Source organism: Amia ocellicauda, chromosome 6 (assembly GCF_036373705.1).
Source record: "Amia ocellicauda isolate fAmiCal2 chromosome 6, fAmiCal2.hap1, whole genome shotgun sequence".
NCBI lineage: Eukaryota > Metazoa > Chordata > Actinopteri > Amiiformes > Amiidae > Amia > Amia ocellicauda.
The window spans coordinates 43,629,557-43,701,645 of NC_089855.1; the positions used below are offsets into that span (position 1 = coordinate 43,629,557).

Sequence of the window (72,089 nt, forward strand, 5' to 3'; positions counted from 1 at the left end):
TCGTAATATGTAAGACACTATATAAACACGAGGATTTTTTTTTAAGTGTGCAATTTGTAGCCGAAACCGAAGCACACCGGAGCCCCGGAGCGCGTACGGAACAGAGTCAGATTAGCTGTCAAAGATAATAACTAATAACACAAATAGACACAGACAATAATAATAACGGTGGTGACAGCACAGCCATGAAGCCAAATTACTGAGCAATAATAATTGTTAATAAACAATTGTAAGAGAATTTGAATGCTTGTTTTTTTTGTCAATCTAAATAAATAGTTGAACTGAAAACTCATAGTCAATTGGTTTCTCTTTTAAGATTCTTTTTAGCGGGAAGATGCGGTCAAGTCACAGAAGTGCAATAATCATTTATTTTGACAAAAATAGGAAACTAATGTAATTCAATTATATTACTGAAATATTAAGCTTCTGCTGGATTACAGTAAGAAACAGATAATACCCATTTTCTTCTTTCTCCTCACAGTACAGCTTATAGGCCAGTCTGGTCAGGCAGGAAGCAGTGTGTCTCTCTCTGTCTCCCTCCATCTGTCTTGTCTCTCGTTGCAGGATGAAGAAGTTAAGAGAACAAAAATTCTCTTTGTTTTCCCTTTTATAAGGTTTCCTTCCAACCAATAGCATTTTGCTACCACCATGACTTGGGTGTCTTATGCTAAAGTAATTATGAAGTGGGGGTCCTTTCGAATTTGGCTAGGAACCGATAAGAGGACAAGTCCCTTTTGGTCTCTGGTCATAAAGATAGGGTTACCAGGGCTACCAGGGGCTACCAGGGAGGAGATCTGTTTCCTCTACCAAACCAAATGGTATAGAATTTCCCATAGAAAAATACATTCTAACAAATAATATCTTACACCTTTGACCACAAAACACACAGGCATCAGTCACATCATGATCAATAATGGACAGAAAGGAATTCACTGCTAAAACCATATGCAGAACCTGCCACTGTAAATCCCCATCTCTCTTATTCAGGGGGGCTGTATACAGGGTTCCCCAAGCTGGGCGAACTGCACTCTCAACTAGCAGCTTCCCTCTCCAGGGTGAATCAGGGACATCTTTTAACTGTGCAAAATGAGTAGTTTTCAATACAAACTGATACAGTGTCTTATTATTGGCACTAGAAAAAACAACATCAGAGACTTCCTTCATCTGTAAAATCAGATCTGGCCTATCCTGCCTGAGCCACATGGAAGGGGAAAGCTTCAGCTCAATGAAAAGCCTCTGTCTATCGGATTCATTGCTGCCCATCCAAACCTCCCCCTGTACACCCAGCCCCTACTCCTGCAGGGCCACACTCTACTGAGACAGCAACACCCCTACCACTCGCACTGAGTGCACCTGCAGCCTTCCTGCCAAGGCCTCCACACTCATCCAGCCACCCCCCCTCCCCATCACAACCTGCCCCAGCCTGGTCACACCTGCCTTAACCAGCCTGCTGTGCAAGCCCTGAGACTCCAACACAGGGAGCCGCAGTGCAGGGTTACACAGCAACGGCTCTCTCAAAAGCCAATAAGCCCCCAACCTCTACATGTCTCTTCGCACCCGCACTAGCCACCACGCTTCTTCTTCAAGAAAACGAAGGAGAGGCGGCCTGCAATGTCCTCCATGATCGACTCCTCGGGGCAAGAGGTGGAGGGCAGAGAGGCTGTTGAGACAGTGGTGTGGGATTTCTACAGGGAATTGTACGATCAGAAGGTGGTGGATCAAAATCTGATCCATCACTTTCTGTCCCTGTTGGAGTCCCGCAATGAGGGGGACGAAGAGGAGGAGGAGGATCCAGAGATCACCATCACTGAACTCTCCCAGGTGATAAAGAGTCTTAACTCTGGAAGGACACCGGGTCCCGACGGGATCCCTGCTGAGTTCTATAAGATCTTTTGGGAGGTGCTTAAAGAAGATCTGGCCCAGGTCTTGGGATCGATGTACAGAGAGGGCAGATTGGCCCCTTCTATGAAGAAGAGTATCCTCTCCCTTCTTCATAAGAAGGGAGATCAAAAAGATCTGAGGAACTGGCGGCCAGTCAGCCTCCTGTGCACCGACTACAAGATACTGGCCAAAGCACTGACGCTCCGGCTGCAGCGGCCACTCCCTCAAGTCGTGGGTCCCGACCAGGTCTGTGGTGCCCGGGGGAGATCGGCGGCCGACAACGCCATGCTGCTCAGGGATGTCGTGGCCTACTCGAACGAGAGAGGGCTTCCCCTGGTCCTAATCAGCTTGGACCAGGAGAAAGCCTTCGACAGAGTGGGCCACGAATACCTGCAGCTCGTCATGGAGAGGATGGGTCTCGCTCTTGGTCTGAGGAAGTGGGTGAAGATCATCTACAGCGGCCTAAGCAGCAGGGTCCTTGTGAACCGCTACCTGACCGAACCATTTCCGGTCAGGTCGGGGGTCCGGCAGGGTTGTCCCCTGTCGGCCCTGCTGTACGTCCTCTGCTTGGAGCCGTTCATGCAGGCGATCCGCCGGGACGTCCGGGTGACAGGTTTCCATCTCCCGGGTTCCGGCGGAGAGCAACTGAAGGCCCTGGCCTATATGGACGACGTGGCCGTGGTTTGCACGGACGCTCCGTCCGTGGCCAGGGTCGAGGAACTGCTGGACGGCTTCTGCAGGGCGACGGGGGCCGCTGTGAACAAGGCCAAGAGCGAGGTCTACCTCTCCAGGGCATGGCCTGTCGGCCGGGGCCCGCCGACCGTGTTCCCTGTGAAGCCGTCTATCAAGGTTCTGGGGATCACGATCGACGGGACCAACACGGGCACCCGGAGCTGGGAGGAGGCCATAGCGAAGGTCCAAAGGAAGATCCACGGCTGGAGCACAAGGACCTTGACGATGGCTGGTAAGGTGCTGGTCGTAAAGGCCATCCTCTTCCCGATACTCCTCTACGTAGGAATGATCTTCCCCCCAGACAAGGTCATCGCAAAATTAGTGACCCGAATTATATTTCGGTTTGTCTGGGGGAGCAAAATGGAGAGGCTGAAAAGAGTACAGATGGTGAAGGGTACCCTGGATGGAGGCAGGGGGGTCCCGGACGTTGTGCGGCTGATAAAGGCGCAGGGGCTGGCCTATGTGGTCAAGAACATCCAGGCTGCTGGCAAGAAAGTGAGTTTCATGAACCGCTTTTATTTTGCCAGCAGCCTGAGACCATTCGGCCTCTGTGCCATGGATAACACCAGGCCGCACTCGTGGGATCCCCCGCCGTTCTACAGGGCGCTCCGAGCCTTTGCGCTCAAAGTAGGCCTCCATAAAGTCGTGCTGGCCTCCTGGGATTATAAGACCATCTGTAGCCAGATGAGATCTGCCCAGGAGACCAGCCGGATAGAAGATTTCCCTCCCGAAACCTGCCGGTTTATCTGGGCTAACGCTACGCACGTTTGCCTCACGAATACGCAGAAAGATGTCTCCTGGATGGCTGTGAGTCGGTGTCTCCCCACCCGAGTGTTCATGCACAGAAGGGGCATAGCTCCTTATGACACCTGCCCCTATAAGGGTTGCCTGGGGAAGGAGACGGAGGCTCACATCTTTAGTGAGTGCCCCTCCGCCCACAGGGTCTGGCTCCTGTTTTCTCCGTTCCTCCACAGGTTTGCCGTTCCTGCACGGGCGACCGCCCAGCAGATCCTGTACGGTCCGGCCAGGGGAATATCAACATCCACCCTGAGGTGCTGGTGGCGTGTCGTCTGCGCAGTGAAGCAGGCACTGTGGGAGGGACGGAACATCTGTTTGTTCAACAAGCAGGATCTGGACCGGATTGTCATCGCGCGGAGGGGCATGGTGTTCGTAAGAGACTATGTCAATCTGGAGGTCCACCAGAGGGGCAAGGAGGAAGCCTATAAGAACTGGCGTATACAAGATCTGGGGGAGCTCAGGATCCCATGATGGGACCCACCTCCGGGGACGGTCAGTTCCCCCTGCTGGAGCCCGAGTCCAAGATCTTTTAAAGATTTTACGGATGATTGTTTTTAAAAAGATTTTAAAAACGAATCTTAATTGTTTTTAAAGATTTAGTTGTTTTTAAATCACATTGTTTAGGGTTTTTGGTATAGTTTTGTTATATTCTGTTGTCAAATACATTGACCGTTTTGGAATTAATTTTAAATGCATTGGACCTTTTTTGTTTGTTTTTTATTTTTACTTTTTTAATTGTTTCTTTATTTTGTTCAATGCATTTTCAGTTATTTTCAATGTATTTGACCTTTTTGTTGGTGAGCAGTTTTTGCTTATATCACGTTTGTTTTGTTGTTTTGGGCACGTTTATTTTTAAGTTAATTGTTTTGTTCCTTGTTAAATCACAGATTTTAAAAATTTTAAGTGATTTTAAGGATTGATATTTTAATGATTTTAATCATAAGCATTAAAAAAATTGAATTGTTTTTATTAATGTAAATGTAAAATACTAAACCAAATAAACATTATTTACACAGCAACGGCTCTCTCAAAAGCCAATAAGCCCCCAACCTCTCCATGTCTCTTCGCACCCGCACTAGCCACAACGCTTTCAAAACACTACGGTAAAAAAGTGGAACCCCTCTGAGATCCAACTAAGACATGTCTGTCACAAACAACTGCCTGTCCAGCTACAGCCTCTGAGAACAGCAGCTTCTGAACTGTCTGTAACGTGAACACTGCCACCCTGTTGGTCAGGTCTAAAAGTCCCTGCCCACCTTCTGCTACTGGTAGAAAAAGCACTCTCTGCCTGATCCAGTGCAGCCCCTCCTAAAAGAAATGGAGCAGGATCCTCTGGAGTCTGGTGAGCACACCTGCTGGCGACTCCACACACACTAGCCTGTGCCACAGCATTGAAGCCACCAGATTACTAATGACCAGCACCCTCCCTCTGTATGAGAGCTGGGGGAGCAGCCATTGCCAGCGCTCCAACCTCTCCTGTACCTGCTCCTCTATCCTCTCCCAGTTCCTCTGCATTGCCTTCTCTCCCCCCGGGAACACCCCCAGACACTTTAACTCCCCACTACTCCACTGCAGCCCAGCTTGCAAACCCAGGAACTGCCGCCCCCCCACTCTACGAGCAGCACCGCACTGCTCTTCATCCAATTAACTCTTGCTGATGACACCTGCCCATTTCTCTCTAGGCTCTCTTCCAAAAGCACAACGTCCCAGTCCCCCACCACACACACACACACACACATCGTCTGCATATGCACACAACCGAACACACACCACACTGCAGGACGGGATGCTCAGACCAGTCAACACAGTCCTCAGCGTGTGCAAGAGAGGCTCTATGGACAAGGAATACAGCATTACCGATAGCAAGCAGCCTTGTCTAATCCCTCTCTGCACCGGAAATGGGGCACTCAACCCGCCATTGATTTATAACACACTAAAAACATTATTATACAAACATTTAATCAGTGTCAAGAAATTAGGGCCCAAACCAAAAGCTTCCAAGGTATGGAACAAATACTTATGATCCACACCATTAAATGTTTTTTCTTGATCCAAGGAGATCAAACCTGCTTGAAAGCCAAACAACCTGGATGCCGACATCAGGTCCCTCACCAAAAAATGTTTATCAAATATTGAGCGCTGTGGGACACAATAAGTCTGATCTGGGTGCACTAGGGATTCCATAACTGGACTGAGACGGTTGGCAAGAGCCTTTGACAAGATCTTAAAGTCACAGCACAAAAATGACACAGGTCTCCTGTTGGAGATTTAACATAAATCACCCTTTTTAGGGAGCAGTGTAAGTACTGCCCTCCTGCAGCTCAATGGCAGCTCACCGTCTAGCACACCCTCTTCACACACACTGAGTAAGTCCATCCCTAGTACTGGCCACAGAGTCTTATAAGAACTCCACCAGCAGCCCGTCCAGTCCTGGAGCCTTTCCGTTGTTCAGGCCCTCCAGGGCAACACTGTTTTCTAGTTTTTTTTCTAGTTTTCTCAATCTAAACCTTTCCAGATTCTCAAGCTCCGCAGAGTCCCGTATCAGAGCTTGTGCTGAGCTAACAAACTGTTTTAAATCAGGAACAAAGGACTCCACATTCACCCCCCTATTCCATTTATTTTGTTGCAAAAAACAATAAGACTCTGAGCACTAAACCCCCCTTCCCGGGGATCTGCCATTTCCGACATTTGAGAAGAGTCAGTAATACAGTTTTCATCATCCCTGTCTCCCTCTGAACTATCCTGCACCCCGGCAGCCCCGCCACTCTCGCCACAAGGACTTCTACACTCATCACCCCAGCTGACCCCACCAACCGACACACAATCATCAACAAAACACACATTCGTTTTTTTTGCGGGTACATCAACATTGTGTGTTTTCACTCTCTTTTTCGCCGGTCTTTAAAATACCTCCTCTTCACCATCCCTCCCTCCATCCTTGTCAGCTTCTTCCTCCACCACCACCCCATCAACACCCAAAACCTCACTCACCCCCACTGCTCCCCGGATCTCCACCCCACCTCCGCCACCTTCCTCACCGGCTTCACCAGCTGGTTCACTGATGTCCTCCGCCACTATACAATGCTGAATCTGCCGCAACCCCGCGGCTTCAGCCGCCGGCTCACCGACACCCTCCTCAACCTGCACTGCCTGAGCCCGCTGCAGGCCCGTGGCTTCCCCCGCCGCACTGGTTCCTGCAACCAGTTCCTCGGCACCAACTTCATCCACCCGCTTCTCACGCTGTCGTGCATTTCCTGCCCCGACCTCCCGTACTGGGCAAGTGCCCCTCTCCACCACATTTAAAACACTTAATCGTGTCTGTGGTGGCAAAAACCATATAATTGTAGGTGTCATGGCACAAAGTAAACACGACCTCGAACTCTCACCTGGGGTTCTCCAGGATCATGTACACCTGTCTCCGAAAAGACACGACATGCCAGAGCTCTGGGGCTTTACACCCCAGCGGGATGTGCTTCACACCCGACATGAGTTTCCCGTACCGCTGCAGCTCTCGTTCAATCAGCAGACTGGGAATGAAAGGCGGGACATTAGAAATGGTTAAAAGAGTCACCGGATTTGCCAACGGAACTACCTGAATGAGTGACTGGTTGACAACAATCCCCTGTTGTAAAACCATTTGCACCAGATCTTCCCTGGCCAGAAACACCACTACGGCTTTACTCATACGGGAGGCTGATTTTACATTCTCGCAGACCACTACCTTCCCCACCGCAAGAACACACTCCTCCACGGTAACCCGTTCAAAAGTCATTATTTTAATGGCGGGCTGACACGTCAGATTTTCCAAAGCAACCATTTTAGAACCACCACCGGCCCTTGCCATGACACCCCGCCGCTCACCCCACTTCCTGACCACAAAAAGCTCCACAAGGCCAAAACCAGAAAAGCACACAAGGAAATTACGTACACCCTCCTTCACAAAACTCCCACCACACAGAGAGAGAGAGAGAGAGAGAGAGAGAGAGACATTAAAACAGACAGACACTAACACAGCCAAACACCCACCTACTCTCACACACACACACACACACACACACACACACACACACACACACACTCTCTCTCTCTCTCTCTCTCACACATACACACAGCCAGCAAGACACACTGAGCCAGCCAGCTCAGCGATGACATCACGAACCTCTCTCAGAGCTGACTGCTATGACATCACAGAGCACGTGCATTCCGTTGCTTGCTGTCTGTCAACCACTCAGTCACTGCCAGCCAGACTGCCTGGCTGGCTGCATGGGGGGGCTGTTTGCTGCTGCTGCGTACCTTAGCAAGCTTATTTGCTTGACCGGCCTTCCTCCTCCTCCGCCCACATGCCCAGCTCTGCCCGATCTGCTGTTCACCAGGATCACAGCTCTTCCCCAACAAGGCCTAGCCTCCCAAGAATGGTACAAACTCATACACGTTCCCCTCCATGGAAAGCTTTAGCAAAAGGCAAAAGCGTTATAAGTCATGAAGAGGAACCCGAGTCCAAGATGCTTCCGACCAGCCATACATATTTGTGTGTATTAAAATTCACATTTTATTACATTTTGTTTTTCTGTACTTTATTACATCTTATTGTGATTTATAATTATATTGTTTATTTTCCATATATATGTATCTATGTATGTATATATGTATGTATGTATGCATGTCCAATTTCTTTGACAATACAAATGCACAGAATTCAGAGAGAGAGAGAGAGAGAGAGAGAGAGAGAGAGAGAGAGAGACAGAGAGACAGAGAGAGAGGTCATGTTGAACAAAGCTCCTAAAGTAATTTATTAATATGCTCTTTTGGAATTAGAAAATCAGTTTGAAATGAGAATTAAACTTAAATAAATTAAATGAAACAGAATACAATACAATCCTTTAATTATAAATATATATAGAAGATTTTTTTTCAAAATAAGCTTTGGACACAGCAAATTCAAACTAAGTACTTAACTGCAATGAAGAGGATAGATCTTTTTGTGAACCGGCCCGCTTTTCCACAGGTTTTGGAATGAACGCTGACGTCACTGGATGTGGGCGTTCCCAAGCGTGGAGTAGAAGTGGAGAAACACAGCAATAATAATCAGCACCGAGGCGACTGCGTTTCTAAGCCCTATTTAACATCACAATCAAACTCATTCTGCGGCTACACACAGCACAGATACATTGTAAAAACCAAACAAAGAACACGAAATCACATGTAGACAACCAGGAACGAACATACAAATATACGAATATGCTAAGATCAGCCTTATATTTGTATTTATTTTTAATGAGGCATTAAGGGATTTGCACCGATTTGCTGTTTCAGACACTTTTACTGTATTGACTAAAATACAAGATGAGTTCACATGCATTCGTCACCATGCACACAGTTCACATTTTCATTCATTTTGTGGCGTATTTTAACTTTTATTCTTATTTAAAAAACAATAGGGTAGCCTATTGATTATGGATGCGACTGTTTTGTTGGTTTTTGCGGCACAATTGTGGGCAGATCAAAAACTGTTGGACCATCTCAGGTGATGTTAATGCTTTGATGGGATATTGTGCTTATTGATGAAGTCTGTGATGAAGGTCTAAAATCACTGTTGCATTGTCCCTGTTGCCAGACACACAGCAATGCTCCTTTGTTTTGAAAGTCACCCTGGATATGAGCGTCTGCTAACAAATACATGATAATAATAATAATAATAATAATAATAATAATAATAATAATAATAATAATAATAATAATACATTGTCAGAACTGCTGGCGTGTGATCGCTCGCAAAGCACATCACTGTAACAGATCTTACTGTGTATTTGATCTTCTCTTACTGTAGAATATGTATGTTTTGTGTAACTCGCCCTGTGCTAAGAAAATGAATTTATTCATGCACAAACCAACCCGGGACACATGACTCGTAGGGGCACTGGATTCAGCGTGACACCGGACCAGATAATGACCATTTCATTAACAAACAACATTTCTGTCCAATCTATATCATCACATTAACACTCCATCATCATAATATCGCTGTAACACGTATTTCCTTTCTCGGAAGGTGAGCTCAGTCATCTTTCATTGCTGCCATTTGCCAACTCTTAACAAATTATTGACCTGGTGAGACCATATTGTTACTGAAGTCTCTCTCTCTGACAGACCACTGCTTGCTGCCGATTTCACTCATTTTTAATCAAAACTCTCCTGACTGCTCGCGTCTCTGCTGGAATTTTAAACATGGCGGCTGCACTCCAGCAAATCACTTTTGGTGGAGACGACTTAACCCCGCCCCCCAGCCCCTGACGTCACTGGTTCTTTGGTTCCAGACCAGCACATTTTTGGTGCCAGAAAAAGTGTCTCCGTGCCGGCCGGGAGACAGGTCTTCTGCGGTGGAAAAGCAAGGAACGGTTCCAGATTAGGCACCGGCTCCGAACTGGCACCGGCTCCTTGTCGGTGGAAAAGCGCTAACTATGACCTTTCCAACAGGGGGTGCTAAATGTCCTCTATGTAAATTAGATAGTCAACTCAGTCTAATTTACATGGGAACATTTGTGTTGCCCAAAATGGTGCATTATGGAAGTTGCATGAAGTTTCTGTGTTTTTTTTCCCCTCTCTACATAATGGAAAACCTGCATAATTTCTTATTCCAGAGTCTTCTCTTTTAAAAATAATTGCATATTTACAATAATAAGAACAGAAATAACTGTTTAGAAGAATTATAGCTTTTTAAATAATTATGTAATTACATACTGTATATATATATATATATATATAATTATCAATTATACAATTTGGTAAATGTTAAATAGAAGATTTAATGTAAAGGTTTTTAAATGTCATCTTTATTTAAAGAGGAAACCGATATGAATGTGTGCAGCGCATATTCTTGATAGTACAGTATAGTAGCGTACAGTACACCAGACTGACGGATAACAGTAATGGCTGTTATGTTTTTTAATTGGATAACAGGATTTATTTAAATATAAGCAATGGACAGTTCCTTGGTAGCCACTGCTAGCCTCTGGTAGCCCCTGGTAACCTTGTCTGTATGTCCAGAAGACCAAAAGGGACCTGTCCTCTTATCGGTTCCTAGCCAAATTCGAAAGGACCCCCACTTCATAATTACATTATCATAAGGCACCCAAGTCATGGTGGTGGCAAAATGCTATTGGTTGGAAGGAAACCTTATAAAAGGGAAAACAAAGAGAATTTGAGTTCTCTTAACTTCTTCATCCTGCAATGAGACACAAGAGAGAGCTGGAGGGAGAAAGAGAGAGACACACTGCTTTCTGCCTGACCAGACTGGCCTATAAGCTGTACTGTGAGGAGAAAGAAGAAAATGGGTATTATCTGTTTCTTACTGTAATCCAGCAGAAGCTTAATATTACTTATTTTCAGTACTATAATTGAATGATATTAGTTTCCTATTTTTGTCAAAATAAATGATTATTGCACATCTGTGACTTGAACGCATCTTCCCTCTAAAAAGAATCTTAAAAGAGAAACCAATTGACTATGAGTTTTCAGTTCAACTATTTATTTAGATTGACTGAAAAACCAAGCATTCAAATTCTCTTACATAGTGGTGGCCAGTACGGGGGGATGACGGATATTTGCTACAAGTCACAGATTGCTCTGGAGTGTTAATGTGCATCATTGACAGAATAGCGCTGTATACCCGACTCTTGCCTGAAAGACGAACCTCGCATAACGGTGTCGTCAGCATAGCCAGGATTGTACGAACTGATCATTGACCTTAGGAGTGTGTAGTGATTTCAACTCCAAGGAGGAAAACCACATAAAGTGTGGGCGAGTGATTGAAAAGTTACCTTCTGTAAACAGAGGCAAACATGGATCATCTGTGTCAGAAGGCAAGCCGGTGTGTCCATAAGGACCGAATTAAAAACGCCATAGCAAAGTGTGCGATCACTTCATTACAGAACTTAGAGTCCTGTTTAGCGGAGTTAACACACGAATAAGTGAAGAAGTCACAGCTCAAATTAGCTGCTCTGTATGGGTTAGCTCAGTGTGTTAAGATCTTATCTGATCATTCTGCCGAGGTAGAAACTAAATTGAAACTTGTTAGCGATGAGAAATCTGCCCTGCTTTTACAAAATACAAAATGTTTTGATAAAGAGCAGCGCAGATCTGAGAATGAGAGTCTGAGACAAGAGAACCGCACTTTACAGCAACAGTTCAATGATTGTCAGGCAGCTCTCAGACACACTGCGACCAAAGTTTCCCAAAGTAATCACACCGCATGTAAACAGCTAGTAATGCGCTTAAAAACCAAACTAGGCATGAAAACTGCTATCATTGCAGCTGTCGGAGGTCCGTGTTGTCCTGAACTGGACTCTGATGATGATGATGAATATTGGGAAGAGCTAGGGAGAGAGGCGTGGGACTGTGAATTAAATCCTGAATCCGCTCCCGTCTGTGTGCTTCGCACTCGGGCTGCAGTGAAGCACATGTTAAGGACGAGCGACACAGAGCCGAGTCCATTACATGACAGTACGAGAAGACGAAGTCATTCAGAAAACACAGACAGCTCTGAAGATCCTCAAGTCAGTAATGAGCCTCAGACGACTAAGCGTCTGACTGCTCTGGAACTGAGAGCATTCAAAGATGATTTGGGTCCAATTACTCTAGAGACCGATTTAGAGGAATTAATAATTCGACTTTTATCTTGCATTCAGTTACACCCACAACTGAACGACCTGCATTGGAAAACAATAGTTTTAGCTGCATGTTCTCTGACTTTAAGATCCCTGTTAAGTGTTGATGAAGTGGGGAGAGCGACTTCGTGGACTGAGGTCTTAGAGTTAATAAGCGAAGCTTGTGGCTGGAATGCAGCAGATTGGGGAAGTCAATTTTATTCTGCAACACAGAGAAAAGGCGAACATGTAAGGGCATATGCTCTGAGAAAACGAGCTCTCTATTTGTTTCTGGATACAATTGATGATGATATATCTGATGAACAGTTTAAGAAATCCTTTTTACATGGATTACACCCTGATTTGAAAGCAATCCTGGGCATCTCAGCTGATGCAACCGAGGATTGGGAGAATTTGTTTCCTAAAATTTGCAGAGCACAGGAATTAGTGAAACAAGGAGCTTGGAAATGTGTTAAAATTGATAATAAGGGGAAAACTGAAAAATAATCCTGTGAAAAACTATTCCAGGTCGAGGGGCCTCATGTTTTCTTAAACACTGAGCCTGACTATGGGCCTTGTCCCCCTCATAATCCACACTGAGAAAAGAAACACAACTCTGGTTACAAGCGTAAAAGGGGCAGAAAGTGACCGCGCTGGAGATCAGACTCACACTGACCCCAAGTTAAACAGAAAGGCCGGGATACCCCGAGGGGCGGTGCCTAACGTGACTCCTCCAACCTATGATGAGTCAAAGGCAGCACCGGCTCCTCCTCAGTACTCAACTCCTCCCCTGTATCCGCAGAAAGAGCTACAGCTCCTGCGTCAGGAAGTGCAACAACTGCTCACTGATCTCATAGGGAAAGCAGCCCATGCACAGCACGCATAGGGGTGCGTGGCCTCCCTGAAGCTAGAAACGAAGCTCTACCAGGACAGATGGAACAGGCCGATCTTAAGAGCAGCTGTTGACGGAGGCCCACAGCAATGCATGCTCTTAGACACGGGTGCTTCTGTATCTGTCCACACACACACACATTATCTACAGGTATTACAGCTAATGTATCTGGGTTTAAGGGAGACATGACTACTGCTATGAAGGGTATAAAATGTAATTTGAAAATAGGTGATTATCAAACAACGTGGTCTCCTATATTAATGCCTTTACCTGAGGGTCAGTCAATTATTGGTTCGGATGTCTTGAGAAGACAAGGTGTAATACTTGATTATGCTAATAATCAGATTTGGTTTAACAGAGGCAGAAATGTTGTGTACACTGTTAGTGATTCACATGCTGTATGTACCATTAAGTCACCAGGTGAATTACCTCTTCCATTCAATGAAAATTATGCAGTGAGGCAAATAATTACAAAATACTCTGATGTGTTTGCCAGGCATAAGCATGATTGTGGTAATGTGGGTCAGGAGGAAGACATCAATGGTCCTCCTCACAAATTTCAAAAACAATATGGGATACCCACTGAAAGTCACAAATATGTTGCAACTGTTATTAGTTCTCTGTTACAGCAAGCAGTCATAAGACATTGTACTTCTACAACAAACTCTCCAATTTGGCCTGTGCGGAAGCCAGACGGATCCTGGAGACTGACTGTGGACTACAGGCGACTCAACGCTGTGACACCTACCTGTGCACCGATTGGAAGAGACATTGCCACTATACTGTCCCGTGTCCCAACTGACAGTAAGGTCTTCACAGTGCTGGACATTTCCAATGGTTTCTGGAGCGTTCCACTTGCTCAAAATTGCCAATACAAATTTGCTTTCACTTTTGACAATCAGCAATACACATGGACTCGCTTACCGCAAGGTTTGCATAATTCTCCAACCATTTTTCACAAGCGGATGGCTGAGGATATAAAAGGTTTTTCCAGACCTGAGTGCCTTGTCATCGATGATCTACTGGTCGTTACAACTACATAGGAAGAACATCTTCAGCTCTTTGATGAACTCTTAAGTCTCCTTTCACAAGCAAGTTTGAAAATCAACCCAAAGAAAGTGCAATTGTTTCGAGACTCTGTTTCATATCTAGGGGTTACTTTCACTCCAGAGGGGAAATCAACCGACAATGCCAAGGTTCAGCTAATCACAAAGTTGCCTTTGCCTGTCACTAAAACTGCATTGCGTTCTTTCCTAGGTTTGATGGGATACCAAAGAGACTTTATTCCAGAGTTTGCTACTTTTGCAAAACTTTTGAGAAAGGAGGTGCCTGAAGATTTCTACGGAACTGAAACTTGGACAGAGAACCACACTAAAGCCATTGAACAGTTAAAACAAGCATTGGTGCAAGCTACTGTGCTGCTAACTCCAAACCCTACACTACCTTTTCACCTAGAGGTGGGCTCCTCCAAAGAAGCACTGACTGCCATGCTTTGTCAAGAACGCCACGGTGTGCTGAAACCAGTAGCCTTCGCTTCACGGTGTCTTCAGGGTGTTGAGAGACAGTATGATACGTGTATTAGACACTTGTTAGCGACTTTTTGGGTAGTGAAACATTTCACTTATATTACAGGACTGAACAAAGTGGTGCTACACACACCACATACTCCACTGAACTTGTTATTGAAGCCCACGGATACTTTAGTTTCATCACAGAGACTTTCGCATTGGACTTTGTTAATGTTGCAACGTGACTTAGATCTTGATTGTAATCGAACCACATTGATTCCACAAATGTTGCTTATGCAGGGTAAACCACATGAGTGTCCATTGCCTGACACTGATATTCTGACACATACATTTGTAAGAACTCTGGTAGATTGCTAGCAGGTTTTGCAGTATTGTTCCCTGAGTACACTGTTAAATGTTCTTGTCCAGGACAATCGTCACAATATTCTGAATTGGCAGCTTTGCTAGAAACCCTTAGGATAACTGATGATTCTGCAGATATTTATACAGATAGTGCTTATGTTGTTACTGCATGTACCTTGCTACCTCTCTATGCCAAAAACAATTTCTGATCATCAGATGATAGTCCCTTGAAAATGCTTCCTTACTACAGCATATCTGGTCTTCTATTCAGTCAAGACAAGGCGAAATTGCTGTTTTGAAAGTTGAGGCCCATTTGAGAAAGGATCGTAGAGGTGAACATCATATCAGAAATGATGAAGCTGATCGGTGTGCTAAATTTGCTGCTAGACACTGTGGTCCATGGCATTTGCCAGATCCATTGCCTACCAATGAAAATGTCTCTGCCTTGGTGAACTCACAGTCTCTTTTTGAGATTCAAAAATTAGATTCAGACATCCAGACTAATATTCACTGGCATTTGCAGGAGAAACCGCTTCCTCAACCTACATTTTGGTCTCACAAAACTACTCTAGTGGGTGCGGGTGATTCTGACAAGGTCCTCATGGTAAACATGCCACAATCTGAATACCCTGTAGTCTGTGTTCCCTCACAATTAGCTCCAGATATTTTTGACCTATTTCACAATTCACCAGTAGGAGGTCATTTTTCTGTAGGAAAGACACTAGAGAAGATTACACAGTACTACTGGTGGCCGACTATGAAAGCTGACATGACCACTGCATGTAACCACTGTCTTGTCTGCTTACAGGTAAATCCTGCACCTTTCACACACAAATCCAAACTCAGACTATCAACTCCGGCGGAAGGTCCCTGGACTCATATTCAAATTGATTTCATTGGTCCTTTAGCCAAAACATCACAGGTTTACCAGTATATTTTGATTATCCTTGACAAATTCACAAAGTGGATTGAGGCTTTTCCTTGCAGGCGTGCCACTGCTGCCACTGTAGCGAAAACTCTCATCCAAAATGTGATCACTAGGTGGGGACTACCAAAGGTGATTGATAGTGATCGAGGAACACATTTCAAAAGCAGTGTAGTGAAAGTTATGTGTCAAGCATTAGGCTTCACCCAGAAATTACATATTCCATTCCACCCTCAATCGTCAGGAGTAGTCAAGCGTGGCAACCGCACTCTAAAAACACTTTTGAAAAAAATGTGTCAAGACAATCCAAAAAGGTGGGCTGAGGCATTACCTCTGTGCCTAATGGCAATGCGGTCAACACCACACTCCACTACCAGAATTACACCATATCAAGCGATGACTGGACGTCTTATGCATGTCCCAGGACATTGTTTACTTCCTTTAGAAGAACAACCTGTTCTTTTGCAAGCTGCTAACGTGACTTGGTTATGAAATTTCCTAGCGTCTGTAGATCAAATGCAACGCTTTGTAGCTAAACAATTAGGCCACAAACAGAGACAAATTAAGAAATATTTTGACACCAAAGTTCATGAAGAAGAACTACAGATTGGTGACAGATGTATGGTTCGAAATTACAAACACAAACGCCATACCTTAGAAGCCGATTGGTATGGACCATTCCTCATTGTGGACAAATTGAGTCCAGCAGTGTACAATTTCAAAATTCAGGAAAAAGGCAAAGATACTCTTAAATGGTTTCACATCAATCAGATAACAATTGTTAAGTGATCACTGCTACCCTTGATCTTTCAGGTGTTCCTGAGAGAAAATGGAGACCATGATGCTATTCCTCGTTGGTTTCCTGGGGGCTGTCATTGATGCTGCAATAAGTTTACAAACAACCATGAGACTCCATAACCATTATGGGAATTGCAAGCCTAAAATTTGTTCTGAATATTGATAATCTGACTTAGATGTAGAAACTGCTGTAATAGTATCCATGTGTGTTATCCTCATTTAAACTCTATAATATGTGTTACTGGATCTGTAGTTAGTAGACACTTGGTTTGTGATGTATATGATGTACAAACTTGTCAATCCCTGCCACTTGAATTTCCATAACTGTTGAAAACTGTTAGTGTTACCAATTGAAACCACATATAGACACTAAGACTATAGGTTTTGTTTTTATTTTGTATTCAGCTGAAAATGTGATGAAGTTCCTGCATAATATGTATGATTTAGGTATTATTGCACATGGAAAAGTATTAACTCTACGACAATAACCTACATTTGTAGGTCAAATGAGAACCTCATGGCATGTTGTGGATGATACTGAATGTTGAATCACCTATCGCTCTACAATGTTGTGTAAATGTAACGTTACTGGAGACTCAATACAGTTTAGGGTTAATCGCATAACGAAGTTATCGACCTTACATGCTGTACCTGTGGATAAAATAGGATATTTGCAAGTACGACTAGTAGGCAATCACACGTGGTGCATTACAACAAACCGTTATTATTTGTACAATAATTTTGAATGTTGAATAACTAACTTCACTTTCTGTGTTCAAACCAGAAGTGCAATTAAGATTGGTGATCTGACCTTGCCTTATATTTTGCAAGACTTAAATTTTGCACCCACGTTGCAGCTATGTTTTCAGAGATCCTGAAACCTCTTGATACCGAAGGTCTTATTAATTTATAGGAACTTTCTGATATAATCCTTCTCAAACAAAAAAAAAAAAAAATCAATCACAAAACAGTTCAACAGGGGGTACAACATTTGATTTCTGTTGGAAATATGGAGATCACTTACAAGCATTCTTGGTGGGATTTTGCTTTTAAAGGTGCTACTTTCTTATCTGTGTTAATTGTTACTATGTGTATGTTTTATTACCTATGTCCTCTAATATGTACTTATTATAGTGATGTTATCACCATTTGGCGTGAGACATCAGTTTCACGTAATAAGCTTGGTAAATCCAATCTACCTCACAACTACATATAACAGGCTCATTGACTAAATGTTTATTTGTATTTTGTAATTCCTGTTTTAATTTGTTTTGTTTTGTTTTGTTCTGCACTCTTTTTATATTATTGTATTTTTTACTGAAAGGTCAAACATCTGTTGAATGTTTTTCCCTCCCAAGGTGGGGACTGTAAGATATTATTTAAAAGAATATATTTTTCTATGGGAAATTCTATACCATCTGGTTTGGTAGAGGAAAAAGACCTCCTCCCTTTCACCTGGTAGCCCCTGGTAGCCCTGGTAACCCTATCTTTATGACTAGAGACCAAAAAGGGACCTGTCCTCTGATTGGCTCCTAGCCAAATTCAAAATGACCCCCACTTCTAAATTACTTTAGCATAAGGCACCCAAGTCAGTGGTGGTGGCAAAATGCTATTGGTTGGAAGGAAACCTTATAAAAGGGAAAACAAGGAGAATTTGACTTCTCTTAACTTCTTCATCCTGCAATGAGACACAAGACAGAGCTGGAGAGGAGAGACAGAGAGAGACACACTGCTTCCTGCCTGACCAGACTGGCCTATAAGCTGTACTGTGAGGAGAAAGAAGAAAATGGGTATTATCTGTTTCTTACTGTAATACAGCAGAAGCTTAATATTACTTATTTTCAGTAATATAATTGAATGATTTTAGTTTCCTATTTTTGTCAAAATAAAGGATTATTGCACATCTGTGACTTGACCGCATCTTCCCTCTAAAAAGAATCTTAAAAGAGAAACCAATTGACCTATGAGTTTTCAGTTCAACTATTTATTTATATTGACTGAAAAACCAAGCATTCAAATTCTCTTACACCATTATCTGTAAAATATGTTATCAACTTGCATTAAAATATCATCCAATCTACAATCATACTAATCATGAAGATGTTCATATTATTATATTCTAAGGGTTCTAGTCTATTGTGTATTGTATTTATTCTCTGGCCCTTCTCTTATGTTTTACAGTTGTTATTATTATTCCGTACAATACAGGGATTAAATTAAGTATTTTAACCACAAAGTATTGGCTACAGTTATGATGCCTACTTCACTGTTCATATGCATACAGTTTCTGAGGTCTGGACCACTGCACTGTAGTCCCTGGAGTTGTAGTCCAGACCACTGCAAAATTCATGCTGAAGTGATCTGGATGTGGGCGTTCCCAAGCGTGGAGTAGAAGTGGAGAAACGCAGCAAAAATAATCAGAACCGAGGCCACTGCGTCTTTAACTTCACAATGAAACTCATTCCGCGTCTATGGCAAATCGTAACCCTAATGTTACAAATGTTACCTAAATATGTGTTTTGCAGAATACACAAGCAAACGATATGGAAAATCAGCATTTCATCGACACACATATTAGAACTTATTGTTCTTTAACATTGATGAGAATAATTCACATGAATTAACTTACTGTTGAAGATGTAACCCTAACCCAGTGGCTAATCCTAACTCTATGTTACAAATTTTCTCTAAACACTTATATTGCAAGATCAATGAAAAACCTTTAGGAATTTGACACTTTTAAAGATACACATAGCTAATACCAATGTGCTTTAACAATGAAGAAAATAATAAAAATGTGTTTATCTTTAATAGTGAAGATGTTGTATAGATGTATATCTTTCAAATACACAAATAGAACAAATGGTTTCCAAACCGAATATAGAACTGAAAATTTCAGAAAATCCATGAAAAATGGAATGTAAACATTTACACTTCTTAAAAATTCTATATATCAATTATATTCATAACCCTAACCCTATCACTAACCCTAACTTTAAGTTACAGATGTTCCCTAAACACTTATTTTGCAGGATCAATAAAAAACTGTCAGGATTTTTTAAACTTTTACTGACACACATAGTGAAAAGCAATGTTTCATAACTTTACCGCAAATAATAATCTGAATATCTTTACTTGTTTTTACATTATTAAGATATAATGCATCTTTCACATAGGGAACATTTGTAACATGATAGGAAAAACAAACAAATGATGTAACTTTGAAAATATTCAATATTACAGCATACAATTTGTCAGGCTTCATAAAAATGGAATTTATGACATACTCTGTAAAAATCAAGCCAACAGCATTAGTTGTTCACGAGAAAAATAAAATGAGCTGGTGTATAAACATACATACGATTATACAGCATTTTTTGCAGCTTCGCAAGACCTAATTTCAAATGTTGTTGGTAAATTATATAATTAGTGAGGACCCTCTACTTGCATTTGTTCCCCTCTATAATTGCTAAAATAAAGTTTTACTGACATTTTATTGACCCTACAACTGCATAGGACACATCTGTAACATGAATGCTACTGAATGGCACATACATTGAAAACTACGGCGAATTGAGACAAATCCAATTTACACTTCATAAATAATCTTAAAACGTTTCCAACCAAGGCAAAACCCACTTACGTACATTCACATTTTTGGTAAACAAAAAGAGAGATTCATACATATGTTCCCTATGATGCATCTACAGAGCCAGAGAGAGACAGAGAGAGACAGACAGACAGACAGACAGACAGACACTAGCACAGCCACCCACCCACCCACTCACATACACACACACACACACAGCCAGCAAGACACACAGAGCTAGCCAGCTCAGCGATGACATCACGAATCTCTCTCTGAGCTGACTGCTATGACATCACAGAGCACGTGCATTCCGTTGCTTGCCGTCTGTCAACCACTCAGTCACTGCCAGCCAGACTGCCTGGCTGGCTGGATGGGGGGGCTGTTTGCTGCTGCTGCGTACCTTAGCAAGCTTATTTGTTTGACCGGCCTTCCTCCTCCTCCGCCCTCATGCCCAGCTCTGCCCGATCTGCTGTTCACCTGGATCACAGTTCTGCCCCAACAAGGCAGAGCCTCCCAAGAATGGTACAAACTCATCCACGTTCCCCTCCAATACAAATGCACTGAATTGAGAGAGAGAAGTGCTAGGGCACATCTGTAACATAAACTAGGGAACATTCGTCACATGCTTAGGGAACATTCATAACATACAGGGAACATTTGTAAAACTAATTAGGGAACCTTTGTGACATACTAAAAGGACATACTGGTAGGTGTTGGGCACTGTGGAAGGAAAGTTAGAATTCTTTCCCTCATATCTATTCTACTCTATGTCAAACAGTACGATTGAAGTGCCTGCCCCCTAATCCATGTGTTGACCTATGAACTCTGATATATATTCTGCTTAGCTAACTCTCTAATGATAATATAGTAATGACTCTGTGATTGTAACCAGATCTTTGTTTTTTGTGTATAAAAGCCTCTGACTTTTAAATGAAGGCAGAGCGACTTTGGGATCTTCTTGATTCACTGTTCCTCTCCACGCTGCGTGTATTAAAGGCATTGCAACGAACGTTCCAACCTGATTGAAGATGGTTTTTCTTCCACATTACATGGCGACGAGGATGGGATTGCTAACCCTGACACAGAGGACTGGAATGGCCAGACCAGTGACCAGCAAAATAGAAAAAGGTAAAGGAACCTTTTTGAAAAATTCCCTACTGCGGTGCTTTGCTTTCACTTGTCTGCTCGCCTGGCCCTCTGACGATCAGGTAACGCATTCTATATTTTATTAAACGTTGTTGCTTGCCTTATATCAATTACTTGAGGCAGGAAATGTTTTCTTGCTTGTTAAGAAACAAAGTTTCTTAGTGTTACCATAGACTTGACTGTGTCTTCTTGTTTATGAAGTAATAGGACTGTGTCTTCCTATTTAACCTGGGTTGCCATGAACTTGACTGTGTTTTCTTGTTTGTGAAGAAACAGGACTGTGTCTTCCTGTTTGGGTTCCCGTAGACAAAAGTGTGTCTGTAAAACTGCAGGGTAGGTTTGACCTACAATTAGAAAAAAAAAAAAAAAAAAAGACCGCTAATTAATTGTTCAATATCTGATATGCCGGTGATAATATAAAATCACGTGTTTTGTAAAACCATAAATGGTAAATGAAGAAACGTCATTAAGTTATATACAAGTTATATAAATGCAAATACTACACCATAGTTGCATTATTCAGTGTGTATCCACTTACATCACATTGAAACATCACATATCATTTCACACTTCAGTCACACATCCAAACAGCACAATTCTTTCAATCCAGTAGTCACTCTAATAAACTATGGAAAGGATAGTTCATGAAATGTCCATTGTCCCACCAGACTCTGTATCCTTGTGTTTAGATTTAAAAGAGGTTGGAGTTGTATGACTATTCATGTTTCTTCCCAATCTATTTCCATATTGTTTCTTCAGGCCTTTTCCTGAAAGATAAAATTGTTATTTTTCAGCACCTGAAATCAATCAGAAATGCATTGTTAATAATCTGTCCGTCTATTCCTGGACATCGCCACCCTCCTGTTGTCAATTGGAATCAGCAGATTTAGTTGGTTTATTACTTTTACCAGAGTATGGTAAGCATCGTATGTTTCCACCATCCCCCTCCCTCCTGTCCGTCCACACACACTGGCATCAGTGGCCATGAGGACGGATTATGGGCTGCAGCACTTAGAGCGGAGGCCAATGTGAGAGGGGAGAATATGCACTGATGTGTCATGGCATGTGAGTAGGGAACCTGTGGACTAAATGTGAGGGAAATTCATTGTTGCTGGTTCCTGTGAAGACAGATAATAGTAGTTATTTTTCTATTCATCTGTATCAACATCGGTATTATTAGCGTTAGTAATGTAACTATTCTCGATTTCCCAGGACATTACTGTCGGTTGACAATGTTGCTTGGTTTGTAGTAGTACATCTGTATTTAGTTACAAGGCAGCTCTCTTATCTCTCTCAGTGGGGAGCTGACCTCACAGACACTTTCACTGCCCCAACGCCCCCTCTGAAAACATCACTCTGTATCCTAACAGCTGTTCTTTCTCCTTTCCTAATTTCTTACTAGTGTAGCGTAAGGTACACTTATAAATTTCAATTTAAGAAGTGAATTTATAGTATCACCTTATCACGAATCCTGGAATCTTGTAGAACTCAATTTCTGTAATAATTGGACACAGACACCAATTCCAAAGATATAAATTGTCAAATTTATTCAAAAACAAAGACTAAATGTAGCACTACACTAATTATACAAAAGGGAAAAACTAATTAAAATTCAACTCTAGATCAACAAATCAAAGACAAATCACTTCCGTGACCAAATCAAAGACCATGGGATCGCTCAGATAACAGCACACGGCACGAGGTCCGTGTGGTTTGGAACAAAGGCAGTCCGGTTCGGCTTTGTCCAAGAACTTTCACTCAGTCGATTAACCTGGAAGTTGGGGTTTCTCGAATGTAGAGTCTTTTCCAAACCGATTTTCCACTGGTTTGAAGGCTCCAAGGTTGTGCACAAAATCTTCTTTGTAAGCAGGGTTTCCACCATAGTTACTTGAAGACAAAGTCTTTGAGGAAAGCAGGGCCCTGTTCGTTCCAAGTATCGAGTTTCTTAAGCCTCAGTAGCTATTTAAATGACTGACACTTTCGTATACAGTCGACTTAGTCAATTGTCCAGCTGTAAAACTCCACTGATCAGGTGGGCACAGGCGGTCAGCGCAGTCTGTAAAGTTCTTTATTTAATAAAGTCCTTTAAAATAATTATTCGTACGGCTCAATCTCCTTCTCCCAGTTTTACTCTTCTGTTGCCGGCAAAGACTAGGTTGGTTTCTGGTTCCGGTTCTGGCAACAGAGCTACAGGTTGAGCTGTGGAAGCGAGTTACTGGTTCAGGTGAGAGAGAGAGAGAGAAAGACCGTCCGCTGTTCCTTATAGTCTGTCAGATCGATAGGTGATAAGTTCCTGAGTTCTTGAGATTGGATTTCGGTTTCAGCCCCTAGTGTCCTATTGGAGGGGGGCTTGATTTATGACTGATGTCAATCCATGCCATCTTTTGGAAATGCCGGTTGGCCCGGGTTCGTAGCTCTATGTCGGGATTTCGGCTCTCGTCCACTTCAAAGAGTTTTTATCACCTACAGGCCCCTTTCTCCAGACATTTCATAGCAGGATTCCAACCTATTTGGCCTCTTCTTGGTGCCATCCTCCCCAAAACTGTCACTTTGATGCAAACCAGTTCCAAGCTGATGAGCTAAGGAAATCTGATAACTTTGGGGGGGGAGAGGTCTTCTTTAGATCAGTGCTTCAGCTCAGAGCCCAAATGCTCTTATCCAAATACACCCAACATAACGCTACAATGTTCATATTATTATATTCTAAGGGTTCTAGTCTATTGTGTATTGTATTTATTCTCAGGCCCTTCTCTTATGTTTTACAGTTGTTATTATTATTCTGTACAATACAGGGATTAAATTAAGTATTTTAACCACAAAGTATTGGCTACAGTTATGATGCCTACTTCAGTGTTCATATGCATACAGTTTCTGAGGTCTGGACCACTGCACAGTAGTCCCTGGAGTTGTAGTCCAGACCACTGCAAAATTCGTGCTGAAGTGATCTGGATCACCACGCAATGGCCCAAGGACCACTGCAAACTTGGATTTCAATGTTTTTGTGTAATCCATGTTGCAATAGCAACATCCATGTTCCTTTGTGGTGAGCTGGTTAATTCTGTTCTTTAACATTGAAGAGAAAAATTAACATGAATAAACTTACTGTTGAAGATTATTATTTGATTATTTTTATTTCTTGGCAGACGCCCTTATCCAGGGCGACTTACAACATAAGTGCAAAAATACAGAGAAGTACAAGGCATCAATCATTACAAATTCAACTTAGCTAAAATATATCGCAATTTAAAATACATTTTAAAAATTCCAATTACAATTTACACAAGTACAGTAAAAGACTTCCTACATCCTGGACGGTGAAAGTGCTGTCAAGATGTAGGGTTACAGACTAGGTCTACGGGAAAGGGAGCAAGGAGGAAAACATTCAAGAACGAGAGGAGCATAATAAGCTGAAGTGCTATCTAGCAGGGATAGAGGACTAATATTACAAGTGCGGTCGGAAGAGATGCGTCTTGAGTAAGCGCCGGAATGAGGTCAAGGACTCTGCTGTTTTGACTTTGGTGGGCAGGTCATTCCACCACCGATGTCAAAACAGCAGAGTCCTTGACCTCATTCCGGCACTTGTGTAACCCTTGTGTAAGATGTAACCCTTACCCAGTGGTTAACCCTAACTCTATGTTACAAATGTTCCCTAAAAGCTTATTTTGCAAGATCAATAAAGAACCTTTAGGAATTTTAAGCTTTTAAAGATACACATAGGTAATACCAATGTGCTTTAACAATGCCGAAAATAATAATGCGTTTATCTTTAATAGTGAAGATATTGTATAGAATAATGTATATATATATATAAACGGTTTCCAAACCGAATATAGAACTGAAACTTTCAGACAAACCATGAAAAATGGAATGTAAACATTTACACTTTTTAACAATTCTATATATCAATTATATTCATAACCCTAACCCTAACACTAACCCTAACTTTAAGTTACAAATGTTCCCTAAACACTTATTTTGCAGGATCAATAAAAAACTGTCAGGATTTTTTAAACTTTTACTGACACACATAGTTAATAGCAATGTGTTATAACTTTTCCAAAAATATTAATCCGTATATCTTTAATTGTTTTGACATTATTATGATATAATGCATCTATCACATAGGGAACATTTGTTACATGATAGGAGAAACATACAAATGATGTAACTTTGAAAATATTCAATATAACAGCATACAATTTGTCAGGCTTCATAAAAATTGAATTTATGACATACTCTGTAAAAATCAAGCAAATAGCATTTGTTGTTCATGTGGAAAAAAAAAAAAATCAAAGCTATCAGAATAAAGTTTTACTGACATTTTATTGACCCTACCACTGCATAGGACACATCGGTAACATGAACGCTACTGAATGGCACATACATTGTTAACTACGGAGAATTGAGACAAATCCAATTTACACTTCTTAATTAATCTTAAAACGTTTCCAACCAAGGCAAAACCAACTAGAAATACGTTCATTCACATTTTTGGTAAACAAAAAGAGAGATTGTTACATATGTTCCCTATGATGCATCTACAGAACGAGAGAGAGAGAGAGAGAGAGAGAGAAGTCACTGAATGTATGAGCTCCTATCCACACAGCAATACCAACAGAGGCCAGCCAAACATACATCCCCCCGCACTGGAGCACATGTACCACGATGCCGCAGCACCGGCCAGCCCCCCATCACCCAGCCTCCCACCCGCCCCACGAGCACCAGGCACAGCGCCCATCAGAAGCCGCTCAGCTATGCCGCAGCCCTGACCCAGGCCGCCACTCCGGCCCCCACCGAGCTGGGGGAGATCAAGCACCTGCTCAGCCTCCTCTGCTCCAGACTGCTGAGCTGAGCCAGAGAACTCGGGTAGGGATGGACAACCCCACTTGTAAATTAAAAATAAATACCTGTGTACATACAATGTAACCATACTTTACATAAAACTAATAATTATTATATTTGAAATTCTAGTTTAAACAAAACCTTAGATTAAAAAGTTGTATTGTTGATAGGCATTTTATTCCACCAAGTACAATGTTAGCTAAAATGAGCTCATTTACAGTCAGCTGCTGGAACATTCAGGGCCTGAACTCCTCGCCTTTCGGGCTAAAGAGCACAGACCCTGAATTCATTAAAAGCATTAAGGAATTAGATATCATAGTTCTGCTGGAGACATGGTGTCGTGCAGAGGTGCCCACACACTGCCCCCTGGGCTACAGGGAGGTTATTGTGCCCTCAATTAAACTGAGCACAGTGCGGCGTGGCAGGGACTCTGGGGGGATCATAGTGTGGTACAAAGAGGAGCTGGCGAACCACATCAGCCCACTCAAACAGGGCCCAACGCACACATGGCTTCAAATTAAGAAGGGAATAGCCCAGTGTGAGAACCATATATACCTTTGTACAGCGTATACCCCCACCTCTGAATCCCCCTATTACAATGGGGAATTTTTTAACACCCTCCACACAGAGATCGGCCATTTCCAGGCCCAGGGGAATGTGCTGCTCTGTGGGGACTTCAATGCCCGGACAGGCACTGAGCCCAACTGCATCGGCACACAGGGAAACAGCCATGTGTTCGGCCAGGTCCCTCTGTACCTCACCACCACCACAACCCAGAGGAACATCCCCGACGGGGTTTAATGGCAGGATCAGAGGGGACTCTTTAGGAGGTTCACGAATTGCTCAGCTCTTGGGACTAATGTAGTCGACTACGCCCTCACTGACATGGACCCCTCCTTCATCAGTGCATTCACTGTCAGGCAGCAAACCCCCCTGTCAGACCACAACCAAATCACAGTGTTCCTGAAAAGAAGAAGTCAGGCCAGCAACACACAGACACAGCCCAGTAAGCTGTACAACCTTAATCAAACATACAGATGGGCTCCAAACAGCACAGAGGAATTTAACCAAGCAATCAGTTCTACAGAAATAACAGACATCATCAACACTTTCCTCAGCTCACAGTACCAGCCTGATGTGACAGGACTAAATCTGGCCATAAATGATATCAATCAAATATTTCAAATTGCAGCCACAATGGCAAATCTTAAAAAGACAAAGAAAAAGATCAACCAGAATCATACACACACACAGACATGGTTTGATGATGAGTGTAAATCAATAAAAAACAAATTCAAGGCACCTATCCAATCAAAAACATCATCAACCACAAGACACAGAACTATGCCAACAGTACTGTGAGACCCTAAAACACTACAAACACACCCTTAATAATAAAAAACAGAAACACACAAACAAAACACTCACAGACATAGAGAATTCTGTTGACCAAAACCAGTTCTGGGAAATGTGGAACAATTTAAATTCAACAAAACAACAAGAATTGGCAATACGAAACGGAACCATTTGGAAAAAATACTTTGAAAACCTTTATAAAGATATCCAACAAAATGATCTGACACACAAACAAATTGAAACCAGGGAAAAACTGAAATTACTCGAACAATCAATTAAAAATAATCAAAACCAAAATGACGCTCCAATCACCCTACAGGAACTATCTAAAAAGCTCCAGGCACTTCCACCCAGAAAAGCCTGCAGCCCGGACAGCATCAGCACTGAAATGCTCAATCACAGCAGCGCACAACTGCAGGAGGCTGTGCTTAAATTGTTCAACATGGTCCTCAGTACTGGTTACTTCCCTGACATCTGGAAGCAGGGGCTGATCACCCCAATCTATAAGAGTGGAGACAAATTCGAACCTAACAACTACCGGGGCATCTGTGTTAGCAGTAACCTTGGGAAGGTGTTCTGCAGTATCATCAACGCCCGGATACTGGCCTTCCTTACCGAGCACAGTGTTCTGAGTAAGAGTCAGATTGGCTTCCTCCCAAAGCACCGCACTACAGATCATATTTACACCCTACACACCCTCATAGACAAACACGTCCACCAAAAAAGTAAAGGCAAAATCTTTGCCTATTTCATTGATTTCAAAATGGCATTCGATTCCATTTGGCACGAGGGACTTTATGACAGAATTCTTCAAAGAGGTGTAGGGAGTTAAGTCTATGATATTATAAAATCAATGTACACCGAAAACAAATGTTCAGTAAAAATTGGCAACAAAAGAACAGAATTCTTCACTCAGGGGCGGGGAGTGAGGCAGGGCTGCAGTCTGAGCCCAACACTGTTCAACATCTACATCAATGAGTTGGCAACGGTGTTGGAGCAGTCTGATGCCTCTGGCCTCACCCTAAATGACACAGAAGTCAAATTCCTGCTCTATGCGGATGACCTAGTCTTGCTGTCGTCCACAGAACAGGGGCTTCAGCAAAACCTGGCACTGCTAGAGCAGTACTCTTAGTCCTGGGCCCTGGCAGTAAACATGAAAAAGACAAATACCATGATATTCCAGAAAAAGGCCAGGCCTCAGGGAACTAGGTACCACGTCACTTTAGCAAACAGCACCATCGAACACTGCACCCACTACACATACCTAGGCCTCACACTCAGCTCAACAGGAAGCTTCAACGCAGCAGTGAAGACACTGAGAGAGAAAGCACGCAGGGCCTTCTATGCCATAAAGAGACACATTTGCATAAAAATACCTGTACAAATCTGGCTAAAAATATTTGAATCCATAATCCAGCCCATTGCTCTCTATGGTAGTGAGGTGTGGGGTCCCCTCACAGGGCAGGAGTTTGCTCAATGGGACAAACACCCAAAAGAAACCTTGCATGCAGAGTTCTGCAAAAATATCCTACAGGTGCAAAGGAAAACACCGAACAATGCATGCAGGGCAGAATTAGGCCAATACCCATTATTAATCAACATACACAAAAGAGCAATTCAATTCTGGCTCCATCTAATAAACAGCGACACACACTCCTACCACCACAAGGCCCTGCAATGCCAAGAGCTGAACCCAGAGAGGAGCCCCCTCAGCCAGCTGGTCCGCAGGCTCACTGCGCAGACACACACCGACACCGGCCAGCCTCAGGACAGCAACACACACATGCACACAATCAGAGTCAACCAAATTATCACACAGCACAAAGAAAACTACATCACCCATTGGGAAACACACACACAAGCACAAAGTAAACTGCAGTGCTTTTGGGCCCTAAAAAGATACTACACATTGTCAGAAAACCTTAAATTAATAACGAACGAAAAACACAAAAGGATCCTGACCAAATACAGGCTCAGTGAGCACAGCCTGGCCATCGAGACGGGCCGACACAGGCAGACCTGGCTGCCCAGAGAGGACAGGCTGTGTCCCCACTGCCAACGCCGAGAGGTCGAGACAGAGCTGCACTTTATTCTAAAATGTGAAAAATATAAACTTTTACGAGCAAAATTTTTCCCCAAAATAGCAGATCTCTATAAGAGATTTCCAGACCTGCCAGACTCGGAGAAAGTGCCAGTCCTTCTGGGAGAGGAGACCAGCTGCATATTACTGGCAGCCCAGTATACAGCTGCCTGCCACAGCCTGAGGGACACAGTGGACACTCAGTCCACTCACACAGGGGACACCCCTGGACACAGACAATGACACCTATGCTACACCCAATTATTACTATCAATATCAGTTTTATGTCTCTCTGAACTATGATTGAATTTTATTAATTGAAATTAATCAGTTACCTGTTTTTAACATACATATTGTGTATTTATGTATGCAAATGTACATATATATGTTCAAAACTGTTGTTTGTCAGCATTGCTTTGGCAATACTTCTTTTTGGTCATGCCACTAAAGCACGTTCAATTTGAATTTGAATTTTGAGAGAGAGAGAGAGAGAGAGAGAGAGAGAGAGATAGTGTGTGTGTGTGTGTGAGAGAGAGAGATAGTGTGTGTGTGTGAGTGGGAGAGTGGGTGGCTGTGTTAATGTCTGTCTGCCTGTCTGTCTGTCTCGCTCTGTCTCTCTCTCTCTGTCTCTCGCTCTGTAGATGCATCATAGGGAACATATGTAACAATCTCTCTTCTTGTTTACCAAAAATGTGAATGAACGTATTTCAAGTGGGTTTTGCCTTATTTGGAAACATTTTAAGATGATTTATGAAGTGTAAATTTGATAAGTCTCAATTCTCTGTAGTTTTCAATGTATGTGCCATTCAGTAGCGTTCATGTTACAGATGTGTCCTATGCAGTGGTAGTGTCAGTAAAATGTCAATAAAACTTTATTTTAGCAATAATACAGGGGAACAAATGCAAATAGAGGGTCCTCACTTTGTATCTAATTTACCAACAACGTTTAAAATTAGGTTTTGCGAAGCTGCAATAAATGCTGTATAATCTTTTGTGTGTTCATTCACCACGTGCTAAAGTCTGATAGCTTTGATTATATATATTTATTCTCATGAACAACAAATGTTATTTGCTTGATTTTTACAGAGTATGTCATAAATTCCATTATTATGAAGCCTGACAAATTGTATGCTGTAATATTAAATATATTCAAAGTTACATCATTTGTATGTTTTTCCTATCATGTAACAAATGTTCCCTATGTGATAGATGCATTATATCTTAATAATGTCAAAACAATTAAAGATATACGGATTATTATTTTCGGAAAAGTTATAACACATTGCTATTAACTATGTGTGTCAGTAAAAGTTTAAAAAATCCTGACAGTTTTTTATTGATCATGCAAAATAAGTGTTTAGGGAACATTTGTAACTTAAAGTTAGGGTTAGTGTTAGGGTTAGGGTTATGAATATAAATGATATATAGAATTGTTAAGAAGTGTAAACGTTTACATTCCATTTTTCATGGACTGTCTGAAAGTTTCAGTTCTATATTCGGTTTGGAAACCGTTTTTTTTCTATTTGTGTATATGAAAGATATACATCTATTCAATATCTTCAATATTAAAGATAAACGCATTATTATTTTCGGCATTGTTAAAGCACATTGGTATTACCTATGTGTATCTTTAAAAGCTTAAAATTCCTAAAGGTTCTTTATTGATCTTGCAAAATAAGCTTTTAGGGAACATTTGTAACATAGAGTTAGGGTTAGCCACTGGGTAAGGGTTACATCTTACACAAGGGTTACACAAGTGCCGGAATGAGGTGAAGGACTCTGCTGTTTTGACGTCGGTGGTGTAATGACCTGCCCACCAAAGTCAAAACAGCAGAGTCCTTGACCTCATTCCGGCGCTTACTCAAGACGCATCTCTTCCGACCGCACTTGTAATATTAGTCCTCTATCCCTGCTAGATAGCACTTCAGCTTATTATGCTCCTCTCGTTCTTGAATGTTTTCCTCCTTGCTCCCTTTCCTGTAGCCCTAGTCTGTAACCCTACATCTTGACAGCACTTAGCTTTCACCGTCCAGGATGTAGGAAGTCTTTTACTGTACTTGTGTAAATTGTAATTGGAATTTTTAAAATGTATTTTGAATTGCGATATTTTTTTGCTAAGTTGAATTTGTAATGATTGATGCCTTGTACTTCTCTGTATTTTTGCACTGATGTTGTAAGTCGCCCTGGATAAGGGCGTCTGCCAAGAAATAAAAATAATCAAATAATAATCTTCAACAGTAAGTTTATTCATGTTAATTTTTCTGTTCAATGTTAAAGAACAGAATTAACCAGCTCACCACAAAGGAACATGGTAGTTGCTATTACAACATGGATTACAGAAAAACATTGAAATCCAAGTTTGCAGTGGTCCTTGGGCCATTGCGTCGTGATCCAGATCACTTCAGCACGAATTTTGCAGTGGTCTGGACTACAACTCCAGGGACTACTGTGCAGTGGTCCAGACCTCAGAAACTGTATGCATATGAACAGTGAAGTAGGCATCATAACTGTAGCCAATACTTTGTGGTTAAAATACTTAATTTAATCCCTGTATTGTACAGAATAATAATAATAACTCTAAAACATAAGAGAAGGGCCTGAGAATAAATACAATACACAATAGACTAGAACCCTTAGAATATAATAATATGAACATCTTCATGATTAGTATGATTGTAGTTTGGATGATATATTAATGCATGTTGATAACATATTTTACAGAAAATGGGATTTAGGAATTGTGTCAAAGAACTGAAAGAATTGTCTTAGGGACCACTGCTCCTTTTTTCCAGACCAATGTATAGCCCACTTTTCTTTTAAATTATGTTTAAAACAAAATTGAGAAAGCAGTGGTTACTTCTGAATCAAACATATTGACCCCCTCACTCAATCTGTAAGTCCTGCAGCAAACATTGGAATATGCATAGATATTTGCACAGACTGGTATAAATGTCCCTAATAAATAACCAAATGCCATTTTTGTTGTTTCAAATTTGCCCAACATCTTACCATTATATGTCCTTTTAGTATGTCACCAACGTTCCTTAATTCGTTTTACAAATGTTCCCTGTATGATATGAATGTTCCCTAAGCATGTGATGAATGTTCCCTAGTTTATGTTACAGATGTGCCCTAGCACTTCTCTCTCTCTCTCTCTCTCTCCCTCTCTCTCTCTCTCTTTCTCTCTCTCTCAATTCAGTGCATTTGTATTGTCAAAGCAATTGGACATGCAAACATACATACATACATACATACATACATACAAACATACATACATACATATGGAAAATAAACAATATCATTATAAATCACAATAAGATGTTATAAAGTACAGAAAAACAAAATGTAATAAAATGTGATCTTTAATACACACAAATATGTATGGCTGGTCGGAAGCGTCTTGGACTCGGGTTCCTCTTCATTACTTATAACGCTATTGCCTTTTGCTAAAGCTTTCCATGGAGGGGAACGTGGATGAGTTTGTACCATTCTTGGGAGGCTCTGCCTTGTTGGGGCGGAGCTGTGATCCAGGTGAACAGCAGATCGGGCATAGGTGGGCATGTGGGCGGAGGAGGAGGAAGGCCGGTCAAGCAAATAAGCTTGCTAAGGTACACAGCAGCAGCAAACAGCCCCCCCATCCAGCCAGCCAGGCAGTCTGGCTGGCAGTGACTGAGTGGTTGACATACGGCAAGCAAAGGAATGCACGTGCTCTGTGATGTCATAGCAGTCAGCTCAGAGAGAGGTTCGTGATGTCATCGCTGAGCTGGCTGGCTCTGTGTGTCTTGCTTGCTGTGTGTATGTGTGTGTGTGTGAGAGAGAGAGATTTTTTGATTTTTAACACCTTTATTTTACTAAAAAAAACAATTAAAACAAACTAGAAACACATAAAAGACATGAAAAAAACTCCCGACATAAAAACACAACCTATTCTAAAAACGCTCAATAAAAACCACTACACACGTGCTACCTATAAAATATTCAAGTGAATTAAACCTGTTGGTTTAAATGTCCAAAGTCAATGGCACAGAGGGCCGCCCCGACCCCCCACAAACCTCAGAAAAGTGTCCAGGTCTCCCGTCAGGCTGTAGAAATTGTAATCCAGTCGCACTCTGGAGCTTACGAGAGACCTGAAGAGGGAGAGTGCACACTGTTGCTGCACCCGCTAAGTCTGACTTCTCCTACTGCTCAGGATAGCCAGCTTAGCCTGCCCCACTAGAAAGTTTGCTAACTGACAAACATGTCTGTGGCGCTGCTGGTACTGGACTCCCAAAATTAACACAGAGCGTGAGAAAAGGAGGCCCAGCTGCTTGAACAGGCTCTCCAGTGCAGTGAACAGCAGCTCTAATCTAGGGCAGTGGCAGAAACAGTGAAAAAGTGTCTCTCTCTCCCCGCAGTAGGGGCAGGTGTCGCTCACTCTGGGGTCCAGTGTATGTGCAAAAGAGTTTGTTGCGATGACGCCATGCAGAAGCCATGCAGAAGCGGGGGCTAGTTCAGGCTCCTCCAGGCCGGGCAGGCATCTTCCCCCAGAGCCAGGTGCTCCCTCCAGGGGGTGTCAGGGAGGGGCTGCAGCTGCCGATGGTGCAGCTCCCTCACACTGAGCTGATAGAGCTGCTGACGCTGAGCTGTGGAGACAGACACACTACACAGACTGTGAGGCGACAGAAGGCGGCCTGATGAGCTAGGGGGGACTGAGAGACACAGACAAACAAGGGGAACGACGGTGTCAGGGTCCTTGGGCCAGCAGTGCTGCGTGAGAGCCTGGAAAAGCCGCTCTATGGGAAGGGCGTTCTGTACTGCCCAGAGAAATCTGGTTACGACTCTCAGTGACCTCATACCCAGCCTGGCAGCCAGGCTGTCGGCACCAACCCACTGTCCCCTGTTAAAATCCAACAAATCCCTCAGCTGGATCACGTCGACCTTAAGCAGGACTGACCTGAGGCTGCTGGAGAGCAGGAGTGGACAGCTAAAACCGGGGTTATACAGCAGTGGCTCCTCTAACAGCCAATACAGACTGCTGCCACCCAGCTCCCTACCCAGGGAGAAGCACTGCCACACCTCTAAAACAGTACAATAAAAAACAGGCAGGGAAAGAAGTATATGGGGACATGTCTTATCTAAAAACATGTGTCTGTCATAACAAGTGTCCAGGGCAGGAGACACTGGGGATCTTGAGGGTACAGGAGCCTCTGAGCTGCCTGCAGCCGAAAGGTACTCAGCCTGCTTAACAGATCTACCAACCCCTGTCCCCCCTCCTGGAGCGGCAGGTACAGCACTGCTTTGCGCACCCAGTGCAGCCCGTCCCAGAAGAAATCCAGGAGCAGGGTCTGTATCTGGGACACCAGGGCCGAAGGGGGGTCCAGACATGCATAAGTGTGCCAGAATGCTCCATGCGGAGGCCACCAAGATATTAATAACAATTGCTCTCCCCCTAAAGGAGAGCTGGGGCAGCAGCCAGCGCCATGCCCTCAACCGGCCCTGTACCCTCTCCAGCAGGCCAGCCCAGTTCTCCTGCGTCTCCCCCAAAGTCACACCCAGCACCCGAGGGCCTGGGAGAGACCACTGCAGCCCCGCAGGGAGGGCAGGGGGTGCCGAAACCTCCCACACCCCAACCAGATGAGCGCTGCTCTTGCCCCAGTTGACCCTGGCTGAGGGAGGAGGCCCTGCTGAACTCCTCCAGACACTCCCACAATGACCTGGACGTCTCGCTGGCCAGACTGTGTGTCTCAGCAGCATAGGCCAACACCCTTGGGTGACAAGGGATGGACAGCCCGGCTAGCAGCCTGTGCAGCAGGGGCTCGATAGAAAGGGAGTATAGCATCCCTGACAGACTGCAGCCCTGTCTGATGTCTCAATGGATGGGGATAGGCTCACTCAGGCCACCATTGATCTTCAGCACAATAAACACATGACAGTACAGCAGCTGAATAAATTCTACGAACCGCGGGCCGACACCAACTGCTCTCAGCACCTGAAACAGGCACTGCGGCCGGCATGATGTCTCTGAGCCGCTTAGCCAGAGCCTTAGACAGGATCTTATAGTCCTGACACAGCAGCGCCACTGGCCTCCAGTTCACAATGGAGGACAGATTCCCCTTCTTGGGCAGCAGGGTCAGAATAGCTCTACGACAGCTAATGGGCAGCAGCCCAGCTTACAGTCCCTCCTGCAGCACTGAGAGCAGGTCCGGGCCCAGCTCAGTCCAAAACTCTGAGAAAAACTCCACAGTGAGCTTATCCAGCCTCGGTGCCCAGCCCTTATTGAGCTCTTGCATTGCGCAGGTCAGCTCTGCCAGATTTAGAAGGGCCTCCAGCCCCTTGACCCCATCCTGTGGGAACTTAGGCAGACCCTGCAGAAACTGCTGCTGCTGCTCCAGGCTGCCCGGCTCTGCGGAGTACAGCTCCCTATAGAACTGGGCGCCATGACTACACATCTCTTGCCCATCCTGCAGCACGCGGCCCTCAGCCGTCCTCAGGCAGAGCATCACCCTGCTTTGAGGTCCTCTAATGCCCCCGAATCTCCAGAGTCCAAGGCTCGGTGGAGCACCTGAATCTCTCCTTCTAACTCCTTCATAGATTCATTCAAGCTGTCAGTCCTATGCTCAGTGTACTTCTGGCAGAAGAGCCTGGTCTTAACCTTGCCAATGTCCCACCACTGTCTCAGGGAGGCAAACCTAGGGCGCTCTGATCTCTGCCAAAAGAAAAGAAAAGAATTACAAAAAATCATGTCCTGCAGCAAGCTATTATTGAAAAGCCAGTAGGCACTGCGCAGCCGGACAGGAGGCAGGGTGACACTCACAGTGATGAGACAGTGGTCAGTGGTCAGGTGGGGGTGATATGGAAGCCACCGATCAGATTGACATGATGTCTAAAGGTATAAAATCTATCCAGCCTGGCTAGCGACATAATGCTGGAACCCGGCCTCACCCAGGTGTACTGTTTCACCTTTGGGTTGGCATTCCTCCAGACATCGACCAGATTGTGCAACTGTGTATTACCTTCCAGCTGTTTTGCCGACTGTGGACTGGGCTCCAAATGATTCCTATCTAATCTATAGTCCACAGTACAGTTCCAATCACCCCCCCAAAACCAGGCTCTCCTCAGCCCCACAGTCTGCTAGCGCTTTGCTGAGCACCGAAAACACTGACAGTCTGTCTCTCACAGCATTGGGGGCATAGATATTAATAAACACTGTAGCATTATGTTGGGTGTATTTTTATAAGAGCATTTTAGCTCTGAGCTGAAGCACTGACCTCTCCCCCCAAAGTTATCAGATTTTCATAACTCATCAGCTTGGAACTGGTTTACATCAAAGTGACAGTTTTGGGGAGGATGGCACCACAAATAGGCCAAATAGTTTGGAATCCTGCTGTGGGATGTCTGGAGAAGTGGGCCTGTAGGTAATATAACTCTTTGAACTGGAAATCCAATCTCACAAACTCAAGAACCAATCACCTATTGATCTGACAGGCGTATACAGAACAGCACACTCTCTCTCTCTCTCTCTCTCTCTCTCTCTCTCTCTCTCTCTCTCTCTCTCTCTCTCTCTCTCACCTGAACCAGAAACTCGCTGCCACAGCTCAACCTGTAGCTCTGTTGCCAGAACCAGAACCAGAAACCAACTAAGTCTTTGCCGGCAACAGAAGAGTTAAACTGGGAGAAGGAGATTGAGCCGTACGAAGAATTCTTTTAAAGGACTTTATTAAATAAAGAACTTTACAGACTGCGCTGCCCGCCTGTGCCCACCTGATCAGTGGAGTTTTTACAGCTGGACAATTGACTAAGTCGACTGTATACGAAAGTGTCAGTCATTTAAATAGCTACTGAGGCTTAAGAAACTCGATACTTGGAACAAACAGGGCCCTGCTTTCCTCAAAGACTTTGTCTTCAAGTAACTATGGTGGAAACCCTGCTTACAAAGAAGATTTTGTGCACAACCTTGGAGCCTTCAAACCAGTGGAAAATCGGTTTGGAAAAGACTCTACATTCGAGAAACCCCAACTTCCAGGTGCATCGACTGAGTGGAAGTTCTTGGACAAAGCCGAACCGGACTGCCTTTGTTCCAAACCACACGGACCTCGTGCCGTGTGCTGTTATCTGAGCCCGAAGCCAGAGAGGCCTCTCTGCGACGAAGTTCAGATAAGTTTAACAGTTTGGAGTTCATGATTCATGACATTTGAGAAATAAATTAGAAATGTTAATCTGTGATTCATAACTCTAGAATGTGTAATATAATTTAGTTTTCTTCAATATAAATGTGTGTTGCATTAAACTGTTTTGTTGATAATTTTAGAAATAAAATCTGTCAACGCCGAGAAATATCTTCTCATTCCTGTTTAACTGTTTAGTCTGAAATTGACACAAGTTAATAGACACCAGATTATAGGTGGCCCTGCCTATCCTTAATAATTGAATAGTAATCAGTTATGGGAAATTGTGGTAACAAGTAATGATAGGATCTTTCTCGGCACCTACGTTAATGAGACTGATATATACATAACGAGAAGTTACCTGACATAAATACTATCCTGCGTAGTTATTTAATGTCTGACTAACAATACTAATGAGAGACTCACCTTCGTCTTACTAACCGGTATTGTGGTCAATGTGTTTATAACCTTTTTTGTTTAACCATTTGTGTGATATCATATGCGATTACATGGTCTTTGATTTGGTCAAGGAAGTGATTTGTCTTTGAGTTGTTGATCTAGAGATGAATGTTAATTAGTTTTGCCCTTTTGTATAATTAGTGTAGTGCTACATTTAGTCTTTGTTTTTGAATAAATTTGACAATTTATATCTTTGGAATTGGAGTCTGCATCCAATTATTACAGAAATTGAGTTCTACAAGATTCCAGGATTCGTGATAAGGTGATACTATAAATTCACTTCTTGAATTGAAATTTATAAGTGTACCTTACGCTACAATAAACAGAACTATTATTTTGAAAGTGTGCAATTTGTAGCCGAAACCAAAGCACACCGGAGCCCCGGAGCGCGGACGGAACAGAGTCGGATTAGCTATCAAAGATAATAACTAATAACACAAATAGACACAGACAATAATAACAACGGTGGTGACAGCACAGCCGTGAAGCCAAATAACTGAGCAATAATAATTGTTAATAAACAATTGTAAGAGAATTTTGAATGCTCGTTTTTTCAGTCAATCTAAATAAATAGTTGAACTGAAAACTCATAGGTCAATTGGTTTCTATTTTAAGATTCTTTTTAGAGGGAAGATGTGGTCAAGTCACAGATGTGCAATAATCATTTATTTTGACAAAAATAGGAAACTAATATCATTCAATTATATTACTGAAAATAAGTAATATTAAGCTTCTGCTGGATTACAGTAAGAAACAGATAATACCCATTTTCTTCTTTCTCCTCACAGTACAGCTTATAGGCCAGTCTGGTCAGGCAGGAAGCAGTGTGTCTCTCTCTGTCTCCCTCCAGCTCTCTCTTGTGTCTCGTTGCAGGATTAAGAAGTTAAGAGAACTCAAATTCTCTTTGTTTTCCCTTTTATAAGGTTTCCTTCCAACCAACAGCATTTTGCCACCACCATGACTTGGGTGCTTTATGATAATGTAATTATGAAGTGGGGGTCCCTTCGAATTTGGCTAGGAACCGATAAGAGGACAGGTCCCTATTGGTCTTCTGGACATACAGACAAGGTTACCAGGGGCTACCAGAGGCTACCAGTGGCTACAAAGGAACTGTCCATTGCTTATATTTAAATAAATTCTGTTATCCAATCAAAAAACATAACAGCCATTACTGTTATCCGTCAGTCTGGTGTACTGTACGCTCCTATACTGTACTCTCAAGAGTATGCGCTGCACACATTCATATCGGTTTCCTCTTTAAGTAAAGATGACATTTAAAAACCTTTACATTAAATCTTCTATTTAACATTTACCAAATTTTATAAGTGATAATTATATATACACAGTATGTAATTACATAATTATTTAAAAAGCTATAATTCTTCTAAATAGTTATTTCTGTTCTAATTATTGTAAATAAGCAATTATTTTTGAAAGAGAAGAGTCTGGAATAAGAAATTATGCAGGTTTTCCATTATGTAGAGAGGGAAAAAAAAACACAGAAACTGCATGCAACTTCCATAATGCACCATTTTGGGCAACACAAATGTTCCCATGTAAATTAGACTGAGTTGACTATCTAATTTACATAGAGGACATTCAGCACCTCCTGGATGTGCCCTGGATGTGCATCCCACAAATCTCCATCAACTGCAAGATGCTATCCTATCAATATGGGCCAACATTTCTAAAGAATGCTTTCAGCACCTTGTTGAATCAATGCCATGTAGAATTAAGGCAGTTCTGAAGGCGAAAGGGGGTCAAACACAGTATTAGTATGGTGCTCCTAATAATCCTTTAGGTGAGTGTAGATTGGACAGATATGTTGTTTGTTAATGAAATGGTCATTATCTGGTCCGGTGTCACGCTGAATCCAGTGCCCCTACGAGTCATGTGTCCCGGGTTGGTTTGTGCATGAATAAATTCATTTTCTTACCACAGGGCGAGTTACACAAAACATACATATTCTACAGTAAGAGAAGATCAAATACACAGTAAGATCTGTTACAGTGATGCGCTTTGCGAGCGATCACACGCCAGCAGTTCCGACAATGTATTATTATTATTATTATTATTATTATTATTATTATTATTATTATTATTATTATTATTATTATGTATTTGTTAGCAGACGCTCTTATCCAGGGTGACTTTCAAAACATAGGAGCATTGCTGTGTGTCTGGCAACAGGGACAATGCAACAGTGATTTTAGACCTTCATCACAGACTTCATCAATAAGCACAATATCCCATCAAAGCATTAACATCACCTGAGATGGTCCAACAGTTTATTGATCTGCCCACAATTGTGCCGCAAAAACCAACAAAACAGTCGCATCCATAATCAATAGGCTAGCCAATTGTTTTTTAAATAAGAATAAAAGTAAAGATACGCCACAAAATGAATGAAAATGTGAACTGTGTGCATGGTGACGAATGCATGTGAACCAATCCTGTTTTTTAGTCAATACAGTGAAAGTGTCTGAAATAGCAAATCGGTGTAAATCCCTTAATGCATCAATACAAATAAATACAAATAAAAGGCTGATCTTAGCATACTCGTATACCTGTATGTTCGTTTCTGGTTTTCTACATGTGATTTCGTGTTTTTTGTTTGGTTTTTACAATGTATCTGTGCTGTGTGTAGACGTGGAATGAGTTTGATTGTGATGTTAAATAGGGTTTAGAAACACAGTCGCCTCGGGGCTGATTATTATTGCTGTGTTTCTTCACTTCTAGTCAAATACAAAATTGAGGAAGCAGTGGTTAGTTCTGAATCAAACATATTGACCCCCTCACTCAATCTGTAAGTCCTGCAGCAAACATTGGAATATGCATAGATATTTGCACACATTTCTCTCTCTCTCTCATTCTCTCTCTCTCTCTCAATTCAGTGCATTTGTATTGTGAAAGCAATTGGACATGCAAACATACATACATACATACATATATATGGAAAATAAACAATACAATTATAAATCACAATAAGATGTAATAAAGTACAGAAAAACAAAATGTAATAAAATGTGATCTTTAATACACAGAAATATGTATGGCTTGTCGGAAGCGTCTTGGACTCGGGTTCCTCTTATAATGCTTTTGCCTTTTGTTAAAGCTTTCCATGGAGGGGAACGTGGATGAGTTTGTACCATTCTTGGGAGGCTCTGCCTTGTTGGGGTTTTGCTGTGATCCAGGTGAACAGCAGATCGGGCATAGGTGGGCATGTGGGCCGAGGAGGAGGAAGGCCGGTCAAGCAAATAAGCTTGCTAAGGTACACAGCAGCAGCAAACAGCCCCCCCATCCAGCCAGCCAGGCAGTCTGGCTGGCAGTGACTGAGTGGTTGACAGATGGCAAGCAACGGAATGCACGTGCTCTGTGATGTCATAGCAGTCAGCTCAGAGAGAGGTTCGTGATGTCATCGCTGAGCTGGCTGGCTCTGTGTGTCTTGCTGGCTGTGTGTGTGTGTGTGTGTGAGTGGGTGGGTGGGTGGCTGTGTTAGTGTTTGTCTGTCTGTCTGTCTGTCTCTCTCTGTCTCCCTCTCTCTCTCTCTCTCTCTCTGTCTCTCGCTCTGTAGATGCATCATAGGGAACATATGTAACAATCTCTCTTTTTGTTACCAAAAATGTGAATTAACGTATTTCAAGTGGGTTTTGCCTTGGTTGGAAACGTTTTAAGATTATTAAGATTAAGTGTAAAGTGGATTTGTCTCAATTCTCAGTAGTTTTCAATGTATGTGCCATTCAGTAGCGTTCATGTTACAGATGTGTCCTATGCAGTGGTAGGGTCAATAAAATGTCAGTAAAACTTTATTTTAACAATTATAGAGGGGAACAAATGCAAATAGATGGTCCTCACTAATTATATAATTTACCAACAACATTTGAAATTAGGTCTTGCGAAGCTGCAAGAAATGCTGTATAATCGTATGTGTGTTTATACACCAGCTCATATTTTTTCTCTCGTGAAAAACAAATGCTGTTGGCTTGATTTTTACAGAGTATGTCATAAATTCCATTTTCATGAAGCCTGACAAATTGTACGCTGTGATATTGAATATTTTCAAAGTTACATAATTTGTTTGTTTTTCCTATCATGTTACAAATGTTCCCTATGTGAAAGATGCATTATATCTTAATAATGTCAAAACAACTAAAGATATTCAGATTATTATTTACGTTAAAGTTATAACACATCTCTTTTCACTATGTGTGTCAGTAAAAGTTTAAAAAATCCTGAAAGTTTTTTATTGATCCTGCAAAATAAGTGTTTAGGGAACATTTTTAACTTAAAGTTAGGCTTAGTGTTTGGGTTAGGGGTATGAATATAATTGATATATAGAATTGTTAAGAAGTGTAAATAATTACATTCCATTTTTCATGGATTGTCTGAAAGTTTCAGTTCTGTATTCAGTTTGGAAACCATTTTTTCTATTTGTGTATATGAAAGATATACATCTATACAATATCTTCACTATTAAAGATAAACGCATTATTATTTTTGGCATTGTTAAAGCACTTTGGTATTACCTATGTGTATCTTTAAAAGTGTCAAATTCCTAAAGTTTTTTCATTGATCTTGCAAAATAAGTGTTTAGGGAAAATTTGTAACATAGAGTTAGGGTTAGCCACTGGGTAAGGGTTACATCTTCAACAGTAAGTTAATTCATGTGAATTATTCTCATCAATGTTAAAGAACAATAAGTTCTATTATGTGTGTCGATAAAATGCTGATATTCCATAACATTTGCTTGTGTATTCTGCAAAACACATATTTAGGGAACATTTGTAACATTAGGGTTACGATTTGCCATAGACGCGGAATGAGTTCGATTGTGAAGTTAAAGACGCAGTCGACTCGGTGCTGATTATTATTGCTGTGTTTCTCCACTTCTACTCCACGCTTGGGAACGCCCACATCCAGTGACGTCAGCGTTCGATTCTAAAACCGGTGGAAAAGCGGGCCGGTTCACAAGAAGATCAGCTGGATCCCAGGCCGAGCAGCGGCTCTGGCTCCAGTACCGGCACCATGTCGGTGGAAAAGCGCTAAGTGAGCTCACACTGAGCTCAGTGTAATATCTGCTCTGGAGAGCTCACAGTGTGACCTAGTCGTGAGTTCACGTCTTTACTGGGTAGTCCTTGACAACTTAATTGACTCAATTCTTGGGCTTAATTGGTCAAAATGACCATTGGTTGAAGGTACTCAGGGACTGATGTGTAGAGAGACTTATTAAACCTGCAGGATTGTGGTTTTCCCAGATTAGAATTAACCAGCTCACCACAAAGGAACATGGTAGGTGCTATTACAAAATGGATTACACAAAAACATTGAAATCCAAGTTTGCAGTGGTCCTTCGGCCATTGCGTGGTGTTCCAGATCACTTCAGCACGAATTTTGCAGTGGTCTGGACTACAACTCCAGGGACTACTGTGCAGTGGTCCAGACCTCAGAAACTGAATGTATATGAACAGTGAAGTAGGCATCATAACTGTAGCCAATACTTTGTGGTTAAAATACTTAATTTAATCCCTGTTTTGTACTGTAAGATATTATTTGTTAGAATGTATTTTTCTATGGGAAATTTTATACCATCTGGTTTGGTAGAGGAAACAGATCTCCTCCCTGGTAGCCCCTGGTAGCCCTGGTAACCCTATCTTTATGACCAGAGACCAAAAGGGACCTGTCCTCTGATTGGCTCTTAGCCAAATTTGAAATGACCCCCCACTTCTAGATTACTTTAGCATAAGACACATAAGTCAGTAGTGGTGGCAAAATGCTATTGGTTGGAAGGAAACCTTATAAAAGGGTAAACAAAGAGAATTTGAGTTCTCTTAACTTCTTCATCCTGCAACGAGACACAAGAGAGAGCTGGAGGGAGACAGAGAGAGACACACTGCTTTCTGCCTGACCAGACTGGCCTATAAGCTGTACTGTGAGGAGAAAGAAGAAAATGGGTATTATCTGTTTCTTACTGTAATCCAGCAGAATTATTTTCAGTAATATAATTGATTGATATTAGTTTCCTATTTTTGTCAAAATAAATTATTATTGCACATCTGTGACTTGACCACATCTTCCCTCTAAAAAGAATCTAACAAAGAGAAACCAATTGACCTATGAGTTTTCAGTTCAACTATTTATTTAGATTGACTGAAAAACCAAGCATTCAAATTCTCTTACAGTATGATTGTAGTTTGGATGATCTATTAATGCAAGTTGATAACATATTTTACAGAAAATGGGTTTTAGGAATTGTGTCAAAAAACTAAAAGAATTGTCTTAGGGACCACTGCTCCTTTTTTCCAGACCAATGTATAGCCCACTTTTCTTTTAAATTATGTTTAAAACAAAATTGAGGAAGCAGTAGTTAGTTCTGAATCAAACATATTGACCCCCTCACTCAATCTGTAAATCCTGCAGCAAATATTGGAATATGCATAGATATTTGCACAGACTGGTATAAATGTCCCTAATAAATAACCAAATGCCATTTTTGTTGTTTCAAATGTGCCCAACATCTTACCAGTATGTATTTTTAGTATGACACAGATGTTCCCTAAATCGTTTTACAAATGTTCCCTGTATGTTATGAATGTTCCCTAAGCATGTGACGAATGTTCCCTAGTTTATGTTACAGATTTGCCCTAGCACTTCTCTCGCTCTCTCTCTCTCTCTCTCTCTCTCTCTCTCTCTCTCTCTCTCTCTCTCTCTCTCAATTCAGTGCATTTGTATTGTCAAAGCAATTGGACATGCAAACATACATACATACATACATACATACATACATATGGAAAATAGACAATATCATTAAAAATCACAATAAGATGTAATAAAGTACAGAAAAACAAAATGTAATAAAATGTGATCTTTAATACACACAAATATGTATGGCTGGTTGGAAGCGTCTTGGACTCGGGTTCCTTTTCATTACTTATAATGCTTTTGCCTTTTGCTAAAGCTTTCCATGGAGGGGAACGTGGATGAGTTTGTACCATTCCTGGGAGGCTCTGCCTTGTTGGGATAGAGCTGTGATCCAGGTGAACAGTAGATCGGGCATAGGTGGGCATGTGGGCGAAGGAGGAGGAAAGCAAATAAGCTTGCTAAGGTACGCAGCAGCAGCAAACAGCCCCCCCATCCAGCCAGCCAGGCAGTCTGGCTGGCAGTGACTGAGAGGTTGACAGACGGCAAGCAACGGAATGCACGTGCTCTGTGATGTCATAGCAGTCAGCTCAGAGAGAGGTTCGTGATGTCATCGCTGAGCTGGCTAGCTCTGTGTGTCTTGCTGGCTGTGTGTGTTGAACCGTCTTAGAAATAAGTGGAGAAGTCGCGGAGATAAAGCAAACAGTACTTTAATCGAGCCGCTCGGAAGCCCCACGTCAGGAATAATTCCTTCAGTGAGACTTAATATTTACAGACATGAGTACAGCTTTTTTGGAAAAATTACATAACATCTTATGGCCGTTCATCCAATCAGAAGATACAGGTCCGGGTCCGTTTACAATCTGTCCTCCCGTGAAGAGGTGATGGATCCAAAGCAAATGTCTGTCTTTGATGTACACTAGGAAGATGCGATCCCACGGTCATCATTTTACCTATTGTCAATCGCTCTTTAACAAAAACAATTCCTCCCTATCTGGAGAAATGATTAAGTCATAAACAAATTCTCAGCAGACAGCTGTAGGCTATTTCGGCACTGTGTAATCTTTCATTACTGACAGGAGTTTCTAACAAACCAACCTTGTTGACCCTTTACTTGTCCTGCTGAATCTAATCTGCTCAGTTTGTAAACAAAACTACTTCTAATGCTAGTATTAATATAAAACATTATATAATTATCACAAAACACTTTCTTCAATGTCCTATACAGAGTCTTCAACAGCTATCAGACTTTAGCAGCTGGTGTTTGAACACACATACGAGTATACAGCATTTTCTGCAGCTTCGCAAGACCTAATTTTAAACGTTGTTGATAAATTAGATAATTAGTGAGGACCCTCTATTTGCATTTCTTCCTCCATAAATGCTAAAATAAAGTTTTACTGACATTGTATTGACCCTACCACTGCATAGGACACATCTGTAACATGAATGCTACTGAATGGCACATACATTGAAAACTATGGAGAATTGAGACAAATCCACTTTACACTTCATTAATAATCTTAAAACGTTTCCAACCAAGGCAAAACCCACTTGGAATACGTTCATTCACATTTTTGGTAAACAAAAAGAGAGATTGTTACATATGTTCCCTATGATGCATCTACAGAGCGAGAGACAGAGACAGAGAGACAGAGAGAGAGATACTTTTTTAAACTTTAAAATGTACTTTATTACAAAAGTGCATCATTCAACACACAAAATCTACAAAAAGCATTAAATAATAAAAACAATGCAGCCTCGAAAAAATGCAGCTGTTAAACAACCATCCAATTACCATAAAAACAGAACAGACATCACTCTTTATATATTTAAAACCAAACCCTCATTCCCAACCAGGCAGAGAACCCTATCAAGGCACCATACCTTCTCAAACTGATCCACACTACACATTGTTTTGTGGTATTCATAATCGACAGTGATTTGAACAGCTACACTAATTTTAAAAACAGTCAAAACCTCACAAAACACATGGCCACTCAATTTCCGTTTCCTACTCTTTTTGCCCTATCAAAAAATTGGTTAACTTGACCTTGACTTTCAGTTGAACAATAGCACCTATACCGAACACAAACACCCTTGGAGAAAAACAGAATGAGAGTTGAAAAAAGAACTTTCAACCATAGAAATAAAGGTTGTAATCTATTACAGTCTGAATAACGGTGAGCAACAGTTTTCGTTTGACCACAAAACACACAGGCATCAGTCACATCATGATCAATAATGGACAGAAAGGAATTCACTGCTAAGTGCCAGTGTAAATCCCCAGCTCTCTTATTCAGGGGGGCTGTATACAGGGTTCCCCAAGCTGGGCAAACTGCACTCTCAAATAGCAGCTTCCCTCTCCAGGGTGAATCAAGGACATCTTTTAACTGTGCAAAATGAGTCGTTTTCAATACAAATTGATACAGCGTCTTATTATTAGCACTAGAGAAAACAACATCGGAGACTTCCTTCATCTTTAAATTCAGATCTGCCCTATCCTGCCTGAGTCACATGGAAGGGGAAAGCTTCAGCTCAATGAAAAGCCTCTGTCTATCGGATTCATTGCTGCCCATCCAAACCTCCCCCTGTACACCCAGCCCCTACTCCTGCAGGGCCACACTCTACTGAGACAGCAACACCCCTACCACTCACACTGAGTCCACCTGCAGCCTTCCTGCCAAGGCCTCCACACTCATCCAGCCACCCCCCCTCCCCATCACAACCTGCCCCAGCCTGGTCACACCAGCCTTATCCAGCCTGCTGTGCAAGCCCTGAGACTCCAACACAGGGAGCCGCAGTGCAGGGTTACACAGCAACGGCTCTCTCAAAAGCCAATAAGCCCCCAACCTCTCCATGTCTCTTCGCACCCGCACTAGCCACCACGCTTTCAAAACACTACGGTAAAAAAGTGGAACCCCTCTGAGATCCAACTGAGACATGTCTGTCACAAACAACTGCCTGTCCAGCTACAGCCTCTGAGAACAGCAGCTTCCGAACTGTCTGTAACCTGAACACTGCCACCCTGCTGGTCAGGTCTAAAAGTCCCTGCCCACCTTCTGCTACTTGCAGAAAAACAACACTCTGCCTGATCCAGTGCAGTCCGTCCCAAAAGAAATGGAGCAGGATCCTCTGGAGTCTGGTGAGCACACCTGCTGGTGGCTCCACACACTAGCCTGTGCCACAGCATTGAAGCCACCAGATTATTAATGACCAGCACCCTCCCTCTGTACGAGAGCTGGGGGAGCAGCCATCGCCAGCGCCCCAACCTCTCCTGTACTTGCTCCTCTATCCTCTGCCAGTTCCTCTGCTTTGCTTTGTCTCCCCCCAGGAACACCCCCAGACACTTTAACTCCCCACTACTCCACTGCAGCCCAGCTTGCAAACCCAGGGGCTGCCGCCCCCCAACTCCCAGAGCAGCACCGCACTGCTCTTCATCCAATTAACTCTTGCTGATGACACCTGCCCATATCTCTCTAGGCTCTCTTCCAAAAGCACAACGTCCCAGTCCCCCACCACACACACACACACACACACATCATCTGCATATGCACACAACCGAACACACACCACACTGCAGGACGGGATGCTCAGACCAGTCAACACAGTCCTCAGCGTGTGCAAGAGAGGCTCTATGGACAAGGAATACAGCATTCCCGATAGCAAGCAGCCTTGTCTAATCCCTCTCTGCACTGGAAATGGGGTACTCAACCCGCCATTGATTTTTAACACACTAAAAACATTATTATACAAACATTTAATAAGTGCCAAGAAATTAGGGCCCAAACCAAAAGCTTTCAAGTTATGGAACAAATACGTATGATCCACACGATCAAATGCTTTTTCTTGATCCGAGGAGATCAAACCTGCTTGAAAGCCAAACAACCTGGATGCCGACATCAGGTACCTCGCCAAAAAAATATGATCAAATATAGAGTGCTGTGGGACACAATAAGTCTGATCTGGGTGCACTAGGGATCCCATAACTGGATTGAGACGGTTGGCAAGGGCCTTTGACAAGATCTTAAAGTCACAGCACAACAATGACACAGGTCTCCAGTTGGAGATTTAACATAAATCACCCTTTTTAGGGAGCAGTGTAAGTACTGCCCTCCTGCAGCTCAATGGCAGCTCACCGTCCAGCACACCCTCTTCACACACACTGAGTAAGTCCATCCCCAGTACTGGCCACAGAGTCTTATAAGAACTCCACCAGCAGCCCGTCCAGTCCTGGAGCCTTTCCGTTGTTCAGGCCCTCCAGGGCAACACTGTTTTCTAGTTTTTTTTCTAGTATTCTCAATCTAAACCTTTCCGGATTCTCAAGCTCCGCAGAGCCCCGCAACAGAGCTTGTGCCGAGTTAACAAACTGTTTTAATTCCGGAACAATGGACTCCACATTCACCCTGTAGAACCGTGTCAGAAATAAGTGGAGAAGTCGCGGAGATAAAGCAAACAGAACTTTAATCGAGCCATTCGGAAGCCCCACGTCAGGAATAATTCCTTCAGTGAGACTTAATGTTTACAGACATGAGTACAACTTTATAGGAAAAATGACATAACATCTTATGGCTGTTCATCCAATCAGAAGATACAGGTCCGGCTCCGTTTATGATCTGTCCTCCCGTGAAGAGGTGATGGATCAAAAGCAGATGTCCGTCTTTGATGTGCACTAGGAAGATGCGATCCCACGGTCATCATTTACCTATTGTCAATCGCTCTTTAACAAAAACAATTCCTCCCTATCTGGAGAAACAATTCAGTCATAAACAAATTCTCAGCAGACAGCTGTAGGCTATTTCGGCACTGTGTAATCTTTCATTACTGACAGGAGTTTCTAACAAACCAACCTTGTTGACCCTTTACTTGTCCTGCTAAATCTAATCTGCTCAGTGTATATACAAAACTACTTCTAATGCTAGTAATAATATAAAACATTATATAATTATCACAAAACACTTTCTTCAACTTCCTTTACAGAGTCTTCATTCCCTCCTTTTTGGCAATAGAAATGAAGCGAAATAAAGCCAAAATAATCGTGTTTGTCAGTTACAATAATTTCTTCCTCCGGAGGGGCAGGTGGTATAGTGCTGCGTGTTCAGCTCCCATTTATCCCAACCTGCCACCTACGAGGTGTGTATGTATGTACAGCGAGGTATTCAAATAATCAGGGGATAGGAATGTATTTTTATTTGCCTGGTCGGGCAAACAATTATGTCATAACTACACCTGATTGAATATTGAGCTCTTTTATGGAAATTGCAGTGGCTACCTACAATTTCCTGGAGCTTTACTGTGTATCTCAAATTATATTTCATCCTGCCCCAGGTCATAAAGGTCAATCCCCAGTTACATAATACATACATTGTTTTGCATCTGAAGGAATACAAAAGTCAGCAAACATGTTATTTTTACAAATTCAGTTATTCACATATATTTCTGATGCATTTTAATTGATAAACATTGTACATTCCATACCTCTCAAGAGAAGGGCAATGGACTTATTCTTACTTCATGACTCTTATTCTATTCATTTGAGTAATTTGACATCTCCACCAAAAGTACATTATAAACTACCAATACAAGAATATATGCTACTGCAGATGTCATCTGTGCTGTTTTCACAATGTATTGCAGATTCCTATAATCTGGACAACCTTTAATTTCAGTATTTTAACTTATTTCTCCATTAAGTCAAGCATCACTTCAGCGTTGTGGACCTCAACATTGGTCTGTTCAAGATGCCGTGAGGCTGTCTTTAAAGCCGCGCCCTCGGCCTACTGTGTCTCAATGAGAACACCAGCGTCTTCTCCATATGCACCTCTGCCACCACGGGTCAGACATCGATTCCTTCAGGACACGATTCATAATGTGCATATCTGCCATGTGGAATAGATTGGTCATCTGAAGACACAATGTGTGGTTCGCACCACATCAGAGATCCTCCTTATAAAAGGCATCTCTATCACATGGACAGTAGTTGACATTCACACAATCTATGAGGTTTCCAGTAAAGGGACAATTCATAATAATAATCTTGATCCCAAATTTTCACAGATTATTTCAGTACAGCACTCAGTTGTCGTCAGCAGCATCATATCTCCTGTGTTACTGAATCAACTTTACTACCTAGTGTAAATACTCTTTCTTGTGTGGAGCTGTCAAACTTTCAAAACAATGCGCTTATCTCTTTGCTTTTATCTGACTTATATATCTAAGACTATTTTAATAATTATTACAGCAGCTCTTTCAACAACAAAGTTAATAGTTGTTAGGTAAATGATCATAGTTGACCTCACAGACACTTTCACTGCCCCAACCCCACCCCCCTTTTTTTTTTTGTTAGGTTTTTTTTTTTGTTTGGGGGGGTGAATCCCTTCCTGATTAATAGGGTATTTCTGTTTGGGAAAGCATTATTTCCATACACTTTCATGACTTTAGATTTTAAACTATATCTCATTCAATTATTTATTTTTTTTACATTAAGTTATACCTTAAGTAACTTCCTTATTTTCCCTCATATTCCATTCAATCGCCATCAAAACTCTTGTGCTGAAAGTGGCAGCACATTTCTTTCACACATACCAAACTCCCTTTTTACAGCTTCCCAAGCCTCATCGACTCTTAAACCCCTTGTCAACGTCCTCAAACCTTCATCAACATCGCTCAGACCCTCTGAAAACATCACTCTGTATCCTAACAACTGTTCTTTCTCCTTTTCCTAATTTATTACTACACAATTCAAGTTATATTTATTGACATGTATTATTACTATTTATACACATATTTCGCTCCATTATTTGAGTTAATAAGTTAAGATATTTTCCTAATAAAATATATTTTTAGAAAATAAGCATTTTAATTGATTTCAATAATGATTCCCAGATACCTCAGGAAAACAAATTTTCAAAAAAAATGTGTTCAGTCAATGATTTCCCCAATGAAGAGCCTGCGTGGGCACTAAGACTGTCCGCCTGCACGGCTCATATATGTCTTTATTGTGTCACTTCCTCCTATTGAAGTCCAATCTACACCGGTACATGTTCAGAAGAACTGATCCCAAGGCCTATACAGAGTCTTCAAAATCAGACTTTAGCAGCTGTTGTATGAACACACATTTTTCTGCAGCTTCGCAAGACCTAATTTTAAACATTGTTGGTCAATTAGATACTTAGTGAGGACCCTCTATTTCCATTTCTTCCTCCATAATTGCTAAAATAAAGTTTTACTGACATTTTATTGACCCTACCACTGCATAGGACACATCTGTTACATGAACGCTACTGAATGGCACATACATTGAAAACTACAGAGAGAGACAGAAAGACAGGCAGACAGACAGACACTAACACAGCCACCCACCCACCCACTCACACACACACACACACACACACTCTATCTCTCTCTCTCTCACACACACACACAGCCAGCAAGACACAGAGCCAGCCAGCTCAGCGATGACATCACGAACCTCTCTCTGAGCTGACTGCTATGACATCACAGAGCACGTGCATTCCGTTGCTTGCCGTCTGTCAACCACCCAGTCACTGCCAGCCAGACTGCCTGGCTGGCTGGATGGGGGGGCTGTTTGCTGCTGCTGCGTACCTTAGCAAGCTTATTTGCTTGACCAGCCTTCCTCCTCCTCCGCCCACATGCCCACCTATGCCCAATCAGCTGTTCACCTGGATCACAGCAAAACCCCAACAAGGCAGAGCCTCCCAAGAATGGTACAAACTCATCCACGTTCCCCTCCATGAAGAGGAACCCGACCAGCTATACATATTTGTGTGTATTAAAGATCACATTTCATTACATTTTGTTTTCCTGTACTTTATTACATCTTATTGTGATTTATAATTGTATTGTTTCTTTTCCATATATATGTCTGTATGTATGTATGTATGTATGTATGTATGTATGTATGTATAAATGTATGTTTGAATGTCCAATTGCTTTGACAATACAAATGCACTGAATTGAGAGAAAGAGAGACAGAGAGAGAGACAGAAACAGAGACAGACAGACACAGAAGACAGACAGACAGGCACTAACACAGCCACCCACACACCCACTCTCACACACACACACACACACTCTCTCTCTCTCTCTCTCTCTCTCTCTCTCTCTCTCTCTCTGCATGCTGGGAGTTTATGGGGGGAGTCAGTGGTGGTGGGAGGTTTGTTTGGAGAGAGTGTGTGTGTTTTTTTTTTTTACTACTCTTTTTCTTTCCTTTTCATGTTTTTTTGTAGATACTTTTAATCGTTTGTTTGTTTTAAACGATTCGGGTTTAGGGGGTTGTTTTTCGATTTAGATCAGCATGGCGTTGCGGGCGGGGAGACCCCCCCCTTCATTTAATTACGAAACGCTGACCCGAAAGCATGGGTTTATACTCGTGTCCCAGGAGTAGGTGTCGGTAGAGGACTGTGCGATGGAGATCGGAAGGAAGGTCGGCTTCCAGAACATCGTCTCTGCGGCGCGAATGAATAAGGGCATTGTGGTTTTCCTGAATTCTGAGGCGCTGGTGAAGGATGTGATGGAGGAGGGGGTCACAGTGAAGGGGACCTTCCTGCCCACGCTCCCTCTGGCCACCCCGGCTGTAAAGGTGGTTACTTCCAATGTGCCCCCCTTCCTGAGCAACGATCTGCTGGCGGGGGATCTGAGTCGCTATGGCCGGCTCACCTGCACCATTAGGAGGGTGCTGCTGGGCTGCAGCGCCCCGGAGCTGAAACACGTCCTCTCTTACCGCAGACAGGGTTTCATGGTGCTGGCGGACGGCGCTGATGAGTTAAGCCTGTCTCTGAAGTTTAAGATCGAGAGGTTAGTGTAGGTGGTGTTCGTGTCAACTGATACCATGAGGTGTTTCAGGTGTAGGGCGCAGGGGCACATCAGTCGCTCTTGCCCTCAGGGAGAGGCTCCGGCGGCCGGGCGAGAGGAAGGTGAGGAGCAGGCAGAGCCGTCTGGTGTCGGCTCTGCCGGCCGGGGGAGCGATGAGGGGGAGGCGGTGGCAAACGCTACTGGCCTCGGTGGGGACAGAGTAGGGGAGCCTAGCGGGGAAGCTGCTAGCAGTGAGAATGCAGAGCAGCCCCGTGATCAGTTAGCCGAGGAGGGAGCTGCTGTTACTGCTGATGCGGCCGCCACCAAGACTGAACACTTAGCCAGTGATGATGGGTTTAAAGTGCCCAGGAAAAGACAGCAGAAGCAGTCTGCCCCGTCTTCTGAGGCCGTTGATACAGTTGTCTAAAAAGGCGAATATTGCGAGGACGGCTGGTGAGGAGGATCCCGGAGGCGGTGTGGGGGCTGTGGTGCGGCGGGACTCGCAGTCAGGGGAGTCTGTCTGGGGGAACCTGCCGTCTCAACCCAAGGTGGCCGACCGGCTGCGGCGCCAGGAGTCTGAGTGCAGTGCTGCGGCTGTGGAGAGGGCAGACTCGGACAGCGCTGCTGAGGGGGACATCGCTGACTCCCAGGGCGAGCCCGTCTCCACTGACACTGCGGGATACAGTGCTAAAAGCATTAAGGATTTTTTAAGAGAGACCAAGGGGAAGAGGAACATAGTTTTAGAAAACTTCTTCCCTAATGCAAAGCAGTTCCTGGCATCTGCACAAGTGATCCTGCAGGATGTGGCACTCGCGGAGTTTAGTGAGCCGGAGTGCTACAGGTTAAAGAAGTGGAAAGAGTGTTGTCAGGACTGCTTTGCAATCTAATGATAATGGTTAATAGTATGTTTTTTTATGTCTCAATTTTTATTTGTACAAGAGATGCACGCAGACAGTGTGAATGAGTGTGAGTGGCAGCGGGAGTGGAAAGGAGAGAGTGTGTTTAGCCAAGGGTCTAGTGTGAGTGGGGGAGTGGGGATTTTATTTTCACACACTTTTAAAATGGATTATTTTAAGAAAACAGAGTTTGTTGGTGGAAGATTGTTGATGGTAAAGGCTGAGAGCGGGGGAAGGACCTTTGTGTTTATTAATATCCATGCCCCCAATGCTGTGAGAGACAGACTGTCAGTGTATTCGGTGCTCAGCAAAGCGCTAGCAGACTGTGGGGCTGAGGAGATCCTGGTTTTGGGGGGGTGATTGGAACTGTACTGTGGACTATAGATTAGATAGGAATCATTTGGAGCCCAGTCCACAGTCAGCAAAACAGCTGGAAGGTAATACACAGTTGCACAATCTGGTCGATGTCTGGAGGAATGCCAACCCAAAGGTGATACAGTACACCTGGGTGAGGCCGGGTTCTAGCATTATGTCCCTAGCCAGGCTGGATAGATTTTATAACTTTAGACATCAAGTCAATCTGATCGGTGGCTGCCATATCACCCCCACCTGACCACTGACCACTGTCTCATCACTGTGAGTGTCACCCTGCCTCCTGTCCGGCTGCGCAGTGCCTACTGGCTTTTCAATAATAGCTTGCTGCAGGACAGGATTTTTTGCAATTCTTTTCTTTTCTTTTGGCAGAGATGGAGATCAGAGCGCCCTAGGTTTGCCTCCCTGAGACAGTGGTGGGACATTGGCAAGGTTAAGACCAGGCTCTTCTGCCAGAAGTACACTGAGCATAGGACTGACAGCTTGAATGAATCTATGAAGGAGTTAGAAGGAGAGATTCAGGTGCTCCACCGAGCCTTGGATGCTGGAGATTCGGGGGCATTAGAGGACCTCAAAGCTATGCAGCAGGCATTGTCAGAGCTGCTAAGGACGTGGGCTCGAGGAGCAATGGCGCGCTCGCAGTTCCAGAGCCTGACACAGATGGATGCGCCCATCAAGTTCTTCTTTGGGCTGGAATGCAGGCGGCAGCAGAGCAGGGTGATGCTCTGCCTGAGGACGGCTGAGGGCCGCGTGCTGCAGGATGGGCAAGAGATGGGTAGTCATGCCACATAGTTCTGTAGGGAGCTGTACTCCTCAGAGCCGGGCAGCCTGGAGCAGCAGCAGCAGTTTCTGTAGGGTCTGCCTAAGGTCCCACAGGATGGGGTCAAGGGGTTAGAGGCCCCACTAACCCTGGCAGAGCTGACCTGCGCAATGCAAGAGCTCAATAAGGGCTGGGCACCGGGGCTGGATGGGCTCACCTGCTCTCAGTGCTGTAGGAGGGCCTGTGAGCTGGGCTGCTGCCCATTAGCTGTCGTACAGTTGTTCTGACCCTGCTGCCCAAGAAGGGGAATCTGTCCTCAATTGTGAACTTGAGGCCAGTGGCGCTGCTGTGTCAGGACTATAAGATCCTGTATAAGGCTCTGGCTAAGCGGCTCAGAGACATCATCCGGCCGCAGTGCCTGTTTCAGGTGCTGAGAGCAGTTGGTGTCGACCCACGGTTCGTAGAATTTATTCAGCTGCTGTACTGTCGTGTGTTCAGTGTGCTGAAGATCAATGGTGGCCTGAGTGAGCCTATCCCCATCCATGGAGGCATCAGACAGGGCTGCAGTCTGTCAGGGATGCTATACTTCCTTTCTATCGAGCCCCTGCTGCACAGGCTGAGGCAGTTGCAAGCCGGGCTGTCCATGCCTTGTCACCCAGAGCTAGCGGTCAGGGTGTCGGCCTATGCTGCTGAGACACAGTCTGGCCTGCGAGACATCCAGGTCATTGTGGGAGTGTCTGGAGGAGTTCAGCAGGGCCTCCTCAGGCAGGGTCAACTGGGGCAAGAGCAGCGCTCATCTGGTTGGGGTGTGGGAGGGTTCTGCCCCCCCTGCCCTCCCTGCGGGGCTGCAGTGGTCTCTCTCAGGCCCTCGGGTGCTGGGTGTGACTTTGGGGGAGACGCAGGATAACTGGGCTGGCCTGGAGAGGGTACAGGGCCGGTTGAGGGCATGGCACTTGCTGCTGCCCCAGCTCTCCCTCAGGGGGAGAGCAATTGTTATTAATAACTTGGTGGCCTCCATGCTCTGGCACACTTATGACTGTCTGGACCCCCCACCGGCCCTGGTGTCCCAGATACAGACTCTGCTCCTGGATTTCTTCTGGGACGGGCTGCCTTGGGTGCGCAAAGCAGTGCTGTACCTGCCGCTCCAGGAGGGGGGACAGGGGTTGGTAGATCTGTTAAGCAGGCTGAGTGCCTTTCGGCTGCAGGCAGCTCAGAGGCTCCTGTACCCTCCAGATCCCCTGTGTCTCCCGCCCTGGACACTTGTTATGACAGACACATGTTTTTACTTAAGACACGTCCCAATATACTTCCGTCCCTGCCTGTTTTTTATAGTACTGTTTTAGAGGTGTGGCAGCGCTTCTCCCTGGGTAGGGAGCTGGGGGGCAGTAGTCTGTATTGGCTGTTAGAGGAGCCACTGCTCTGGAACCCCGGTTTTAGCTGTCCACTCCTGCTCTCCAGCAGCCTCAGGTCAGTCCTGCTTAAGGTCGACGTGATCCGGCTGAGGGATTTGTTGGATTTTAACAGGGGACAGTGGGTTGGTGCCGACAGCCTGGCTGCCAGGCTGGGTATGAGGTCACTGAGAGTCGTAACCAGATTTCTCTGGGCAGTACAGAACGCCCTTCCCATAGGCGCTGTGGAGCGGCTTTTCCAGGCTCTCACGCAGCACTGCTGGCCCAAGGACCCTGACACTGTCTTTCCCCTTGTTTGTCTGTGTCTCTCAGTCCCCCCTAGCTCATCAGGCCGCCTACTGTCGCCTCATAGTCTGTGTAGTGTGCCTGTCTCCACAGCTCATCGTCAGGAGCTCAATCAGCTCAGTGTGAGGGAGCTGCACCATCAGCAGCTGCAGCCCCTCCCTGACACCCCCTGGAGGGAGCACCTGGCTCTGGGGGAAGATGCCTGCCCGGCATGGAGGAGCCTGAACAAGCCCCCGCTTCTGCATGGCCTCTGCATGGCGTCATCGCAACAAACTCTATTGCACATACACTGGACCCCAGAGTGAGCGACACCTGCCCCTACTGCGGGGAGAGAGAGACTCTTTTTCACTGTTTCTGCCACTGCCCTAGATTAGAGCTGCTGTTCACTGCACTGGAGAGCCTGTTCAAGCAGCTGGGCCTCCTTATCTCACGCACTTTGTTTATTTTGGGAGTCCAGTACAAGCAGCGCCAATGACATGTTTGTCAGTTAGCAAACCTTCTAGTGGGGCAGGCTAAGCTGGCTAATCCTGAGCAGTAGGAGAAGTCAGACTGAGCGCAGCAGCAACAGTATGCACTCTCCCTCTTCAGGTCTCTCGTAAGCTCCAGAGTGCGACTGGATTACAATTTCTACAGCCTGACGGGAGACCTGGACACTTTTCTGCAGATGTGGGGGGTCGGGGCGGCCCTCTGTGCCATTGAATTTGGACATTTAAACCAACTGGTTTAATTCACTTGAATATTTTATTGGTAGCATGTGTGTAGTGCTTTTTATTGAGGGTTTTTAGAATAGGCTGTGTTTTTTTAATGTTTTTTAGGTGTTTCTAGTTTGTTTTAAATGTTTTGTTACTATTTCTTTAGTAAAATAAAGGTGTTAATATTCAAAAAATCTCTCTCTCTCTCTGTCTCTCACACACACACACACACACACACACACACACACACACACACACTCTATCTCTCTCTCTCTCACACACACACACAGCCAGCAAGACACAGAGCCAGCCAGCTCAGCGATGACATCACGAACCTCTCTCTGAGCTGACTGCTATGACATCACAGAGCACGTGCATTCCGTTGCTTGCCGTCTGTCAACCACCCAGTCACTGCCAGCCAGACTGCCTGGCTGGCTGGATGGGGGGGCTGTTTGCTGCTGCTGCGTACCTTAGCAAGCTTATTTGCTTGACCGGCCTTCCTCTTCCTCCGCCCACATGCCCAGCTCTGCCCGATCTGCTGTTCACCTGGATCACAGCTCCGCCCCAACAAGGCAGAGCCTCCCAAGAATGGTACAAACTCATCCACGTTCCCCTCCATGGAAAGCTTTAACAAAAGGCAAAAGCGTTATAAGTAATGAAGAGGAACCCGAGTCCAAGACGCTTCCGACCAGCCATACATATTTGTGTGTATTAAAGATCACATTTTATTACATTTTGTTTTTCTGCACTATATTACATCTTATTGTGATTTATAATGATATTGTTTATTGCTTTGACAATACAAATGCACTGAATTGAGAGAGAGAGAGAGAGAGAGAGAGAGAGAGAGAGAGAGAGAGAGAGACGTGCTAGGGCACATCTGTAACATAAACTATGGAACATTCGTCACATGCTTAGGGAACATACATATCATACAGGGAACATTTGTAAAACGAATTAGGGAACCTTTGTGACATACTAAAAGGACATACTGGTAAGATGTTGGGCACATTTGAAACAACAAAAATGGCATTTGGTTATTTAATTGGGACATTAATACCAGTCTGTGCAAATATCTATTCATATTCCAATGTTTGCTGCAGGACTTACAGATTGAGTGAGGGGGTCAATATGTTTGATTCAGAACTAACCACTGCTTCCTCAATTTTGTTTTAAACATAATTTAAAAGAAAAGTGGGCTATACATTGGTCTGGAAAAATGCAGCAATGGTCCCTAAAGCTATTCTTTTAGTTTTTTGACACAATTCCTTAAACCCATTTTCTGTAAAATATGTTATCAACTTGCATTAATATATCATCCAAACTACAATCATACTAATAATGAAAATGTTCATATTATTATATTCTAAGGGTTCTAGTCTATTGTGTATTGTATTTATTATCAGGCCCTTCTCTTATGTTTTACAGTTGTTATTATTATTCCGTACAATACAGGGATTAAATTAAGCATTTTAACCACAAAGTATTGGCTACAGTTATGATGCCTACTTCAGTGTTCATATGCATACAGTTTCTGAGGTCTGGACCACTGCACAGTAGTCCCTGGAGTTGTAGTCCAGACCACTTCAAAATTCGTGCTGAAGTGATCTGGATCACCACGCAATGGCCCAAGGATCCCTACATACTTGGATTTCAATGTTTTTGTGTAATCCATGTTGCAATAGTAACTACCATGTTCCTTTGTGGTGAGCTGGTTAATTCTGTTCTTTAACATTGAAGAGAAAAATTAACATGAATAAACTTACTGTTGAAGATTATTATTTTATTATTTTTATTTCTTGGCAGATGCCCTTATCCAGGGCGACTTACAACATAAGTGCAAAAATACAGAGAAGTACAAGGCATCAATCATTACAAATTCAACTTAGTTAAAAAATATCGCAATTCAAAATACATTTTAAAAATTCCAATTACAATTTACACAAGTACAGTAAAAGACTTCCTACATCCTGGACGGTGAAAGCTAAGTGCTCTCAAGATGTAGTGTTACAGATTAGGGCTACAGGAAAGGGAGCAAGGAGGAAAACATTCAAGAACGAGAGGAGCATAATAAGCTGAAGTGCTATCTAGCAGGGATAGAGGACTAATATTACAAGTGCGGTCGGAAGAGATGCGTCTTGAGTAAGCGCCGGAATGAGGTCAAGGACTCTGCTGTTTTGACTTTGGTGGGCAGGTCATTCCACCACCGAAGTCAAAACAGCAGAGTCCTTGACCTCATTCCGGCGCTTGTGTAACCCTTGTGTAAGATGTAACCCTTACCCAGTGGCTAACCCTAACTCTATGTTACAAATGTTCCCTAAAAGCTTATTTTGCAAGATCAGTAAAGAACCTTTAAGAATTTTAAACTTTTAAAGATACACATAGGTAATACCAATGTGCTTTCACAATGCCGAAAATAATAATGCGTTTATCTTTAATAGTGAAGATATTGTATAGATGTATATCTATCATATACACAAATAGAAAAAAAAACGGTTTCCAAACCGAATATAGAACTGAAACTTTCAGACAAACCATGAAAAATGGAATGTAAACATTTACACTTCTTAACAATTCTATATATCAATTATATTCATAACCCTAACCCTAACACTAACCCTAACTTTAAGTTACAAATGATCCCTAAACACTTATTTTGCATGATCAATAAAAAACTTTCAGGATTTTTTAAACTTTTACTGACACACATAGTTAATAGCAATGTGTTATAACTTTTCCAAAAATAATAATCCATATATCACATAGGGAACATTTGTTACATAATAGGAAAAACATACAAATGATGTAACTTTGAATATATTTAATATTACAGCATACAATTTGGCAGGCTTCATAATAATGGAATTTATGACATACTCTGTAAAAATCAAGCAAATAGCATTTGTTGTTCATGAGAAAAAATATATTTAATCAAAGCTATCAGACTTTAGCACGTGGTGAATGAACACACATACGATTATACAGCATTTGTTGCAGCTTCGCAAAACCTAATTTTAAACGTTGTTGGTAAATTAGATAAAAAAGTGAGGACCCTCTATTTGCATTTGTTCCCCTGTATTATTGCTAAAATAAAGTTTTACTGACATTTTACTGACACTACAACTGCATAGGACACATCTGTAACATGAACGCTACTGAATGTCACATACATTGAAAACTACAGAGAATTGAGACTTATCCAATTTACACTTCATAAATCATCTTAAAACGTTTCCAACCAAGGCAAAACCCACTTGAAATACGTTCATTCACATTTTTGGTAAACAAAAAGAGAGATTGTTACATATGTTCCCTATGATGCATCTACAGAGACAGAGAGAGAGAGAGAGAGAGAGAGAGAGAGAGAGAGAGAGAGAGAGAGACAGACAGACAGGCAGACAGACACTAACACAGCCACCCACTCTCCCACTCACACACACACACACACACACACACACTCTCTCTCTCTCTCTCTCTCTCTCTCTCTCTCTCTCTCTCTCAAAATTCAAATTCAAATTCAACCTGCTTTATTGGCATGACCAAAAATAAGTATTGCCAAAGCAATGGTGACAAACAACAGTTTTGAACATATATATGTACATTTGCATACATAAATACACAATATATATGTTAAAATCAGGTAACTGATTAATTTCAATTAATAAAATTCAATCATAGTTCAGAGAGACATAAAACTGATATTGATAGTAATAATTGGGTGTAGCATAGGTGTCATTGCCTGTGTCCAGGGGTGTCCCCTGTGTGAGTGGACTGAGTGTCCACTGTGTCCCTCAGGCTGTGGCAGGCAGCTGTATACTGGGCTGCCAGTAATATGCAGCTGGTCTCCTCTCCCAGAAGGACTGGCACTTTCTCCGAGACTGGCAGGTCTTGAAATCTCTTATAGAGATCTGCTATTTTGGGGACAAATTTTGCTCATAAATGTTTATATTTTTCACATTTTAGAATAAAGTGCAGCTCTGTCTCGACCTCTCGGCGTTGGCAGTGGGGACACAGCCTGTCCTCTCTGGGCAGCCAGGTCTGCCTGTGTCGGCCCGTCTCGATGGCCAGGCTGTGCTCACTGAGCCTGTATTTGGTCAGGATCCTTTAGTGTTTTTCGTTCGTTATTAATTTAAGGTTTTCTGACAATGTGTAGTGTCTTTTTAGGGCCCGATAGCACTGCAGTTTACTTTGTGCTTGTGTGTGTGTTTCCCAATGGGTGATGTAGTTTTCTTTGTGCTGTGTGATAATTTGGTTGACTCTGATTGTGTGCATGTGTGTGTTGCTGTCCTGAGGCTGGCCGGTGTCGGTGTGTGTCTGCGCAGTGAGCCTGCGGACCAGTTGGCTGAGGGGGCTCCTCTCTGGGTTCAGCTTATGGCAATGCAGGGCCTTGTGGTGGTAGGAGTGTGTGTCGCTGTTTATTAGATGGAGCCAGAATTTAATTGCTCTTTTGTGTATGTTGATTAATAATGGGTATTGGCCTAATTCTGCCCTGCATGCGTTGTTCGATGTTTTCCTTTGCACCTGTAGGATATTTTTGCAGAACTCTGCATGCAAGGTTTCTTTTGGGTGTTTGTCCCATTGAGCAAACTGCTGCCCTGTGAGGGGACCCCACACCTCACTGCCATAGAGAGCAATGGGCTGGATTATGGATTCAAATATTTTTAGCCAGATTTGTACAGGTATTTTTATGCAAATGTGTCTCTTTATGGCATAGAAGGCCCTGCGTGCTTTCTCTCTCAGTGTCTTCACTGCTGCGTTGAAGCTTCCTGTTGAGCTGAGTGTGAGGCCTAGGTATGTGTAGTGGGTGCAGTGTTCGATGGTGCTGTTTGCTAAAGTGACGTGGTACCTAGTTCCCTGAGGCCTGGCCTTTTTCTGGAATAACATGGTATTTGTCTTTTTCATGTTTACTGCCAGGGCCCAGGTCTGACAGTACTGCTCCAGCAGTGCCAGGTTCTGCTGCAGCCCCTGCTCTGTGGGCCACAGCAGCACCAGGTCATCTGCGTTGAGCAGGAACTTGACTTCTGTGTCATGTATGGTGAGGCCGGGGGCTGCAGATTGCTCCAGCATTGTGGCCAATTCATTGATGTAAATATTGAATAGCGTTGGGCTCAGACTGCAGCCCTGCATCACCCCACGCCTCTGAGTGAAGAACTCTGTTCTTTTATTGCAAATTTTAACTCCGCACTCGTTTCCTGTATACATTGATTTGATGATGTCATATGTTTCACCCCCTACACCACTTTGGAGAAGTTTGTAAAATAAACCTTTGTGCCAGAATGAATCAAATGCTTTTTTTAAATCTATGAAACAAGCAAATATTTTATTTTTATTTTGGTTGACGTGTTTGTCAATGAGGGTGTGTAGGGTGTAAATATAATCGGTTGTGCGGTGTTTTGGGAGGAAGCCAATCTGACTCTTACTCAGGACACTGTGCTCGGTAAGGAAGGCCAGTATCCGGGCGTTAATGATACTGCAGAACACCTTCCCCAGGTTGCTGCTCACACAGATGCCCCGGTAGTTATTAGGGTCCAATTTGTCTCCACTCTTATGAATCGCGGTGATCAGTCCTTTATGCCAGCTGTCAGGGAAGTGGCCCACACTGAGCACCAGGTTGAACAGCCGTAGCAGGGCCTGCTGTAGCTCAGGGCTGCTGTGTTTCAGCATCTCGTTGGAGATGCCATCAGGCCCGCAGACTTTCCTGGGCAGCAGGGCGCGCAGCTTCTCCTGCAACTCCTGCTCAGTAATAGTTGAGTCCAGGGGATTCTGGGTGTCTTTAAATGCCAAATCCATTCTTTTTAGTTTCACACTGATGTCATGCTGAGCTGATTTCTCAGTGTGGTGAATGTTTTCATAAAGTCTTTCAAAGTGGTTTTTCCAAAAATCTCAATTTTGAATGGCCAATTCTTCAGGTTTTAATTTATTACATTTTTTCCAGTTTTCCCAGAATCTATTTGTGTTAATGGACTCTTCGATTATTGTCAGTTGCTTTCGGGTGTGTTGTACTTTTTGATCTAAGTGTTCCTTCGTTCCTCAGTTCCTTCCTTATTCTATTGCACTCCTTATCAAACCAATTCTCCTCTTTGTAAATTGTTGGGATGTTCTTTTTAATTTTCAATTTTGACTGTAAAGCTGCTTTTTCAAATATATGATTTAAGTATTTTATAGCCAGATGTATTCCTTCTTTACTATGTTGATTTGGGGTGACCAGAAAGGTGTGTATTAGTGATTGGATGTCTTGATTGCCAATTGCTTTCTGGTACTCTTGTGTGCTGTCTGGAGCCCATCTGTAGGAGTGTCCGAGGCTGTACAGCTTGCTGGGCTGTGTGTGAGCGCTGCTGCTGTGCTCTGTCCTCTTCAGGAACACAGTGATTTGGCTGTGGTCAAATAGAGGTGAATGCACTGAGAGAGAAGGGGTCTAGGTCTGTGATGGCATAGTCTACCGTGCTGCTGCCAAGAGCTGAGCTGTAGGTGTATCTTCCCAGAGAATCTCCCCGGATCCTGCCATTCACGATATACAGGCCCAGTCCCTGACAGAGCTGCAGTAATTTTTGCCCGTTTTTATTCACTCCCCTGTCGTGGCTGTGTCTGAGGGAGCTGATGGGGGTGTTTAAGGGGGTGTGGCCGAATATGTGGCTGTCTCCCTGTGTGCTGGTGAAGTCAGGCAGGCTGCCTGTCCGGGCGGTCAGGTCCCCACAGATCAGCACACTTCCCTGGACCTGGAAGTGGCAGACCTCAGTCTGGAGGTTGGGGAAGATCTCCTCATTGTGATATGGGGATTCTGAGGGGGGAACATACACGGCACACAGGAACACATCGGTTTGTGTAGAAATGATTTCTTTGCTTATTTTAAGCCATATGTGTGACTCTGCTGTTTTGATAGGCTGTATGGAGTCACTGAGCTCTGCTTTGTACCAGATTATTATGCCCCCGGAGTCCCTGCCGTGTCTGACGGAGGGCTTCTTCAGGGAGGGCACTATGACCTCTCTGTAGCCTGAGGGACAGTGACTGGACACGTCTGCCCGACACCATGTCTTTTGCAGGATGATGACATCCTTGTCTCTCACTCTATCTCTGAACTCCAGGTCTGTGTTCTTCAGCCCGAACACTGAGGAGCCCAGGCCCTGGATGTTCCACATGGTGATAGATAGGGATCGCATTTCTTTCTACTCTAATTAAGCAATTTATATACTCCTTTGGAATGAGATATATCTGGAAATGTGTGAGGTGGAAAGTAAACATATAAATAAATAGTAATACTGGTGATATGTAAAAATAGGAAACGAATAAATTAAAAAAATAAAAAATAAAAAACTCCTGACTTACACTCCTATATACATACGCGTACACACATATATCTACATATATACACATATATGTAAGCATCCATATATCTACATAATTTTTAGAAAATGTCCATATATATCAGTATATAACTACATTTATACAGGGGTGATTTTCAGATGTGGTAATAGCTAGTCACCTCCTGCAGTGGTTTCTTTGTTATGCACAGTTACTTATCTTATCAGTGCAGATGAGGTTGAGCAGGTGTCGGATCTCCTGTAGCTCCCCGGTGTCGGCCACTCTCCTGACCGCTGCTGCGTAGTTGCGCTGGCTGTGCTGCTGGGCTGTTCTGTCCATGTTCTGGATGGGCTCCACTCTGGGTCTGCTGTCCTGTGGTCGGGCGTATATAACTGAGATGAATATCATGGCGAAGTTGCAGCCATTTACAGAAAATCAAATCTCAACTCCAAATTACTTAGGAATGCAACTACCCAGGTCTGTTTGTTGCCAGAACAATGTCTCCAGCGAAGAAAGGACTAACAACCGTTGGTGTCATGAATCCTACCAATGACGACTGCCATGTCCCAAGTAACACACCACTGGGAAATTTTTACTCTCTGATAAATCAGGGAGGTGAAGAGTTCCAGGTTATTGAGGCTACTGTGCACAATATCAGGAAGACAGAAGGCACAAAGTTACCCACAGTGGACTTCAGTCAGTCTAAATTGAGTGATCCACAAATGGACCAGCTGGAGAACTTACTTTTGAAGTATTGTGATGCGTTTAGTTCACATGAACATGACTATGGCTGCACAGATGCTGTAAAGCACCACATTCGAACTGGAGATGCCCTACCGATCCGCCAACATGCTTACAGGACTTCTCCAGCTTTGAAGCAGGAAATAGAAAAACAAGTTCAGCAGTTGCTGGCCCATGACCTCATTGAGGAGAGCTGCAGCCCTTGGGCTTCACCTGTTGTTTAAGTCAAGAAAAAGGACGGCAGCTACAGATTTTGCAATGACTTCAAGAAATTAAACCCTGTCACCATACGGGACTCGCATCCCTTACCACGGATTTCTGAAGCTTTGGACAGCCTGGCAGGGGCATGCTGGTTTAGAACCATGGACCTGTCAAGTTGTTATTGGCAATTTCAGCTGGCATCAGAAGACCGGGAGAAGACCACATTTACCACCGGCAGCGGCTTATACCATTTTAAGGTCATGCCAATGGGACTGACCAATGCACCACCTACCTTCCAACGTTTAATGGAGCTTTTGCTTCGTGGTCTACACTGGAAGATCTGCCTCATCTGTTTGGATGATGTTTTGTTTTTTAGCAAAACCTTTCCTGAACATCTGCAGAGTTTGGAAGATGTCTTTCTTCGCTTTTGAAAGGCAGGACTAAAGCTGAAGGCCAGTTAATGTTAGCTTGCACAGGATGAAGTCTCTTTCCTGGGACATGTAATCACCAAGGGTGGTCTCAGACCAGATTCCAGGAAGCTGGACAAAGTGAAAGATTGGCCAACACCAAGAACACCTACTGAGGTGAGAGCTTTTGTGGGTCTCTGTTCCTATTACAGACGATTCGTTAAAAACTTTGCCCTAAAAGATGCAAAACAGGTATGTTCTTGTTGTAATGGATTATTTTACATGCTATGTGAATCTCTTTCCTTTAAAAGATCAGCGTGCAACATGTGTAGCTCAATGCTTGTTTGAAGACTTCATCCGTCAACATGGTATACCTGAGTCCATCCACACTGACCAGGGCAGACAGTTTGAGTCTGATCTGGTGAAGCAGCTGTGTAGCAAGTTGGGAATTGAGGAGACACGAATATCTCCGTACCATGCCCAATCAGAGGCATGGTGGAAAGACTGAAACGGACATTAAAAGACCAATTAGCTAAATACATCTACCAAAATGGAGGAGAATGGGACAAATACCTCTCACAGGTGGAAGTTGCGTACATTTCAAGTGTACATTCCAGTACTGGATATACTCAATTTTTCCTTGCTCATGATCGGGAACCTCGTCTGCCTGTGGACGTTTTGTTGAACTGCAGTTCATTCACTACTCAAGCAACTCCGGGCACACCAGCTGCTTATGCCCAGGATGTCTTTAACTGCCTGTCACATGCTTTTGACATGGCCGCTGAGTAGTCGAAAGAATCTAAACTACTGCTAAAGACTCGCTATGATCAAAATCTTGCTTTTAACCCCTATGCTGAAGGTGATCTTGTTTTCCTTGATGATCCTGCCAATCAAAGGAATAAACTTGCTCCTAGATGGAAAGGGCCATATAGAGTTCTGAAGAGGTTGGATAAAGACGGTTGTCCTGGCGTGACCTATGAAATCACTGACCCAAAAGATCCACGATCCAAATCATGGATTGTATATTATAATCTGCTGAAGGCATACAAAGGTCCTTGGTCTGACTTACCTGCTCATCCAGAAGCGCCTCCACAGCTGTTTAGAGATCCTGATGATGCACCTGTCAGTCCGCCATCAACACTAACGGCTTTGTCTGGAGACACTTACCCACTTACCCACTTCCAGTTCCAGCGAGCTCCAGTCATCACTCGATGCCGTCTCTCTCTCTTCTTTCTTCCACAGCTCCTGTCCAGAGGGATATGCTACCTGTTCCAGGAGTTGTTCCACAGCCTGCTCTAGCACTTGAGCCATGCCCAGGTGTCATCCATTCTTCCAGCCTTCGGGATGCCCAAGTCACAGTGGACCCAGAGACTGTGTTTTACCTCAGCGACCGCAGACTCCTGTGGCATTACCTGCTGGATGTACCTAGTGGTCGTAAAGTTATGAAACCTGACAAGTTTAAAGATTTAGTTATTTCTTAGTACATACCTGTTTTCATGTTACATTACAGTTCAATTCAGTAATGGCTTCTAATTTGTCATTCTTAAAAAAAAAAAAAAAGTTCCTATTGTACTGATATACATCTATTGTGATTAAATTACTGCAACATCAGTTTATCATTTGGAAAATCTAAGTGGATATATATATATATATATATATATATATATATAAAAATGTAACATTAGAAATACTGTATGATTTATTTAATTAAGAAACGAGGACGTTTTAAATAAAGTGGGGGAAGACTGAGACATTAGTCTATTATTGAAAAAAATAAATATCTATGAAAAGGTATCGTAAATGAAATTAGAAACACTTTATACATTATTTTACTTTATATCAGGGAGAAATCGCTATGTGTTATGTTGTTCCCCTAAGAACATATTTCAGTTGCATGTTGTAAAGCCGGACAGGTTAGAGTCACGCACGTCTTTGTGTTCTGGATAGAGAGGAGGTGGCGCTGCACTGCTGTGCTCGGCATTGTATTTGTAACTGCAACTTGGGCTCCAGCACCGGCACCATGTCGGTGGAAAAGCGCTAAGTGAGCTCACACTGAGCTCAGTGTAATGTCTGCTCTGGAGAGCTCACAGTGTGACCTAGTCGTGAGTTCACGTCTTTACTGGGTAGTCCTTGACAACTTAATTGACTCAATTCTTGGGCTTAATTGGTCAAAATGACCATTGGTTGAAGGTACACAGGGACTGATGTGTAGAGAGACTTATTAAACCTGCAGGATTGTGGTTTTCCCAGAACAGAATTAACCAGCTCACCACAAAGGAACATGGTAGGTGCTATTGCAACATGGATTACACAAAAACATTGAAATCCAAGTTTGCAGTGGTCCTTGGGCCATTGCGTGGTGATCCAGATCACTTCAGCACGAATTTTGCAGTGGTCTGGACTACAACTCCAGGGACTACTGTGCAGTGGTCCAGACCTCAGAAACTGTATGCATATGAACAGTGAAGTAGGCATCATAACTGTAGCCAATACTTTGTGGTTAAAATGCTTAATTTAATCCCTGTATTGTACGGAATAATAATAACAACTGTAAAACATAAGAGAAGGGCCTGATAATAAATACAATACACAATAGACTAGAACCCTTAGAATGTAATAATATGAACATTTTCATGATTAGTATGATTGTACTTTGGATGATATATTAATGCAAGCTGATAACATATTTTACAGAAAATGGGTTTTAGGAATTGTGTCCAAAAACTAAAAGAATTGTCTTAGGGACCACTGCTCCTTTTTTCCAGACCAATGTATAGCCCACTTTTCTTTTAAATTATGTTTAAAACAAAATTGAGGAAGCAGTGGTTAGTTCTGAATCAAACATATTGACCCCCTCACTCAATCTGTAAGTCCTGCAGCAAACATTGGAATATGCATAGATATTTGCTCAGACTGGTATAAATGTCCCTAATAAATAACCAAATGCCATTTTTGTTGTTTCAAATGTGTCCAACATCTTACCAGTATGTCCTTTTAGTATGACACAAAGGTTCCCTAATTCGTTTTACAAATGTTCCCTGTATGTTATGAATGTTCCCTAAGCATGTGACGAATGTTCGCTAGTTTATATTACAGATGTGCCCTAGCACTTCTCTCTCTCTCTTTCTCTGTCTCTCACTCTCAATTCAGTGCATTTGAATTTTAAAAGCAATTGGACATGCATACATACATACATACATACATACATATATATGGAAAATAAACAATACAATTAAAAATCACAATAAGATGTAATAAAGTACAGAAAAACAAAATGTAATAAAATGTGATCTTTAATACACACAAATATGTATGGCTGGTCGGAAGCGTCTTGGACTCGGGTTCCTCTTCATTACTTATAATGCTTTTGCCTTTTGCTAAAGCTTTCCATGGAGGGGAACGTGGATGAGTTTGTACCATTCTTGGGAGGCTCTGCCTTGTTGGGGCGGAGCTGTGATCCAGGTGAACAGCAGATCGGGCATAGGTGGGCATGTGGGCGGAGGAAGAGGAAGGCCGGTCAAGCAGATAAGCTTGCTAAGGTTCGCAGCAGCAGCAAAACAGCCCCCCCATCCAGCCAGCCAGGCAGTCTGGCTGGCAATGACTGAGTAGTTGACAGATGGCAAGCATCGGAATGCACGTGCTCTGTGATGTCATAGCAGTCAGCTCAGAGAGAGGTTTGTGATGTCATCGCTGAGCTGGCTGGCTCTGTGTGTCTTGCTGGTTGTGTGTATGTGTGTGTGTGTGTGTGAGAGAGAGAGAGATAGAGTGTGTGTGAGTGGGTGGGTGGCTGTGTTAGTGTCTGTCTGTCTCTCTCTGTCTCTCAATTCAATTCAATTCAATTCAAGGTTGCTTTATTGGCATGACAAACAGATTTGTAGTGTTGCCAAAGCAGTTGATATATACATACATTGAAAAATAATAAAAGGTAAGAAAAAAGAAACAAAAAAAATGAAACAGTAACATTATAATTTATAAATTAAATCTTAATAGACATGTACATTTACTTTATAGTTATCAGGTTACAGCTGTTGCTCATGTATGTCATGTTTTCACAGTGAGCCCCTCAGGCTGTGGCAGGCGGCTACGTATTGGGCGGCCAGGGGGGCTGTGTGTCCCTTCCCCAGGAGGATAGCTTTTTTTTTTTCATTCATCAATTCAGAGAATGATTTTATAATATTTATGAATTTATTATAGAACGTGTCCCTTAATTTGGCATATTTATTGCATCGGAGGAGGAAGTGCATCTCTGTCTCGACCTCTCCTGTCTCGCAGTGACCACAGCGCCGCTCCTCTCTGGGCAGCCAGCTCTGCCTGTGTCGGCCCGTCTCTATGGCCAGGCTGTGGTCACTGAGCCTGTACTTGGTCAGGATCCATCTCTGCTTCATATCTCTGACAGTGAAGAGATATTCTGCCAGGGTGTATTCTCTGTTTAGGGCCCGATAGCAATCCAGTTTACTTTGGGATTTGGTTTCATTGTTCCAATGTTCCAGATAGGAGGTTTTGGTTATCTTTATGATTTGGTTGACTCTGATTGGGGGCAGGTAAGCAGTGCTGACCTGAAGCTGGTCTCTGTTCGCAGTATTAGAAGGGGTCAGTGCCGTGAGCTTCAGGGCCAGCTGACTCAGTGGACTCTTTTCAGGGCTGAGCTCTTGGGTTTGGAGGGCCTTGTACTGGAGTGAGTCTGACTCACTTTTCTTCAGGTGCATCCAGAATTTCAGTGTTCTTTTCTTTATATTAATGAGGGTTGGGAAGCGGCCTAATTCTGCCCTGCATGTGTGGTTTGGTGTGCTCCTGTGCACCTGCAGTATGTTTTTATAGAGTTCAGCATGCAGGGTCTCTATTGGATGTTTGTCCCACCTAGTGTAGTCCTGTTGACTGAGTGGACCCTATACTTCATTACCGTACAGCGCAATGGGCTGGATCACACTGTCAATTAGTTTGAGACAGAAAAGATTCTATAACATTAATATCCCATTCACAATCTGATTGTGTAGAAAGCTCTTCTTGCTTTGTCTTTGAGTGCCTTCACTGCCAGGTTAAAGCCCCCTGACGCACTAATAGTCAGGCCCAGGTAAGTGTAGTGTGAGGTGTGTTCTAGGGTAGTGTTGCCTAGCGTGAAGTGGTATTTGTTTCCCTGAGGATTTTTTTTTTGGAAAATCATGATCTTTGTCTTCTTCATGTTTACTGCCAGGGCCCAGGACTAACAGTACTGCTCTAGCAGTGCCAGGTTTTGCTGAAGCCCCTGTTCTGTGGACGACAGCAAGACTAGGTCATCCGCATAGAGCAGGAATTTGACTTCTGTGTCATTTAGGGTGAGGCCAGGGGCATCAGACTGCTCCAACACCGTTGCCAACTCATTGATGTAGATGTTGAACAGTGTTGGGCTCAGACTGCAGCCCTGCCTCACTCCCCGCCCCTGAGT

At 43.2% G+C, this 72,089-nt stretch overlaps 4 non-coding genes and 2 pseudogenes across 4 annotated transcripts; 4 read left to right on the forward strand and 2 right to left on the reverse strand.

Moving 5' to 3' along the window:
- Positions 1 to 7,801: 7,801 nt before the first annotated feature.
- LOC136751939 (uncharacterized) lies at positions 7,802 to 7,910 on the reverse strand (annotated as a pseudogene).
- Positions 7,911 to 32,954: 25,044 nt separating this feature from the next.
- Positions 32,955 to 33,069, forward strand: LOC136751988 (U5 spliceosomal RNA). Its single transcript, XR_010817170.1, has one exon. It is a non-coding gene; the product is annotated as a U5 spliceosomal RNA (small nuclear RNA).
- Positions 33,070 to 41,228: 8,159 nt separating this feature from the next.
- On the forward strand, positions 41,229 to 41,335 carry LOC136752096 (uncharacterized; annotated as a pseudogene).
- Positions 41,336 to 45,060: 3,725 nt separating this feature from the next.
- LOC136751963 (U5 spliceosomal RNA) lies at positions 45,061 to 45,174 on the forward strand. The gene has a single exon (XR_010817146.1). It is a non-coding gene; the product is annotated as a U5 spliceosomal RNA (small nuclear RNA).
- Positions 45,175 to 58,579: 13,405 nt separating this feature from the next.
- On the reverse strand, positions 58,580 to 58,694 carry LOC136751948 (U5 spliceosomal RNA). The gene has a single exon (XR_010817132.1). It is a non-coding gene; the product is annotated as a U5 spliceosomal RNA (small nuclear RNA).
- Positions 58,695 to 70,000: 11,306 nt separating this feature from the next.
- Positions 70,001 to 70,115, forward strand: LOC136752007 (U5 spliceosomal RNA). The gene has a single exon (XR_010817189.1). It is a non-coding gene; the product is annotated as a U5 spliceosomal RNA (small nuclear RNA).
- Positions 70,116 to 72,089: the final 1,974 nt, after the last annotated feature.